At 36.9% G+C, this 72,089-nt stretch overlaps 3 protein-coding genes and 1 pseudogene across 3 annotated transcripts; 1 reads left to right on the forward strand and 3 right to left on the reverse strand.

Annotated features, from left to right (window-relative positions):
• Positions 1-13,375: 13,375 nt before the first annotated feature.
• Positions 13,376-14,019, reverse strand: LOC127096104 (uncharacterized). Its single transcript, XM_051034721.1, has 2 exons — positions 13,522-14,019; positions 13,376-13,438 (listed from the first exon to the last, which is right to left on the reverse strand). The coding sequence occupies exons 1-2, from the start codon at positions 14,017-14,019 to the stop codon at positions 13,376-13,378; spliced, it is 561 nt and encodes a 186-aa protein (XP_050890678.1).
• Positions 14,020-17,912: 3,893 nt separating this feature from the next.
• LOC127092976 (heat stress transcription factor B-2b) lies at positions 17,913-19,301 on the forward strand. Its single transcript, XM_051031872.1, has 2 exons — positions 17,913-18,309; positions 18,404-19,301. The coding sequence occupies exons 1-2, from the start codon at positions 18,064-18,066 to the stop codon at positions 19,112-19,114; spliced, it is 957 nt and encodes a 318-aa protein (XP_050887829.1). The 5' UTR covers positions 17,913-18,063; the 3' UTR covers positions 19,115-19,301.
• Positions 19,302-37,293: 17,992 nt separating this feature from the next.
• Positions 37,294-37,393, reverse strand: LOC127099256 (uncharacterized; annotated as a pseudogene).
• A 24,590-nt stretch (positions 37,394-61,983) lies between these two features.
• Positions 61,984-63,705, reverse strand: LOC127096105 (uncharacterized). Its single transcript, XM_051034722.1, has 2 exons — positions 62,956-63,705; positions 61,984-62,793 (listed from the first exon to the last, which is right to left on the reverse strand). Exons 1-2 carry the CDS (start codon positions 63,703-63,705, stop codon positions 61,984-61,986), a joined length of 1,560 nt encoding a protein of 519 aa, XP_050890679.1.
• Positions 63,706-72,089: the final 8,384 nt, after the last annotated feature.

The following is a 72,089-nucleotide window of genomic DNA, read 5'->3' on the forward strand; positions in this document are numbered from 1 at the left end:
TGATTGCAAAAACATCCGATTATTTTGATAAAGAATTTTGCATTTTAAGACATACAGGTCCCTTCCAATGCATGTTTATAAGATTGAAAGCTGGAAATCTTATTTGGAAGGTTGAGTGACCCAAGTGTTGAAATCTTGACACGCCTGGGGCACGATTTTATCTAACGGTCTGTTTTGCAGGTACTGTTAGGTATTCGTCACTCACTTGCAGGTTGTGATGTGGAAGCTGTTGATGAAACAAATCCCCATGAGAGTCCAATCAGGAACGGATGCACGAAAGAATGACGAAGACGTTGAGACGTACGACGATCCTTGAATGATATCAAGAAGACTCTTCAAAATCGGAAGATTGGAAGGTCTGTAGAAATTCCCCGCAGGGTCCAATCAGGTACGAATGAATGGGTAGAGAAGCGATGAAGAGACGATGAGAATACGTCGAGACGTCCGACGACCTCTGGAATTAATCAAGAAGACTCTTCAAAGTCGGAGAATTGAAAAGTCTGTATAGTCCCCAGGAGTTCGCTCTCCGTCGAGCGCGGGGCGATTGGGAATACAAGATAATGGAGCAGAAAAGGTCCAGACAAGTATGGGAATTCTCAAAAGTGGAAAGCTGATACGAGATTGGGAGGTGGATACCATGGTTCGACGAGTCGACGGGTGTTCTGTGCCAACTTTTCTCATTTCCCCAGCGGGGTCCCCAAGCAGAATTAGAGGACCAAACTCCCTAGCAGATCCAATGGTCTGTGGATCCCCTAGCCGAGTCGGGATGATTATCCCCGGCAGGTTGAAAACGGTGTTTCCTCAGCAGCCAGGCCTGAAGGTTGCTATTCCCCGAGTGGAGCGGGTTTCAATGAAATATATCTCCAGCAGTGTTCATCCTACCAGTGGATCGGATGAGTTTCCGTAGCAGACTGATATCTGCATCCCCAGCTGAGTGTATCCTACGTGTGGATTGCATGGGTTGTCCCCAGCGGAGTAGCATTCGTTTTCCCTAGTAGGGTTTGGATGGTTATCCCCAGCAGGTGTCAGATCGATGTTTCCCCAGTCGCCCGGCCTGGAGGTGGCTGTTTCCCAACAGAGTATCTGTGAGGATTCTCCAAGCAGAGTCGGGATTGATATCCTCAGCAAGTCAAAGATTGTTGTATCCCCACAGAGTGCAAAGGAGGTTCTTCCCCAGCAAGGGTTGCCTTGTCCCAGCAGCAGTATTATTCCCCAGCGGGGTGGAGATTGGAGTATTGACGAGTTCCTCAGCAGAGTGTCTCGTGCTCCCCAGAAGAGTCCCTTAAGGGGGATACTTTTTATACATTCATCATGAAAAAATAGCATAGCATATTGCATAGAAAAATAATAAAGCGCGTAGCATTTCCATAATTATGGAGCATTACGTAGAAAAAATCAATCATGCATCATATTGCAAGCACAAGCTAGTCTCAAGCCGTGGTTACCGTTTGAGAGGTGGTTTTACCAGAAGTAGAGGTGTTACTCCGAGGAGTTTGGCCTCATGATTTGATCAAGGGTATTTCCCCAGTAGTGCGATACTGGAGGAGTTTTTCCGTCGGGCAGAGATGGAAAGGTTACGCGATCAGCGCGATTCAAGCCGTGGTTACCGCTTGAAGGTTTGGTTTCATCATATGGTGAAGATGGTACTCCGAGGAGTTCAGCATCACGACGTCAGATCAGCAATGTTCCCCAGTAGTGCGATATTGGAGGAAATGTTTCCGTCGGACAGAGATGGAAATAATATCAGAAGACGTTACGCGATCAGCGCGATTCCGGGGTTCAAATGGAGAAAAGGAGATGTTGAGGCATTTTCTAGAGATGGGGTTCAAATGAAGAAAGGGAAGTGTTGCGACATTTTCTGGAGATCGGGGTTCAATCAGAGAAGAGTATATGCTGAGGCATTTTCTGGGGTTCATATGAAGATTGGAGTTGAAGAATGTATCCGGGATGAGGTCCTTAGGATTATCTTCTGTTCATGTGTCACCTTAGACTCTGGCTGAGGCCAATGGATGTCGTTATAGGTGTCTTCTGAGGAAGAGATACACATGCTACCTTCTTTTGTGAAGGTATACCCTCTGACATGTCGCCCTCAGAGTGGTGTTTGGTGATTATTTCCGACATTGCCAGCGGAATTATCACGAGAGATTGGAGATCGGGGTTCAAACGGAGAAAAGAAAATGTTGAGGCATTTTCTGGAGACGGGGTTCAAATGGAGAAAGGGAGATGTTGCGGCATTTTCTGGAGAACGGGGTTCACAATGGCGATCGCAAGTTATCGTCAGGCGACCGAGGTTCAAACTGGAGAATGGGGTTCATTATGTGGCTAACGGGAGAGCGGGGTTCAAATGCGGTGATCCGAGGATCATTGGCGCAAGAGAAAATTTCGGGGTTCAATAAAAGCAAAAAAAATAATAAAGAGATGATAATCCCCAGCGGATGTGTGGTGTTCAAGCCATGGTTTTCCCTGTGTTACCATTTATTTTGGTATCCAGGTTGATGTTGCTGTTTCGGTGATCAGGCCGACTTTTTCCGTACCAGACGGACTTTTGTTTCTTCGCCGATGCTGACAGGCGTTGTTAATTATTTTCCCATCAGAGTGCAAATTGTTCGTCTGTTCTTGGTATTCAATCACTCTTCATCCTGATCATCTGAAAGCCGAGGCTGTTCATATCGACAGGTTCACAGTGGATTGAATAGGGGCAGCTGTAACACCTCAAAATTTGCCCTCCTCTCTGGGGACTAGCTTAACATATTGCATAACATTTTTTAGGTCATTAGGCATTGCATATTGCATATCATGTGGTCACATTGTGCAAGTCATCCTCGCAAGTCTTGATCAGAAGATGAAGAGGTCATGGTGCAAGCTAGGGTTTCATTGGACTGGTCATTAATCATCTGAGGATGTGGAGGTCCAAATTAGGTTTTGTGATTCTCAAGGAGATTGGTCTTCATCTTGGTGGGATTGAAATGATACATCATCATCATCATGGTTTGTCATCATCAAGTGTTGGAGCATAGTCCTTGAGATTAGGGTTTTGACCACTGGTCAACCCTAATCAGTTGCATTGGGCCAATCAGGGTTTGTGCAGGAGATGGGGTCTATAATGGATATGGGGATCATTTCATGTTTGTATTGAGCTTATTGAGGCTAGGGTTTCATCCTTGAGCCATTTCATCAGAGAATTGGGGCTCAGATTGATCATTGCATAGCCAGATTCATCTATCAGTTGAAAAGTCAACTGTGGTCAACTGTGCTTGATTTTGTGGATTTGGAGGTGGGAGAGAGCAAGATACACTTCATTCATGTTGGAACAAGTGTTATTTGACATGTCAAAGCTCAAGAATGGAGAAAATCAAGTCAGACAAGAAATTGCCAAAAATAGAAAGTGACTTGTAATGGAAGTTTCCAAAAATGGAAAGTTTTTGACCTCAAAATTACATGTCCAAGAAAGCTTCAAATGAAAATTTGTTCAACATGAAAGTTGTAGATCTTGTTCTCACCTTTCCAAAAAGTCCAAGAACTTGAAATTCCCATGTATGGTTGGCAAGTTATGGTCCATTCAATTTCAAAAATGACCCATAATCAAAGTGGCATAACTTCCACATGGAGTGTCCAAATTGAGTGATCTTTTTATGAGCAAACTCCATTTGACATGTACTTTCATGGTGCATAATTGGGATTCACCAAAAATGGTCAATGCAAAAGGTCATTTTTCAAGTGCACAATTAAAAATCCAAGGGCAAAATGGTCCAACTTGAGGAATAATTGGAATTTTGGCATGGGAGTTTTTGCAACACCTCACATATGCCAATTGGAGATGGTTTGAATTGTCACAAGTGCTCAAGGTGCAATATTTGGTTAAGTCATTTTGGAACTTCACTTGAAAATGCACAATTTGGCATAACATAGTGAAAATGAAAAATACAATGCCAATTGATGTGGGACCAATGCCAACGCATCACATCTGGTATTTGGAGAGTGTGTGAGCTGTCCTACAGCTGTCACAAGCCCCAGGGTGAAATGTCCATTTTGCCCTTGCTTTGTAAAATTGCATTAAGCTAATCACTTTCATTTTTGGTTAATGGATGATTAAGAATGTGATTAAGTGGAAGTATAAGAGCTTAATCATAACTGAATGTTGATTACAATCAAAATTCACAAATTTTTCTAACTGATTTTCCCTCCAATTCTCCAAATTCATCAAGAAGCTTCAAGAACCAAATTCAAGAATTCTCCATCAATTCTCAACCAAATTGAGAAATTCGTTTTGCTTCAACTTCCATAAGCCTAGATCTTCAACTGTTTTGAGGAATCATCACCATAACCATCAAGAATCAAGACTGTCCAAAGCATGTGCACTCATGGAGTTTTGTGATTTTTTGCAATTGAAGCATCGTTGAGCTACCACAACTGTTCCAATCACCTTCCTGGACGATAATCTTCACCTGTTTCGCACGAACTAAAGCTGGAACGCGCATGATCTCGTACTGCCATAGCCACAAGGTTGGAATTCGACTCTAATTATTTTCAAAATTGTGATATGCGTTAGAAAGATCATTCAACGTAGAACATCATGCAAGTTGTGGTTTGTGAAATGATTAACTGTAGGTTGAGTTATCGCGATTTGAATGTTTGAATGTGAATCTTTAAACGTTCGATCCCGTTGCTATGATAGGTATTAGGAGAAATGCTTTACATATTCATGATCCTTGTTAGAATACGGTTCTAATGACTATACGTTTGTGCATTTTGGTTGAGTTTGAATGTTCATCAATTTTCTGGAGATTCATGCGTGTTCATGTTGAAAAGCCTTTCCCAGCGCGTGCTAGATCTTCTATTTCCCTTGCCTTGTTTCAAAATGTGTTTGGCGCCACTGTTGGCCAATGAAAACATTTCGTTGCCACTTACTGATACGACGTCGTTTTGGCATTTGATCCAGATATTACAAAATTGCCATTACGCTATTTAATTAAATTTTATTTCATTTCTTTTTCATTTCATTTTCAATTTTGTTACCACAACTTAGAAAATTGATAAATCACTCATTTCTTATCCAATTTTGGTGAGATTTTTTGTGCCATGCTCATGAGGATATGTAGAATTTTATGGTGATTTTTGTGAAATTTTTGCACGTGTGGAAATTTGATTGGCCTATTGATTTTGTTCATGTGTGCATTTTGTATACACTTTGCTAAAACCTTCATGAAATGCTCATACTTCCAAATAAATGGATGAAACTTTTTGTGCTTATTCTGGACATGTTGATGGTGATTTTCATGTAGAGTTTGTGAATTTTGGATACTTGGTTGATTAGATATAATTTTTTGAAGTAAGGTGTGACAATTTGTGTCACACCTAGCTAGGTCAACTTTCTGATTTTATTTGCATGACCTAGGATTGTTTGATTGAGCCAATTTTTTGCATGAATGATCAGTGATGTGTCAATATAACATGTGACTTTTGCTGGAAGTTTTGATGGAGTTTTCAATTTGATTGATAATTTTCTTCACTGTATGCTCATTTGGTGACATTGTGTGATACATGTTGGCATATCTTCTGTGAAATTCTCATATGGTTTTGGATGAATGCGAAATTTGGTATGCTGGTTATAGACATATTGTAGGACATCATGCTTTTGGTCCCATTCATTTCTTAGTTGTTTTCACTGTTTTATGAATTTTTTAAGTGAGTGCTTGTGTTGATGCTATGAATTGGCTTGAATAATTGTGTCTGGATTTCTTGATTTTCATTGACCTACTTTCTTTTGTCCAATTGAGCTGAAAATTGACATGCTACTTGTTGATTGTGTCCTGTTTAGGTGTGAATTATTTGAGGATTTTTGGAATTGTTTTGGTATGCTTTTGAGTGAAATAGTTCTGTTTGGTCTTTTGGTGTTGCAAATTGCATGTTTGATGTTAAATTGTGCATGAAATGAATATGGTGAAGGATATGAGCATGGGACCAATTGCATTTGCTTTTGAATGGTTTTAATTTGATTTTGGATTGGTTTGGCTTGCTGTTTAGATTTTTTTCTCCTTTTTGGACCCTAGGCTTGGCCTAGTGGTCTAGTTTCTCACATTTGGTGTGGATTTTCAGGATGAAATGCACAATGCTTAAGGAGATTGCTTCAAGGCAATTTGAATTGAGTTTGGTTGATGTTTATGAACTAACTTGACTTTGTGTTGTAGGGATTAAAGCTTGAGCTTGGGATTATAGCTTGCACTTATGTGCATTAACTTGTGTTGTCTGTATAGATTGACTTTTGCTGTTTACTGTTGGTTTGTCTGAGTACTGATGATACTTGATTGATTTCAGGTACATTTAGTCGCTTACAGTTCTTTAAGAACTTTCTTGCTGTTGCTTGGTTTTTAAACCACGTGAGGTAGGACTTCTATTCTTCATGTAGTCTGGAAGACCTGGCCTGTTACTTGGCCAGGCAACTGTCTGAAGTCCTCCTTAAGAGGCGATGTTTGTGGTTGTTTACTTTTTGTGCCAAGCAGGTAAAGACCTCTATGAGGCAATTGGTGGATCAAAGGGATATGCAATCTATCCCCCACTATTCTGTGAGTCGTCCTCTGCTCACACGGCTGTGTGTTGATGCATTGGGACACAAACCCAAGATCTTGTGCTGTTGCACAATCGAGTCAGAGTCTTTGAGCGTAGAAGGGTCCCTCCATTCTGGACCCACGCTCCTTTGTCTGAAGCTCTCCCTGGTCAGGGATAAGAGCTGTGAAGTCTAATCTTCACTCACCTTTCATCTGCTTCACCTTAGCCTCGCAATGGCAAGGTTAAGAGCGAATACTACCCATGTACAGATGACTTGCTTCGGCAGTCAAACCCATTGTTTGAGCCTCACTTGACTGGTTATAGTGTGTGCTTTGTGAATATGTGTTTGCTCTGTTTGTTTGTATGCTTGTATGCTTGCTTTCTTCCTGGATAGGATTAGCTTGCAGTTGTGCAAGTAGGTAGAAACCTCAACGTAGGGCAATGATGCATGACAACACTAGGGTCGAGTACAGCTCCCTGGTAGTGTGTCTTCCCTTGGTTTCTGGCTAGAATTTCTTTCCCTTTCGGGGGAACTACATCGCCCTGATCCTCGTTCCAGACAAGGTATGTAGGCAGGAGACCGTGCGAGGTCTCTCCGGGCACTTTTTTTTTCTTTTTGTGTGTGTTTGCCTGTTATCTTCTTGTGTGTCAGGATATGGACGTAAGCCCAGCGATTGGCTGTACGTATCCTGATTGTGTTTGTTTGGTTTGGAAGCTGACATAATTCCATCGAGTGGTTGTCGGGTTCCCTGTTTGCCTTTGGGTGTGTGTGTCTTGTTTGGCGTGCGTGAGCCGAACTACGGCAGCTCTGATTCTTGTTCCAGACGAGATACGTAGGCATAGGATGCGACGTCCTATCGAGCTCTCTTTCTCTTAACCCCACCTGTGTTGTCTTCGGCGTGTGTGTGTGTGGTGTTTTAGCAACCTTTTCTTTTCTTAGAGCGTGGATCCCGTCGAGTACGACGGACGTGAGGGGTGCTAATACCTTCCCCTTGCGTAACCGACTCCCTTACCCTTTCTCTTTGGTCGCGAGACCATGCTTTTTCCAGGTTTCTCTGAGCGTTTCCTTTCCCTATCTTGGGATAAATAACGCGCAGTGGCGGCTCTGTGTTGTTTTTCTGTTTTAGCCCGCCGGAAGTCGGTTCCGTAAGGGGAAGGTATTAGCACCCCTTACGTCCATGGTACTCCATGGGAACCATTTGGGTTGTTTTACATACATGGGATTTATCTATCATTATTTATTTTCAAAAGAATGTGTGAAAAAAGGGGGTGTTTTTGTTATTATAGTGCTCGCCAAGGATTAGGGCCCTTGTGCCTACGTATCACTCATTCGGGGATGAGGAATCAGAGCTCCGTAGTTCAGAGTAGAAAATGTTTGTGTGTTGGTTGATTTTACCTTTGAAAAAAGGGTTTTTGGGATGATGCCCTAAGGCACAAAAATGAGTTTGATGAGTTGTATTATTTTTACCTTGAATAAGGGTTTTATGAAATGAGTGTTTGTGATTATATTGTACTAAAGTCTATGGGCGGAGGTGAATATTCTAGACAACAAGCCAAACATCTTGCGTCTAAAATAATCAGAGTAAGGGTAGGAATGCTCCATTCTCACTCATTCTCCACCACTTAAGGCTCGTGGCGCACAATAGTAATCGTAATTATTAAATGTTTTGAATTTGACTATGAAAATGCCACTTGACGTTGAATCAAGGGTTTATTTTATTTTGATTATGAAATTTGGCTTATGCAACATGAATGTAAAGTAACCAACAAGAAATTAAAGGGGTCTCATTGTAAGGTAGCCCAAGAGAAAGTCTTTTGTGTGCAAAAGTGACCTAAGCTAAACAAAGGATAATGGTCTTACAAACATGTCCCCGTAAGATGGTGCCATGATGCCATTCTTACAACATGAATGTAAGTTATAAATACAATCCAACATTTACAAAGTATCACAAAGATAAGGGAAATGCCTCCAAGCAAGGGTCCTAAAATGAAATCCTCTAAGTCCAAGTTGATTAAGAGTGGAACGAATATTTTTGTCTTATCATGTTTTTGTTGTTTTTAATGTTTAATGACAATAAAATAAATAACAAGTAAATAAACATGCATGATGAATTTGTACAATGATGATGATGAGTACTTTAATGTAAATTACAAGGTAATGACATAAAAGTAAATTACAAGATAAAGAAACAATATCACAATAATAATGGTTAGTGAATATAAATGATATAAAACAAATATAAATCAATAATATCAAAATCACAATAGCAAAGGTTAATGATAAACAAAATTAATGAAGTATAATTAGTGGTTAGTAACATGTACAAAAATGAATATTTTTTAAGACTATTTTCTTAGGTCCAAAAGACTTAAAATATGACACATTAAGGGATAGCTTATCATTGATGCAAAGTATTGAAGATGATTAAAAAATGAACTAACAATAGATTTGTAACAAAGAAAGTTATGCAACCTTAAGTCCATCTATTAATATTTAAAAAAAAAAGTAATTTGTTCTCTTTCTTCTGTTTTTATTCCTCTTTTATTTAACAAGATAATAAGGTAGTAAATAAATTAGCTTAATGTAAATGATATAGTTAGATAACAATAAACATAAACATAAAATACTTGAAATAAAGTGAACAATAAAATAAATTGCAAAAAAATAAAGTGCAATAATATAAATGTTAGAAGTTAGTAGTTAGTGAACATAAACATAAAGTAAATGAAATAAAATGAACAATAACATAAATTGCAAGGAATTAAAGTGCAATAATATAAATATTAGGAGTTAATAATTAATAGTTAGTAACAATAAGAAAATGAATTAGCAAATTAATATAAAGACATGGTTTCATCTATGCATCGAATGACCCAAATATGGTTAAAATAGAGACAATCTATCAATGCCTCAAAGTATCATGAATGGTCTATTGATCAACCATTAATAGGTTTGAAACATTGAAGATTTAATCAACTCTAAACAACCATGATCATGATCTAATAGACCTCATCAACCAAACAAATACAACAACAAGTCCATAATAAAAGAAAATGATAACACACACAAAGCAACCACAAAAAGGTGAACAAAAAGATAGTAAGAGTAAAAAATCTCAAAAAAAAAATAGTAAACCAAAGTCAATCATTTTTGCAAGATCGAATCTAAATCATCTCAAAAGACCAACAGAGAACAAGCAACAATTTTTAATCAAAAAAAGAACCAAAAAGTTAAAAAAGTTTAAGTTAAAATCATTACCCACAAAATATGAAAAAAGCTAGGTAGAAATGGTGTTGAGCTTGAATGTGAAACAATGGGTTTGGGATGAAAATATTTATGGTGAAAGCTTAGTAAAGGGGGTGAGTTATGAGTGTTAGAGAGTGAGAAATTTTTAGGAAAAAATATGAAAATGGAAAAAAGTTGGTGGTGGTGACTTTTGGGAGAGAAAGTTTTTTTTTGTTTTGATTTAGGTTTAGAGAATAGGGGTTTGGTGATATTTTTTAAGAATTTTTGGGGGCTAGAAAGCATGAAAAATGAGGGGGAATATTGCATCTATTTATAGGGAAAGCAAGTGGAAAAGTGGGGGGAACCAAATACCCTTTTTGCAAAAAAAAAGACTTATTTTTGGTGTCTGCGCAGGGGAAATCGATTTACCTAATTGGGTAAATCGATTTCCTTATTATTTTTTTTTAAAAAAATCATGTCTTGAGCCCATGCAATATGCCTTTGGTTATGAATGTTAATATAATTATGGTGACGGAGCAATGAATAAATGTATGTGTAATAGGATCATAAATCTGATGAAAGTTGTTTTGGGGTAGGGTGAATTTTGGAGTATGACAGTTGCCCCTATTTAATTTTCTCGGACCTGAATATATGGATAGCGACGGCTTTCAATGTGTTTAAAGTAAGAGAGAATTAAATACTAATGGGACTAACCAGAAATTTGTTTGCCGGAGAATGTTAGAATTTATTGGGGATTATGTGTGGTTGTGATGATTATGCATGCAATGTGATGTATGCACCCTAAGTATCTTCTTAGTGAGAGAACTTTGATGTGAAAATCCTAAGAATAAAAAACTAAGGGAATAAAACTTCACTAGGGAATGAGAACAATGGTGATTGTTCCTAGCAATGGTCGGGGAAAAACAAAATGGTGTTTCTTAGCAATGATTGGAACACCTAACATGTATTAGGGGTCAAACAAATGAATTTAGCGATGATTCTTAGCAATGGCTAGGATACCCGACTTAGTGGGGATGATAAATGATTTCAAATGATGATGTCTGGCGACGGTTGTACCATATAAACTAGTTAAGAAGAAAAGACAATGTACGATGACGATTCCTAGCGACAACTGGAATACCCGACTCTTGAGGGAAAAGGGGTTGTTCAATGGCGATTCCTAGAAACGGCTAGAATACTCGACTCGACTAGAGATACAACTTCATGACGGTACAGTGATGATCCTTAGCGACGACTAGAATACCTGAAATCCGTCGGAAAGATCAAACAGTTCAGTGATGATTCTTAGCAACGACTAGAATACCTGACTCTGCTGAGGAGAATACATATCTCAAGTGATGATTCCTAGTAGGATGGAATACCTGACATCTACTAGAGAAAATGAATTCAAGGATGATTCTCAGCTATGAATGTCTGACTTGGCTTGGGGAATGAGCCCAAAAGGCCTATAGTCTAAAAAATGAGAATTCAGCATCGATTCTTAACAACGGCTAAGAATACCTGACTCTGCGGGGAAAATATGCTGATGACTTTCTAGGGATAGAAGAAGTACAATGATGTTTCTCAACAATAGCTAGAATTCCTGGCTCCTATGGGGAAACTCGACAATGAAACGAAACAACTTAGCGATGATTCCCAACAACGGTTGGAACGCGTGGCTGTGCTTGGAAAATGTTTTGAGGGTGAACATTGATTTTATTGGGGAAAATTTCTAACAACAGTTGGAAAATTCCGAACTCTGACGAGTTAATTTGAGTATGTTAAGGAGATACTTATGATGTGATGTTATGTATGCCAATGCATGTTTGGGCTTTCCTGAGGAATATATGAAATGCAGGGTTTGCAAGTTATGCCAAGTATGTTTGGGCTTTGCGGAGGAGTGTATTTGGGGAATGCCAATGGTGATTGGGCTTAAGAAAGGTGATTGAGGGAAGTGTACTGACTTTCCTATATTTGAGAAATTGGAGCTCGACGTCCGAGCGAGTGCTGAATGTAATGTTTGAGAATTCCTACTATGGGGAGAATGATTTGCCAAGTCCAAGGGACTGTGTGGCACCCCGGGTTGGAAATTCCAAATGCGTTTTGGTTACCTTTAGCAAATTTCATAAAGAAATGTAATTCGATGTTGTCTCCCTTATAGTTTTTTTTTGAAAATGGTCTTTTAATCGAAAATTTCCAATGTAATATTATTTAGGCAAAAACTCATATTTCACAGACAAAGCAAGAAAAGTAAAAAATATGGAACACATGTGAGGGAACTGATTTTATTGATAAGTGGTCCCCAAAAAAATGGGGATTTTGTACAAAGGAGGAAATTCCTAAAAGAGGTGATTGCGAAAAGAAAACGATAATTGTAATGGCAATGAAACATCTCAGGTTTCCACTAAATTACAACTCTGTTATAGCCTCTATGCCTTTGGTCGCCCTTTGATCTTGCTTTTTTGAAGGATGGTGATAGGATTGACTTTATGGGGACCCACATAATTGACTCGCCAATGAATGAAGAAGGATTCCTTGCGGGATGCAACCTCTTGCTCTTATTAAATCCCTAATTTTTGCCTAGACCGCCCTTTCGGGTTTTTAGTCTATCAAGACACCTATTTTTGCATAAGTTGCCCTTTCGGGTTTTCGACATATTGGGCTATATATTTTTTTAAGCATAGTATTTTTTTACTGCATCTGCATTCATCGGGGATGGAAGATCTTCACCATCCATAGTTGCAAGGATCAAGGCTCCTCCGGAGAAGACCTTTCTTACAACATACAGACTTTCGTAGTTTGGCGTCCATTTTCCCCTTGGGTCAGTATGGATTGGAAGAATCTTCTTCAATACGAGGTCTCCGGCCTCTAGGCTGCGGGGGAAAACCTTTCTGTCATGTGCCCTCTTGATGCGCTTTTGATAGAGTTGGCCATGGCAGATGGCTGCTAAGCGCTTCTCATCAATGAGGTTTAGTTGGTCAAATCGAGCTTGTACCCACTCAAACTCATCAAGCTTAACATCTGTCAAAATCCTTAAGGAAGGAATCTCTACTTCGACCGGTAAGGCTGCATCCATGTCGTACACAAGGGAGAAGGGAGTTGCCCCAGTGGAAGTGCATACGGAAGTACGATGGTCGTGTAATGCGAATGGGAGCATTTCGTGCCAACCTTTGTAGGTTTCCACCATCTTTTGCACGATCTTCTTGATGTTTTTGTTAGCTGCCTCAACAACGCCATTCACCTTAAGCCTATAAGGCGATGAGTTGTGGTGGTCGATCTTGAAATTTTGGCATAGCTCTTTCATCATTTTATTATTGAGATTAGATCCATTATCAGTAATGATCTTGTTGGGGATCCTATAACGGCAGATAATTTCTTTCCTGAGGAATCGAGGCTGCTTCTACCAATTTTGTGAAATAGTCAATGGCTACAAGGATGAAGCGGTGTCCGTTCGAGGCAGTCGGCTCTATGCGTCCGATCACGTCAATGCCCCACATGGCGAAAGGCCAAGGTGATGTTAGGACATTGAGAGGTGTTGGCGACACATGGATCTTATCGGTGTAGATCTGGCACTTGTGGCAGGTTTGGACGTGGCGATGACAGTCAATCTCCATAGTCATCCAGTAGTATCCGGCTCTTAAAATTTTCTTCACCATAGTGCTCCCACTGGCATGCGTCCCAAAGTATCCTTCATGAATTTCCATTATAATCTGGTTTGCTTCTTGCTTGTTCACACATCTAAGCAAAACCGAATCATAATTTGTCTTGTATAATACCCATCCACTTAAGAAGAATTTGGATGAAAGTTTTCGAAGATACTTCTTGTCGGTGGTGGACGCGTCCGCAGGATACTCTTGGTTCTCTAAGAATTTCATGATGTCATAGAACCAAGGATGACCGTCAGTTTCGTCTTCTGTTGCTAGACAGTAAGCAGGTTCGTCTAAGTAGTTCAGGTGAAAGGACGACGCTTCATTCTTCCACTTAACTTTAAACATGGACGCCAAAGTTGCCAAAGCGTCAGCTAGCTGATTCTCTTCTCGAGGGATGTGGTGGAATGTAATTTCGTCGAAGTAGGGGACTAGTTTCAAGACATGCTCTTTGTAAGGAATGAGCTTATGATCTCTAGTATCCCAATCTCCTTTGACTTGGCTGATTACCAAGGTTGAGTCTCCATAGACTTCTAGGATTTTGATTCTAAGATCGATAGCAGCTTCAATACCAAAGATACAAGCCTCGTATTCGGCCATATTGTTTATACATTCAAAACATAATCGGGCGGTGAAGGGGAGGTGGAAATTAGTTGGAGAAATGATTACTGCCCCAATGCCATTGCCATGAGCATTAAAAGCTCCATCAAAAACCATGGTCCATCGGGATCCAGGCTCGGGTCCTTCCTCGGGACTGGGGATGTTGTAATCCCTAATCAACATGATATCCTCGTCGGGAAATTCAAAACACATAGACTGATAGTCCTCCAAGGGTTGTTGTGCAAGATAATCAGACAATATGACTCCCTTTGATGGCCTTTTGAGTGCCATGTTGGATATCGTACTCGGTTAAAGCCATTTTCCATCGGGCTACTCTACCGGTTAGAGCCGGCTTCCAAAGATGTATTTATCATCTAACGAATTTGTACACATGAACCCGATGATTCAACCGTATGTCGAACTCGCCGATTTTGGACATATAAGCAAAATAATGTCTTGGTTGGTGGATAATAAATGTATTCTTGCATTATGTGAAATATGGCGTCCCGAGACACACACATTCTGGTTTCCAACCGGTGAATGTACTGTGACGTTAGAAGACGTCTACATGTTATTGGGACTGCCTATTGAAGGTGGGGCGGTAAATGGTAAAACCAATTATGCGAATTCAATTTGCATGGACCTCTTGGATGCTGATTTGTTAGATGATAACTCGAGAGGTCAAGGTATACTCCTTTCACGCCTTAAGACATTTTATAACAACTTCGAGTTAGATGAGAATTCTACCGAAGATGCTCGAATAATAAAAACTAGGTGTTACATTATGCTTTTAATTGGTTTATTTTTATTTCCCGAAGGTAGTGGTTCTAGTATGCATGTTATGTATTTACCTTTACTAAGACATGTAGATAGAATAGGAAGTTACAGTTGGGGGTCCGCTTGTTTGACTTATCTTTATATCTTTTTGTGTAAAATTGCATACAAAGACACATCTACATTTTCTGGATGTTCTTTTTTTCTCCAAGCATGGGGTTGGTCCAGACTACCGTCCCTAGTGCCCGTCAACAACAACATATTCACATTCCCGTACGCACAATAGTAAGTTCTTAAAAATGGACTATATTTACTTACTTTACCGATTATTATCTTTAGATAATATTTTTACTTTTATGGTGCAGATGGTCGGCACGTGGTATGAGTTATAACAGGTGTCATAAACACTGTATTACCCAGTATCGCAACCTCTTGGATCACCTTCGACCGACTGATGTATTGCCATTAACCTAATTATTTCGTAAAAATTTGTTAATTTCTTCTACCAAATTTATAATCTAATATATGTTCATATTTCAGTTCATTTGGCGTCCATATCTAAATTTGGATCATGACCATGAAATCAACGAACAAGACGCAGCCGTTTGAACTGCATGCACACCGATCATAAGATTCACCACTATGCATAATAGTGATCGTGTTACACTGCAGTTCGGTATGCTTCAACATATCCCCCGACAAACCTAGGAGAATGACATCTATGCAAAGTTAACGACCAATGGAACTTTAATCCATGGCAAAGCTTCGCTAGATCTTAGTGTTGCAAATGGAATCACCGCCAAGACCATGTCTTAACTGACGATGTGATGCCAACTGAAGAAAAACCAAGTCATAATTATATGGCTTGGTACAAAGCGGTTGGATTTGAGTTCATCGCCGAGGATATGTATCTATACGACCCACGCCAGGCAACTTACACACCAGAAGGCTCAACATCTAACCCCCAACAACATTGTCAGACCGGCTACTCACAACCCCCTATCCATCAAAATTTTCGATCCACAAACACACAAACCTACAACCCTAACATGCCAAACACCCAACCACAATACCAAGAGCATACCCCGTACCACCACCAACAACTAGATCATCATCAAGATATCCAACATCATTATGCTCCCAACACATCACTCTATCATAGCCGCCTTAGCCAAAACACTCAACAATCATTTAACACCAACCATCCCTCCTCCTACCATAGCCAAGAAGCTCAAACATCTCAAAACCAAAACCTTCAACAACCATATGTCTACCAAACACCACAACAATCATTTCAACCTTTCCTCGACGCATCATTCACACCAATGCATCCCTTAAATCGTTCTGATCGCCCTCCAACAACTCAAACACAACCCAACTACTCTGGCATGGGTCATGAACTCAGCTATGACGGTACCCCTTCGATGCATACACAAGACTACACTGATTTGTCTGACTATCTCAGACAATTTCCTGCAGTTGGTGGTGATGTTCCTGGGCCCTCGGATACTCGAACACCTGGGGTGAATCATCGACGTTGGTTAGGGCCACGAGTTCAAGTAGCTAGGGGGTGTGGGACCGGAGGCCGATTAGGTGATTCCGGTCATCGACATTAGTCTTTTTTGTGTAAACGAATATTAATATTAATATGAATTGGTCTGATTTCGACTTTATCTATAATTTACAATACTTTTCAAAAAAAATTACGATACACGCAGGTGTCAGACCAATTGACGCCTCATTTAAAACTTAATACATAAGCCCCAATTGGATTGACAACTCAAGGTGGATTAGTCAATCCAATTAGCACCTCCTCTCTAGACTTAAGAGCAGATCAAATTCATCTGACGCCTCCTCTTTAAAGTGAGATAGTTTGAGAATTCTTTTGAAAACTGAATTATTTTAAAAAAAGTTTTGAAAAACTGAATTATGTAAAAAATTTAACTTTTAGTAATAATAACAAAAACAAGTTATAGAATCTTACTAACTTCATTAACTTTTTTTTTATTAAGTCACTTTTTTTCTAATTCTTCCATTAACTAAAAATAACTTTTTTATTATTATTTAATTATTAATTTGAAATAGCTAAAATAATAGTACAGGTAGTAACAATCTCAATCTCTATATTTATTATTATTATTATTATTATTATTATTATTATTATTATTATTATTATTATTATTATTATTATTATTATTATTATTATTATTATTATTATTATTATTATTTATCATGGTTTATCTAATTCTTAATTTTGAGTTATAATATAAGTTGATTTAGAATATATATATATATATATATATATATATATATATATATATATATATATATATATATATATATATATATATATATATATATATATTTAGAATATATATATATATATATATATATATATTTAGAATATATATATATATATATATATATATATATATATATATATATATATATATATATATATATATATATATATATATATATATATATATATATATATATATAAGTTTTTATTGAATTTTAATTATTATTTTATTAATATTTTTATAAACATAAAAAAAATACAATCAATATAAAATTTTTTAATAATTTTTTAAATATATACTTTTAATAGTAATTTAATAAAATTTATCATGTATTGCACAGTGACTAATTAATTAATTTTTTTTTATTTATGAATTGTTTGTTGCGGGTATAATACAATTTTATATGATAAAAAATACAACATTCTAAAATAATTTTAAACTAATTTATAATTTAAATGTTGATTGACCTAAAAATGACTTAAAAAACTTAATATAAAATAAATTTTTGAATTCATATTTTGCGAGAAGCTTCTAACTTATGAAGTTAATAGAATTTATAGAATTTTGATGCTGTGCTGTGCAAAATGTTAGGAGTCTTTTCTAGAAATATGAGAAGTAAATAAGGAAATCATGTTCTGTAGAGAATCTTTCAAATCGGTCAGATATTTTTCCAATTTCATGACTTTATTTAGTTATATAAACCCACTTTCAATTCTATTTTGTTGCTTTCTTAGAAGCGATAAGGGTAGAAGTTTCTGTCCCCACGTGAAAGAAGTTTCGCGAGAGAAAAAGACGTGACCTAAACTTCTAGTTTCTTCTTCTTCCATTAATATTTATATCATTATTTCCCTTTCATAATCTCTCTCTTCCTTCTATAATTATTGTGTTTATTCTCTTCTATACCTCCTCGCGAACATTCTAGAACTATCACGATATTAATTCGTTCTCTCGTGTTATTTTCTTCTCCATGGCTCCATCGGTGGAACACAATGGTGATTCCTCAACCGGCGAGTCTCAAAGATCAACTCCGACACCGTTTATCACAAAGACGTACCAGATCGTTGATGATCGCACCATCGACGACGTCGTTTCATGGAACGATACCGGAACATCCTTCGTCGTTTGGAATCCTACCGTTTTCGCGAGGGATTTGCTTCCTAAATATTTCAAGCACAATAATTTCTCCAGCTTCGTACGCCAACTCAATACTTATGTAATTCATTTATCATCATCCTAGTTGATTAATTATTTTCATTTTCTGGTTTGAATTTATTTTTTAATTTGTGTTTGTTTTGGTTGATTTTTAGGGATTTAAAAAAGTTGTGCCTGATCGCTGGGAATTCTCTAACGAATGCTTTCGAAGAGGCGAGAAACGCCTTCTATGTAATATTCAGCGACGGACAATCGTTTCAAAATCGCCGCCGGCAGTTATCAATGGCGGTGCAACTGCGACAGTAGCGGTGTCGTCTCCGTTACATTCGGTTTCAGTTCCGCCTGCAAAGTCGATCGTTTCGCCGTCGATTTCGGGAGAGGAGCAGGTGATTTCTTCTGATTCGTCGCCGTTTGAGCAGGCGGCGCTATTAGAAGAGAATGATAGGCTTAGAAAGGAGAACATGCAGTTAAGGACGGAAATAGAGGATATGAAATCCCTCTTCAATAATATTTCCAATCTTATGTCTAATTATGCCAAATTTCAAGCGGAAAGTGGTGCACAAGGAAAAGAGTGTTGCTCCACGGCATCGAAGACGCTTCATCCATTGCCGGAGAAGCGGTGCGATGGCGAAGATGCGTCGGAGATAGTGATGGAGGATAACTACCCGAAACTGTTTGGAGTGGCGATAGGTACGAAGCGAGCGAGAGAAGAAGGAAGGGGTGATGAAGATAATTCGGTGTTGAGCCTGCATCAACCAGTTAATGTGGACTGGAAATCAGAGTCGTTAGATTCACATAACGGCGTAAAGAGGAAAACGATGTGGCTAAATAAGTGGTTCAAAGCGAATCAGAGTGTGTGCAATTGACTCATTATCATGTTGTGTGGGATAGGGAGCACGTTAGGCTACGTTAGGAGCGGCGTAGACAATCTGAGTCCTTAAACACGGAGACGCAAGTCTCTGATGTTTTTCTGTATGACGTTTTTCTGTATGCTTTGTAACCGTATGGGACAGTTATAGTTTTCGCAATAAAAAACTTTTTCTTCCTTTTTCATTCTTCTTCTTTTTTTTATTTTTGTTTTATTTAATATATTGCACAAAATATAATGGGCCTTGAATGTTTTATTTTTGGTCAAAATACTGGGCTTGGAATAGATTGTTCTTGGAAAATTTTACTTTATATCTTTACAATTGTTCTCCACTCCACCTTTTGATCAAAATATCTCCGTATAAATTGTATTTTTTCAAAATATTTGTTTATTGTTTTCACTTTACAGTTTTGCAATCCATTAGAGCATTCGTGAAGTTTTTGTGCACAGGAACTTTTGTGCCCACTTTTTTTTTAAACTGCCCTATGTTATTTAATTAGACTAAAAAATGACAATTATTTAATAGCTGAAAAGTTAATAGTTTTGAACATTCAAGGTGTTTTCGACTACCTAAAATATTGAACATGAGATACAACTTATTATACTTTCTTTCCATCTATTTCATCTCACCTCATTATTTTAAAAATTAAAAAAACTTCTCTCGTATTAAGGTTCTCAAACTCAGAAATTGCAACTACCACTCCATCTTTTAAATCAAATATTGATAAAAATTCTTTGGCATTCATGATTTCGGTATCAGAAGATAATAATAGAAGAGATTTCGTACCTAAACCATCAATGACCAAAGAAAAATTGCTATCCGGACAAAATAGGTATTCATTCTCTCTCCCTTTCTGATAAACTTTTGGCGTTTTTAAAACCATTTTCAATGGCTAAGTCGCAAGTTGGGAAGGTAAAAGACTTATTCTCGTGTTATCCTGTTGTGATGTCTTTTGCCTTCAGAGAACACTCCCTCGACCTATCCTTCATAGAAATCCCTATGTGTATTTTCTGATCAAAATCTCCATCTCAAAATAAAGAGTATATAGTTTGGCTCGACAGGGTCCAAAATAGTAGGAAAAAATAATGGCAAGACCTAGGTATCTTCGACGTAATTCAAATTTCTAGAACTGACCCTAGGTATAACCCTGTCATGTTGCTTCGGTCGATCTTCTTTTGGGAAGATTCAATCAACACATTTAATTTTCTTGTGAAATGCTTACGTCGACTCTATTCAACATAATAGATATCATGGGGCTTAACCCTATAGGTGAAACCTTCACCCCTACGATAGAAACTTAAAATAAGTTCGTCTTCGGACATCCATACTTTAAAAATTACATCTTTGATCATCATAAGAAAAAGACTGAAGAGGTCTCCGACCAATAACATATAGCTTTTCTGACTCTTTGGCTTCTTACTTTTTATTTTGTTCCAGTTCGTTACAAATAGCAAAAAAAATGTCCGCTTAGAAATCCAACTCCATGAGGGTTGAAGGATCTCCCTTAGTATGTTACTCTTAGCCACTTGTATCAATCTATAGGTAGCACTTCCTACAAACCCAAACATCTCCCTGAAACCAATAAAAATACCTTCTTTTTGGTCCCTTATGGCTTTTGCAACTTTAGTTAAATGTCACATTCGAACCAAAGCTACACATAACCAATTTAAAAGCTTTGATGGAAGAAAATGATTGTATGAGCATCGAATGCATTAGACTTTTTCTAACCACTCCATATGATACTCTTTTAGAAATAACTTTTATGAAGTGCAATAAATTGTTCCTTGAATCAAAAACCTTCGTTTCGACCATGGCCCATTTTGTGGATAGATGCATTGGCCCAACTTGGTTTTAAAATAGACTTCCTTGCGTAACTCCCTCGACTGCTATGATGACGAACTCTATTTGGGAATCCTTTTTAACTCCTACATTTCTCTCCACTCGAATTGAGACGGGGACTGCTGGCTTTGGATTCATTAGCTACTAACTCAATTTAGTGGCTAGGAAATTTGGTCTTAGCCATATGTTGCCAAGGTCTCTCTATACCTCGAAGAACGACATATATTGGTCGAAAAGAAAATTTTATGCTATGGAATACAAGGATTGTATGGCATTCGCTCGACAACGAGTCCTAGAACTACCTGCATTTCAATACCAACCCTCCTTCTACTCCACAGTGGAGTTCGGTGGTTGGCGGTCGAATCACTTTCAAAGTAGTTTTTCTAAAGAAAAATTTCAAAAAATACTATCGGCCGCCTTCTCCACCTTGCAAGAAAATCCTGAGAAGAAAGTAGGCACATATCATTCACTATTATTTTTATAGTTGCTCTTCCTTTATCCCTTCGACCTTATGTAATTTTTTTTGCAGGTGAAACGAAAATAAAAGACGAGACCAATATCGAAGGTTGGTCAGTGCATTTTGATGTACATTCTTCTATAAATGTACTTAGGTATTTATCTACTTTATTTTGCTTATTTTACTATTTTATTATGTTTTTAGGTAAAAAAATTATAAGTTGGAGATGCAAGAAGCATGTATTGAAAGAAAACTTCAATTACAACAACTTGAAGAACTTAGGCTAGAGGCTTATGAGAGCTCTAGGATTTATTAAGAGAAAATTAAGCACTTCCATGATAAGATAATTTCTAGGAAGGAATTCTCTGTGGGTCAACAAGTTTTACTGTTTAACTCCCGCCTTAAGCTTATGGCTGGAAAGCTTCGATCCAAGTGGATTGACCCTTTTGTTGTTACTAATATTTTCCCTCATGGTGCAGTAGAAATAAAAAATGCAGGTACTGACAAAACCTTTAAGGTCAATGGGAAACGCTTGAAGATATTCCATGAAAGTGTGGTGCCTGAAGATGCATCCTTAGAAGAGCTTTCCTTGGAAAAGCCCATTTACCCTGCGACTTGACCAGGGAACACATTTTCCTTTTCTCTCACTCTTATTTAATAGTTATGTCTTTTTATTGAGGACAATGCATGTTTTAAGTGTGGGGGAGGGAACCGTTTATTTATTTTGTTTTCTTTGTTTTGTTTTCAGTTTTTTCTCTGTTTTGGTTTTTGTTTGCGTTCTTAAAATTTTTTGCATGTTTTTTCCTTTGGTTTTTGAGTTACAATTATGAGTATTTTTCTTAGTTCTCTTGACTAAAGTCTTGTGGTGTAATGTGAAAATTTTGTTGTGCATTTTTAGTATGATAGGTAGGACTAAACTCCAAATTGTACATCATTTGTGGTAGATCAATTAACCTTGTGAGATTTTGAGCCTTATATGGATAACATACAAAAATTCATCTCTTTCTTTCTTGTGTGATTCACTCATGCCTGTTAGTCTCTAGAGCTTGAATTGACTCTTGTTGATGTTGTTGTTTACTTGTGCACACTGATATGATAAAAGGCAATTTTGTTTTTTTGTTTTTTTAGCCAGTTAGCCAAAAAGTCAACCCTGAAATAATATCATCCCTTGTTTGAAACCCCCTTGAACTTATTATCCTTTTTGTTTGTTTAAAACTCATTACAAACCGAGAAGTGAAAAACAATGTTATCACCGTATTCAAAGGGTTGAAAGAGTCTTGTTTGAAGTTGTGTGGGGTTGAATAATTATGTTTGTAATATTTCAGAAGTTGGTAGAAAAAGAAAATGAAAAGAAAAAAAAATGTGAAAAAAAATTGAAGAATGTATACATGTCAATACATACTCCTTATAAAAAAAAAGAAATAAAAAGAGAAAGGAGAAGAAAAATATGAATGAAAACAGTTATTATAGAATTGTTGAAGTGAATGAAATATTTTGTAAATTCAACTCCCGCAGTTTCTTTCAAGTCTCTTTTGTCTCTTTAAATTTTAGCCTAGTACCCTTTAAGATTTATCTCGCCTTTACCCTCGCCACGTTACAACCACATAAAAGTCTTTTTGATCTTTGTGTGCATGTATTTCAATTATGGATGTTAGAGTTTTTTCAAGTTTATGGTAGTACTAACTCTCATGTTGTGCTTTGAGTGTAAACAGTTAATCTAAACACTTGAGAGTTGAGTGAATTACATTGTGTGAGGATCTTACTGTTGTTGATGTACTTTTTGGTAATCTATTTTCCTATCTGCTTTGAATGTCACAAAAAGTTGCTTACTAACATCATATTCTTGAAGCTTAGACTTAGAATTCTGCTTGTACCTTGTATATTGAAAACTTTTGGAAGTGCGTGCTCTGTTTTCTTTCCTTTTTTTTGAAATTGTAATTTTGCTCGGAGTGCAAAAGTTCAAGTGTGGGGGAATTTGATGCATTTTGATGCACTTTCTTCTATAATTGTACTTAGGCATTTATCTACTTTATTTTGCTTATTTTACTATTTTATTATGTTTTTAGATTTAAGTTCATGTTTGCCTTTAATCTATTTTTGTTTGTTATTTTCAATTTTAGCGGTTATTTGATACTTGTCCACTGTTCAGATCATAACTTGAGCCCCAGGATGCCGTTTTGCGCGTTCTGATATGCGTTAGAAAGCCAAGAGAGAGAGCTACAACATTTGTGTTGAAACTGGAAGCTGATTCGTAGTGCATAAGTCTCAAATATTTCGTTTTAGTTTTGTACTTTAGGAAATAATTTCTTTTGGGTCATTTGTTGGACCGAATTTAGGTTTTCCGGCCAAGTTTGAATTATGAGTGAAACCCTTATTTTGTTTAAAAGGGCAGGCGTTGTACTGTAGAAAAAAACACATTATTCACGATAACTTTTTGCTTTGTGCGATCATGAAGAGGAAATAATATTCTAGAGTCAATCTGCTGTAACCGGATTTCCAAGGCTTTGAGGTTTTTATCCTATCAATTTAATTCCGTTCTCTTTCAATTCTATTCTATTAAATTTGATTTGCTTAATCTGTATTTTATGGAATGATTTTTATTAAATTTGTATGATTGCATTCCTAATTGTTTAACGCCATTTTCGTCGCTTTGTCGTTAAATCATGTTTGTAAATCGTGTTTGCTTAATTCACGATTGTATTAGTCCGTTTGTTTAATTCGGAATATGAGAATCTAAATCTGTCATATATCTTTTACGCTTGCCAATCGAAATTTGAGTCTAATAGATATTGAATCCGCTTAGGGAATTGATAGGTAAAAACCAATGATTAGCTGGAAACCGAAAATATTAGATTGACTTATTTTATAATTGCTTATTTTAATCACTTATTTACTTTGTTTTCTAAATCGATCCATAAACCATAACCCCCCCCCCCCCCAAATCGATCTCATTAGGTTAATGATAATACAAGAATCCTTGTGATACGAGACTCGAGGTGTCGCTTCCCGTTTACTATATATTATTACTCGTTTTTGACCCGTGTGCGACAGCGGATCAAATGCCCATCCAATGTACCTGATGTTAACAAAGAAGAAGAACCTCAAAATAAAAAAGGTAAATATTTTCTCCATATGTAAATTATCTAATTTCGAAGCGACTCTAACATGTCATTTTCCTTCAGAATCAAAAATGTGATCCAAATTTCCCAACGACCACCAAACTTAAGAAAAAGAAGAAATCCAAAAAAAATACCTCAACACAGGTACGTGTCTGATTTCTTTATTTTATAGCTTCGATAGTTCAACAACGCTAACCAATCAACTTCCCAGGTTGCACTGAAACCAACTGAAACCTTGGTCGAGGTCGAGAGTTCAGAAGATAGAAAAAAAACTATGATCTTTACAAGACCTAAGCCTAAGGTTTCTCCTAAAACAGGCGTCAGTAGGACGAAAGGCGCCACTTAAAAAAATCTCCCAAAGGAAACAACGACCTCGACTGCTGGTTCTTTTGATAAAGGAGAAATTTTGTCTACTCCTGATGCCAAAGTACAGGACAAACAACTCAATGATCTTCCAGCCAAAGAAAGGGAAATTAATGAACCCAAGGTACACCATAATTTCAGGAAAATTTAATTTCTCAATTCACCCCAAATTCGACGAATCATTCCTTTACTTTTTAGGGACCACCACAGTTGCACAAGATTGTGGTGGACGAATTGACGGGTATCCCTCGTTCGACTCCCACTGAAACATTTTCTCACATCCACTAGTCAGATTTTATTGATTCCAGTTTTTCGTCCCTTCATCCAGATAACGAACCAACTGGTGCCACAAGGTTCAAAAATATTGCCATTAGAGCAAAGGAAGAAAGAATTTTTTAAATACCACAGGTTTCTGGGTCATAAAACTTCCTAATGTTTTCTTTTCAGTGATCTTGTACAGAACGCTTTGAAGGAAGAAAGACTGAAATTCGCTGAAAAAGGAAAGGCACCGATGAAAATTGGCTTTGATCCATCGCATATTGAAGCCAATTATGTTGAACCGGTCGAGATTAATATGGTCGAGGTTACTAAAGACTTTGATATGGAATTCGAAGCGGAAGCTGGCGAGAATAATGAGGAGAAATGGAATTAGTTTACCCCATGAAAGAGGAGGAGGAGTTTGACTTCCTCAACCACTATAAACTTGAGGATTCTGAAGTAATGTTGTGTCCAAGATGCAGCGTTGTTTTTGACAAAAAAACTTCTAAGGATCTTTAAAATGCTCGAAATACTATCAGAAAGGGAATTGGGGAGATAACAAACCCCACTTTTTCTTTGACAAAAGGGGTTTGCCCCAAAAAAAAGAAACAACAAAAGTTCACGACTCACCAGGGGAACAAACCAAACACCTATGTCCCAACATCCAACTCTCCTTAGGGAAAATGGATGTGACCTCTGGGAAAAGAGGGACCTAGCCACCAGAAGCGGAAAAGTTTTGAGATGGGAAGAGGCTCATCATTGGAATATCGAGAGAACTTTCGAGTGTCAAAATAATCCTATGGGCCTAGAAATTATAAGGCGAAAAATCCCATGTCTCGAACCCAATTAAGGAGGTTTCAGAGAAAGAAAAAGGCATAAAGAGAAACTACATAATCGGGTACCAACATAACACAACCTAATCATGTCGCTGACAAGGCCAAGAAGCTAGTCGAAAGAAAATTATTTTCCCATATGCCAACAAAAGAAAAATGGAAGGCAGTAACAAAAGCACCACCTACAGATGACGATATGGTGATTGGTAATTTTGATTCTGGATGGGATCCTGATTTCAACGTGATTTGTAATGTAGTTTCGGTACTCCCAGTCGAATATGATTGTCCTACAGAAGTTGAGGAATCTGAGGAATGCAATAAACAGGAATGACCAAGCATAGGCCAATTTGTTATTATGTTATGGATAATGGTTGTGTAGAGGAACAAAATGTTTTCTTCAAAATGCAAGACGAAGGCATGAAGAGTCATTTCAAACCCTTATTCATAAGGGTTTGAAATTGAAAATACCAAAATCAATAAAGTATTGATTGACATAGGCATAACATTCAACCTACCTCATTATCTTTTGAAAAAGATCGAAAAGCATAGTACTGATTTAAGACCCCACAACATGGTTTTTTCAAACTACAAGGGCAAAACTGGACACACTTTAGGGGTGATTCAAGTTGACTTAATAGTTGGTTTGATAACTAGACCAACTGTTTTCATGGTTATATCCTCTAGGGATAATTATAACTTACTCTTGGGGAGAGAATGGATCCAAAAAATCGAAGTTGTGACACCATCACTTCACCAAAGATTTTCGATATGGAGAAATGATGGGATTGTCGAAAATGTAGAGGCCGATTATAACTACTATTTGGCAGAGATAAACCATGTCGATAAAAGAAATTTTGACATAAACTTGGCAAATATTGCACCTTGTACTGTTGCAGGGTCGGAGTATTTTTCTTTAGAGGAGGCATTCTACTCTTTAAAACTACACCCTACCCATGGATTTATATGGTTCAGAGAAAGCATGAGGGACAAGCGAATGTTTGGATTCCCAACAACTGGTTGGGAAGATGAGAGTGAGGACTATGTATGAGTCTGATACTTTGAAAAGAATTTTGGCTTATGTAGCCTAAAATAAACTAAAAGCGGCCTAATAGAAGGAAGTCTGACGCATGGCTACCAAAGCCAATGAAATAAACATTTATGATTCGGGACCAGGGACCGACTTTGAACCTGAGCCACCAGATAAACCACAACCCACGAGTGGGGGAAATGACAGTTTAAATGCTTAGAGGCTCGACTGTGTCTATGATGATGAGCCTTTATGTTTTAAAAAAGATCTAGTCTCCATGACTAAAAAGATCTAGGTGTATCATCCTTTAAAAAAATCAAACTAGGCGATGAGACAATTAAAAGGCCGACATATATCAGCTTCAATCTCGACCCAAAACTAAGAATCGAGGTAATCAAACTACTTCATGAGTTCAAAGACTATTTTTCTTGAGACTGTGACAAAATGCTCAGGTTAAGCAGAGATTTGGTGGAGTTGAAGTTGCCAATAAAGTATGGTAAGAAGTTGATCAAGCAAATGCTAAGACGGTTCGCTCCTGAAATCATGTCGAAAGTTAAAGAGGATATCGAAAGACTCATAAAATGTAAGTTCATCAGGACGGCCAGGTATGTCGAATGGCTGGAAAATATTATTCACGTAATTAAAAAGAATGGAACAGTAAGGGTTTGCATAGATTTCAAATATCTAAACGTCACGACCCCAAAAGACGAATAACCAATGATGGTGGTAGAGATGTTTGTCAATTCAAGAGCGATTTTCGAATATCTTAGCATGCTTGATGGTTATTCTGGTTATAATCAAATTTTCATTCCAGATGAAGATATGCCGAAAACGGTGTTTCGGTGTCGGGGAGCCTTGGGCACCTACGAATGGATAGTGATGCCTTTCGACTTGAAGAACACCAGTGAACTTAGCAGAGGGTAATGAATTTGAATTTTCATAATTATATTGAGACTTTCATGCAAGTATATATTGATGATATAGTCATTAAGTATGAGTTCGGAAATGGTCATATAGACCATCTTTGACAATCATTCGAAAGAATGAGAAGGTACAGACTAAAAATGAATCCTCTCAAGTACGCTTTCTGTGTGCAGGATGAAGATTTCCTCGGTTTTATTATGCATAAAAAGGGAATCGAAATCAACCCGAATAAAACTAAAGTCATCATGGAAACTCGACCTCCTTCGACCAAAAAAGAACTGCAGTCTCTATTGGTGAAAAGATTAACTTCTTGAGGAGGTTCATTTCGAACCTAAGTGGAAAACACAAGCATTTTCGCTGTTACTTCGGCTGAAGAATGAAGGGTTCAAATGGCAACAAGAACATCAAAAGGCTTTTGACAAGATCAAGGAATACCTGATGCACCCCCGATCTTGTTTCCTCCTTTTAGAGATAGGTGCCTGAGATTGTATATTTTTGCATCAGACTCGACCATAGAGAGCATGTTAGCATAAGAGGATGATAATGGCGTCGAACAAGCCATTTATTACCTTAGTGGAGTGTTGAATTATGCTGAGACTGGGTACAACCTTATAGAAAAGTTGTGCCTTTGTTTGTATTTCTCTTGTACAAAATTAAAACATTATATAAAGCCAGTTGATGTTCACGTCTCTTTGCATTTCGATGTCATTAAACATATGTTGTCCAAACCAATTTTGCATTGTCGAATTGGTAAGTAGGATCTTGCTCTAACAATATATTCTCTGACTTATGCAAAGGCCATGAAAAGGCAAATTTTAGCTGATCTCATTGTCGATCATGCGATAATTGAGGTGTCTTAGAATTATCTAGAGTCGAAACCTTGGATGTTATACTTCGACGATTCTAGTAATAGGAATGGGATTGGTATTTGAATATTGATAATCTCTCCAAAAAGACATTACAACAAAGTTTAACTTCAAGATCGAAGGTTCGTGATCTAATAATGAGGCCGAATACGAACGAGGCTTTAATAGTTAGCCTTGAAATCTTATCAGATTTGGGGGCAAAAAGAGTCTAAATCAAAGGAGACTCTAAGCTAGTTATAAAACAAATAAAAAAGGAGTATATGCGCATTAAGGAAAGCTTACTAATGTACTTTATCATCACAAATCGACTAATCAAGTGGTACGATTTTATTGACATCCAACATTGCCTCGAATGGAAAATTAAGAGGCTGATAATCTGGCACAGATTACCCCAGGGTATAAAGTGACAAAGAAATGATTGGAAGAATTGATTAAGGTTTGAGATAAGATAATTCCAACCAGTCTGTCCTCTTCGAATTTGTCAATGGAAAAATTCAGGGGGGGGGGGGTAGAAGGACTACGAATAGATCTTGAAAATTACGAAATTTTTGCCATTGACAATATGTAGAATTCTGATTGGCGGAAATTGATAATTGAATATTTAGAAAATCCAACACGATCAACTGATCAAAAAATAAATTATATGGATCTAAACTATGTCATCATTGGGTACTAATTTTTCAAAAAGAATCATGTGGGTGTCTCGCTCAAATTCCTTATCGAAAGCGAGGCATACTTAGGAAATCTGGTGTTCATAGTGTTTTGTGTGGTGCTCACCAAGAGGGCCACAAAATGAAATGGCTTTTGTTCCGACAAGGAGTTTATTGGCCCACAGTTCTAAAATTATGTATCGAGTTTTCCAAAGGATGCCAAGACTGCCAGAGACATGCAGGCATTCAACATGTTCCTGCAAGCGAATTGCATTCGATTATAAAACATTGGCCATTCAGAGGTTGGGGTTTATATTTGGTTGGCGAAATTCGACCATCATCATCTAAAGGCCAAATGTATATCCTAGTTGGCGTAGATTATTTTACTAAGTGGATAGAAGTGATACCACTAGTCAATATCGACCAAGAGGCAGTGATGGATTTTACCCAAAGCTATATTATTTACAAATTTGGAGTTCCTGAGACCATAACGACATATCAGGGGTTAGTATTTACTGGTAAAAAGATGCAGGAATCTGCTTCTGAAGTAAGGATTAAGTTGTTAACTTCTATGACATACTTTGCTCAAGCAAATGGTCAAGTCGAGGCGGCCAATAAGGTCATAATTAGTCTAATAAAAAAGCATGTCAATAAAAAGCCAAAGAATTGGCATAAGACATTAGATCATGTGTTATAGGCGTGTCAAACATCCCTGAAGGAGGCAAAAATTCCACTCCATTTCGACTAACATATGGACATGACGATGTACTTCTTGTCGAAATATATCTACACTCGACTAGAATTTAAAGACAGATGAAATACCATCTGAACATTATTGGAGTATGATGTTAGATGAACTAGTTTATTTGGATGAAGAAATATTATATGCTTTAGATGCAATAATAAGGCAAAAAGAGCGAGTGACAAAGGCCTATAATAAGAAGGTTAAAACAAAAACTTTCTCGCCATGTGATCATGTATGGAAAGTCATTTTGCCCATGGATCGGAAAGACAAAACCTTTGGCAAATGATCACCCAATTGGGAGGGCCCATTTTGTATCCTTCAAGCGTTTTTGAATAACGTTTACGAAATCGAAGAACTATCACCTGATTGTCGAATCCTAAGAGTAAACAATAAATATTTGAAAAGATATAAACATATGTTTCAGGAAATTCAAATTTCGACGGAGTAATAATCAAATATTTTAAACAAACCAAAATGGTGTTCAAAGGACGCCAAAATGGCAGTCATTACAGCAAAAAGTTATAACCCAATAAGTTAAAGTTCAGAACATACCTAAATAGAAAATCTAGATTTAACATTTTCAAGTTTGGCATTGGAAATGCAAGTCTGATGTCTAGTTGGTCACTAGATTCTTCTAAGATATCAATCTTATTTCCAATTCGAAGAGCAACTTCACCATGTTTGACGCCTCTGGTAGCTTCTTGATTAATAGTCTCTCTGATGGGCAATTGAAATTCTAGTTATCAGACTTTAGATGTCACACGGGTTGTTATGACATCCAATTCTGCACAGACAGGAATTATGCAGAACTTAAACGTAAGTGCAGTAAATAACACAAGTAATTGTTTACCCAGTTCAGTCCAACATGACCTACATCTGGGGGATACCAAGCCAGGGAGGAAATCCACTATTAGTAGTATCAATTCAAAGCTAAACTCACCCGTTTACAACTTATCACTTAATCCCTACCCAATGCAATTTCAATCTTACACTAAGATCAGAGTTCCTACTCACTTCCCCTCAATCACCTCAGTGATTACTATCTTTAATCAATATTAAAGACAATTGAAGTCACACTTCAAACAACTCTTGATTGTGCTTCACAGCTTTAATCAAGATACACAGCACTCACGCTTAAAAGCTTTGAGTGACACAACACTTACAACTCAATGAACACCCTATGCCACAGCAATCATCTACTTGATAATGGCTTGGCTTACAAGATACGTCTAATACAAGACTCACAAAAATACAGCAGTGAAGTATGTTGGACACACAAAATCTTCACGCCTTAAAATCCCTGAAACTGAATGAAGGAACGCCTTCCTTTTTATATTGCAGTACCTGGGCTTTTGCACCTGTATTCTCCTGAATTTAAGGTCACACGAGTTCCCATAAATTCAACATTTAGGTTACTAACAAATAGGCTATTTGTTAGGTTCATTGAATGTAGCTTGGTTGTTGATTTCCTGGATTTTCTCTCAGTTGTTGAATCCCTGAAGAATAGCCTGAGAAAAAGCTGAAACAGAAAACTGAACAACCTACAATATAGCATATGCTGTCAGGCATGAATGTCACGACATTCAGCTTGACATCAAGGTCCATATGCTGAGTCTGTTTTTCCAGAAAACAGACTGTACAATTTTGCTGACCTGTACATGATCAAAATGACCATACTACAGTAACATCTTACATTAATAAATGTCAAAGTGTCCGACTTAACATTTACACATTTGGCCTTAAGTTAGTTCTGTTATTCTCTTGAAGAACAAACTAAGTTACATGCTGAAGTATAGCAGAACACCACTCTGTCTAATGTTCAGTAGCTGCTGTCAATGATGAATGTCATAACATCCAGTTTGACATTCAGTCAGTAGGCCTTATGCCAGGTCTGGTCTTTCCTTGATAACCAGACTGGAAATAAATACTAAGTTCTAACAGAACACCTACTGTTCTATTCCTTAGTATTTGTTGACAGATATGAATGTCACATCATCCAGTTTGACATTCAATAAAACCTGTGTTAGCTAGTCCTGCAGTAACTACAATGTAGTCACACATACATGTCATGACATCAGTCAAGACATTAGTAACCATCTAGTGTTTTACCATATAATGCAGCTAATTAAACACCTACAAACTCCCCCTTTGGCAAATTTTTGGCTAAAACACTTTGATCCCCATAACAGAGTTCATAGCAGCGGAATCACACACCTAGCAGGAATTAATACTAGCTAATACACTCAGAGTGGCAGCACACTCACACACATGGAAGTTAAATAAAAACTTCACACAGCAGCTCACACATACAGAAGTTAAATCTAAACTTCAACAGCAGCTGCAGGGGAGGGAATCTGTCACGAGAGTCTGTTGTAGAGACCCACTCTGTTTGTCAGGGGTTATTACTCCCCCTTTTTGTCAAAAATGTTGCCAAAGCCAACAACATAACCAGAGAATAATGACAGAGTTACAGACTTGGTTTTACTTCACAGTTTCAACCAAGTTAGCATCCACTTGATCTTGCTTCACAGCTTTGATCAAGTAATCACCCACTTTTGCTTTACAGTAGGTACGACCATATCAGATGCCATGATTTTGTTTCTGACATCCAGAACCACTCCTGCATGAACAGCATCCTTGAACTCCTGCAGGTACATTGGCCTTCTCACAGTAGGGTGTCTCCTTACCCTCTTGTATCCACCCTTGTTGCAAGTAGCATAGCTATGATCTGTTGACCAATCATAGCCTAGTACAAATTGTTTAATAGGCAGAGATATTAAACAATTTATCCCAAACATCAGTGGTTGCTATAAGGTCTCAGAGAGACATATTCCCAGTTTGCTCCTTAAGTTTTCAAACTGAGTAGCATCCAGAGCCTTTGTAAATATGTCAGCCAGTTGAAGGTCCGTGGCTACATGTTCCAAAGTGATCACCTTGTCTTCCACCAGATCTCTGATGAAGTGGTGCCTAATGTCAATATGTTTGGTCCGGCTGTGTTGGATGGGATTCTTGGAGATATTGATGGCACTGAGATTATCACAGAACAATGTCATGACATTTTGAGTGACATTGTATTCAGTGAGCATCTGTTTCATCCAAACCAGTTGGGAACAACTGCTTCCAGCAGCTATGTATTCAGCCTCTGCAGTGGACAGAGAGACACAATTCTGCTTCTTGCTGAACCAAGATATGAGGTTGTCTCCTAAGAAGAAACATCCACCTGATGTGCTTTTTCTGTCATCAGCACTCCCAGCCCAGTCAGCATCACAGTACCCAGATAGGACAGGCTCAGAACCATGTGAATACAGCAACCCATAGTCACAAGTCCCATTGATGTACTTGAGAATCCTTTTGACTTGATTCAAGTGGCTCACCTTAGGCTCTGCTTGGTATCTAGCACATACTCCAACTGCATAAGAAATGTCAGGTCTACTTGCAGTTAGGTAAAGTAGGCTTCCTATCATGCTTCTATACAAGCATTGATCAACACCAGGGCCTCCTTCGTCTTTGGTTAACTTCAGATGAGTAGGCGCAGGAGTCCTCTTGTGCCTAGCATTATCCATACCAAACTTCTTAACTGTGTTCTTGGCATACTTGCTTTGGGAGAGAAACATAGAGTCCTCCATTTGGTTTACTTGCATTCCAAGGAAATAGGTCAGTTCTCCAACTAAACTCATTTCAAACTCGGATTGCATCTGATGAACAAATTGTTGAACCATTTGTTCTGACATTCCACCAAAGACTATATCATCCACATAGATTTGAGCTATCATGATTTTGCCGTCTTCATCCTTCACAAATAAGGTTTTATCTATTCCACCTTTTCTGTATCCATTTGAGGTCAGAAATTCGGTCAACCTTTCATACCATGCTCTAGGTGCTTGTTTCAACCCATACAAGGCTTTCCTCAACTTGTATACATGCTTAGGTTGGTTAGGATCACAGAACCCTTTAGGTTGTTCCACAAAGACTTCTTCATTCAAGTAGCCATTCAAGAATGCACTCTTCACATCCATTTGGAATAGCTTAAACTTCAGGATGCATGATACCCCTAACAGCAATCTGATGGACTCAAGCCTAGCCACAGGAGCAAATGTTTCATCAAAATCTACCCCTTCAACTTGAGTGTATCCTTGAGCTACTAGTCTTGCTTTATTCCTAGTAATTACTCCTTTCTCATCAGATTTGTTTTTGTAGATCCACTTGGTACCAATGATGTTGGTCCCTTCAGGTCTTGGAACTAGCTCCCATACTTCATTCCTTTTGAACTGCTCAAGTTCCTCTTGCATGGCATTGATCTAGTACTCGTCAGTCAGGGCTTCTTTCACATTCTTTGGTTCAACCTTGGATACAAAGCAGGAATTTGAGCTTATTCCCCTTGACCTGGTAGTCACACCACTGTTAGGATGCCCTATGATAAGATCCTTAGGGTGGTCTTTCTGAATTCTGATAGATGGTATTTTGGTGGTTGCATCTACTTCACATTCAGGAGGAGGTTCCTGTACTTCTTCTGACTTGACTGGAATGTCAGTTGAACTGTCAAGGAATGTTTCAACATCCTCTATGACATCGATCCCTTCCTCTTTATCATCCACAATAACATTTATGGATTCCATCAGGACATTGGTCCTGTAGTTGAACACTCTGTAGGCTCTGCTGTTAGTGGAGTATCCTAGAAATATACCCTCATCACTTTTGGGATCCAGCTTTCTTCTCTGTTCACGATCTGTGAGAATGTAGCATTTACTTCCAAAGATATGAAAGTACTTCACAGTGGGTTTTCTGCCTTTCCATATTTCATACAGAGTGGAGGAGGTTCCTTTTCTCAAGGTGACTCTGTTGTGAACATAACACGCGGTATTCATTGCTTCAGCCCAAAAGTGCATGGGGAGCTTCTTTGCATGAATCATTGCCCTGGCAGATTCTTGAATAGTTCTATTTTTTCTTTCAACTATTCCATTCTGTTAAGGGGTTATAGGGGAGGAGAACTCATGACTTATTCCTTCAGATGAGCAAAACTCATCAAACTTGGAATTCTTGAACTCCGTACCATGATCACTTCTAATCCGGACCACATGATAACACGAAATTATATCATATTTTAGGACTTAATTCAATTAAATTTTATTATTATTTATTTCAGTTCACTTCATTTTATTAGATATTACGCGGTATTTTCTTCCTATTTGTCTCAGGTGGCTTATTTTGAAGCACAAGTAAAAATGGAAGAAAAGGAGGTGCAAAAAGGAAAGAAAATGAACCAAATGTCAAAGCCCAGCCCAAAACACAAAACGCAGGTGCCGTGCATGTGACGGACGTCACAGAGGGCGTGACGAGCGTCACGCCTTGCACACTCCTGTCACGGACGTCACACATGGTGTGACGAACGTCACACCATTCCCCTACATTTTTGGCGCAAGGAACGCCTCAGAGACGTTGAGGAGACGTTGAGGAGTGTTGAGCCCTATATCCACGCCATGCATTTATGCACGTTGAAGACCTTTTTGGCAGCGGAAGCGGTTACTCAAGCATATATAAATAGCCACTTGCAAAACCAAAAAGGGTTCCGAAGCTTTTCCACATTTTTTCCTTTGCCGTTTTCACTTTTGCATATTTTCTTTTCCAGCAACTTAACAGTATTGTTTCTTTATTATTTTTACGAGTTCTACACTATCTCCCTTGCAATTTCTATTTTCCTTTTTCCTTTTTAGCATTTAGTTAATTCTTTTCGTACAATAGTTTCTACACCGGAAACTATTGTGCACCTTTTTACCGGATCTAACCTTACGTTAGAATCTAGTTTTTATTTCCTTCGTTTTGATTTGTTGTTTAATTGAAGAATCCAAGAACAAATCCTACCGGCTTGTGGTGGAGTGTTCAAGACTATTGTTTAACTCATTCAGGTTCTTTAATTATTATTTAATGCTTTGTTTTATTATTTATTTATATTATCTGCCTGGGATGAGTCTGTTTATGCATGATAAGTATTTTAGTTTGTTTAGCATGTCTGGCTAATTCGCTTAGATATCGGTATGTAAAGTAAGCAAAATAAGGGATCAAGACTAAGTCGGTTAAATTAAGTTTAAAATTAAAATCACCCTTTTTACGGTCTCAATTTACAGGTTTAATAACAAAGGTTTTTACGAAAGTAAAAGACATAAAGAAGTTAAAACCAAGAGACCGACAAAGGATTGATTCCCTAATTACGACGAACTGCATACCGATATCTGCTTTATTAATATTTAATCTAGATCTTAGTTTAGTTTTTAGCTTTCCCCCAAACAATCAAACATTGTTCACCTTAGCTTTACGAAGTAACCTTAGATAACGGTATATCGATTCATAAGTCCCTGTGGGATCGATATCTTTTAAAACTACGCGATAGAACTGTGCACTTGCAGTTTGTACCCCAAATTCGACTCATAAAGTCGCGATCAAGTTTTTGGCGCCGTTGCCGGGGACTTTTATTTAATCGATATCGTAACTCTTCCGTTACGCTGTAGAGACTAAGGTTTCTTTTTCTTCTATTCTTTCTTTCGTTGATTTGTATGCCACGCACTCGCTCTCAAGGCGAACCGCTCTATTTACGAATCAACGATATCGAACTATATCTCCGAGTCCTACGACGAATTCGGGAATATCGTGCTGCAAACAATCTCCCTCCTATAGAACTTCCTGATTTCAAAAACCTTTTTCCTTCGATAACCGAGATGGCAGAACCAGCTCGTGCTCTTAGAGATTACGCCGCTCCATCGCAAGATGAGCCGCATTCAAGTATTGCTCCACCCGTAATCGAAGCAAACAACTTCGAACTTAAACCTTCGCTGTTGCAGGCTGTGCAACAGAACCAATTCTCTGGAAATCCTACCGAGGATCCAAACCTTCATTTATCCGTATTTGTCCAATACGCTGATACTGTTAAAGCTAATGGTGTCACTTCAGAGGCAATTCGACTTCGTCTTTTTCCTTTCTCATTAAGAGATAGCGCTAGAAGATGGCTTCAATCTCTTCCTTCAAACTCTGTCACCACATGGAACGAGTTGAAGAAAGTTTTTCTTGCCCGATACTTTCCGCCAAGCAAAACAGCTATGTTAAGAGCCCAGATAAACAGATTTAAACAGAAAGACAACGAGTCTCTTTTCGAAGCATGGGAAAGATACAAAGACATGATGAGACTTTGCCCACACCATGGTCTGGAAGACTGGTTAGTAATTCACACATTTTATAATGGTCTCTTGTACAACACAAGGTTAACAATAGACGCCGCTGCAGGTGGTGCACTAATGAACAAACCTTATGCTGATGCTTACCAGCTTATCGAAAGCATGGCCCAAAACCACTATCAGTGGGGAACCGAACGAACAATGGTGGAAAAACCTCAAACGAAAACTGGCATGTACGAGATAAGTAACCTTGATCACGTTAATGCAAAAGTGGATGCTTTGGTCCAGAAAATTGAAAGTTTAAATGTATCACCTCCAGCCGCCGTGGTTGCTATAACTCAGAATTGCGAGGTCTGTGGAATCCAAGGTCACACTCCTACGGATTGTCAACTCTTGACAGGAATCCAAGCAGAGCAAGTAAACTATGCTCAAGGAAGCCCCTACTCGAATACCTATAACTCAAATTGGAAGAACCATCCAAACTTTTCATATAAGAGTAATAATGCTTTGTACGCACCTGGACAGTCTCAAAATCAAGCCCCAGCTATACCTCCGGGATATCAGAAACCGAACCCATCCATGCCTAACAATAACGCCCCTAGGAAATCCAACTTGGAAATCATGATGGAAAACTTTATAGCTTCCCAACAACAAACCAATAAAGATTTTTTAAACCAGAATGTACACACTGGCGAACAACTTAAACAACTAGCAAGCAAAGTAGATGCCCTGGCTACCCATAACAAAATGCTGGAAACACAAATATCACAAGTAGCCCAACAACAAGCACCTACTGCTGCCCCAACTGGTACATTCCCTGGACAGCCCCAACCTAACCCGAGAAGCCACGCTCATGCAATTATATTAAGAAGTGGAACGGAAGTGGAAGGACCGTCTGATCCAAGGATAGAAAACCAAAACCCTAAGAAATCAACTGAGGAAAGTGAACCTAAGGAAAAGGAAGAGAGTAATAAGGAAACCCTAGAAAAGAAGGAACCTTATGTACCTCCACCACCTTACAAACCACCTATCCCTTACCCTCAAAGGCTTGTTAAAACCAAAGATGCGGGCCAATTTAGAAAATTTGTTGATCTCCTTAAACAATTAAACGTTACAATTCCGTTCACCGAAGCTATTACGCAGATGCCCTCCTATGCTAAATTCTTAAAAGAAATTCTTTCTAATAAGAGGAAACTTGAAGATAGCGAAACCGTTACACTCCCTGCCGAATGTAGCGCTATAATCTAAAACATGCCTCCTAAACTCAAGGATCCGGGTAGTTTCTCTATACCCTGTCACATAGGAAAATTTGTCATCGACAAAGCCTTATGCGATTTAGGAGCCGGAATTAGCGTTATGCCTTTATCCATATGTAAGAAACTGGAAATGGGAGAATTAAGACCAACCAAAATGTCTGTGCAACTAGCAGATCGTTCCATAAAATATCCTGTAGGAATTCTTGAAAACGTTCCCGTACGCATAGGTCAATTCTACATTCCAACTGATTTTACAATTATGGACATTAGAGAAGATGATATTACACCCATTATACTGGGAAGACCGTTTTTAGCAACTGCCGGTGCAATCATAGACGTAAAACGAGGACGACTCACCTTCGAAGTAGGTGAAGAGAAAATTGAGTTCATTCTTTCCCAATTCTTGAAAGCACCTGCAATAGAAGATACATGTTACTTCATGGATATCATCGATGAATGCATAAAAGAAGCAGAGCTAGGAGAAGACAAATCATCAGACTATCTTTTAAAAGACAAATCTAACCAATGTTTAGCGATAACACCGGACCCCACGCAATATCTAAACAAACCAACCCTTGACCTGAAAACACTTCCCAAAAATCTGAGATATGAATTCCTAGATTTAGAACTGGAACGACCTGTGATAGTTAATGCAGACCTAGGAAGACTCGAAACAGAAAAACTCCTACATATCTTAAGAAAGTATCCAACCGCACTAGGTTACCACATCACCGATCTTAAAGGAATAAGTCCTTCTATTTGTATGCACCGCATCATGTTAGAAGAAGACTGTAAAACCTCTAGGGAACACCAGAGGAGACTAAATCCGATCCTGAGTGAGGTAGTAAAGAAGGAAATAACCAAGTTATTAGAAGCAGGTATTATATATCCTATATCTGATAGCAAATGGGTTAGTCATGTACACGTAGTACCAAAGAAAGGAGGCATAACCGTTATTGAAAACGAAAAAGGGGAAACTATAACTAAACGAATCGAAACGGGATGGAGAATGTGCATTGACTATAGGAAACTAAACAAAGCAACCCGAAAAGATCATTTCCCTTTACCATTCATTGACCAGATGTTAGAACGATTAGCAAAATATTCACATTTCTGTTATCTAGACGGTTATTCAGGCTTCTTTCAAATACCAATTCACCCTGATGACCAAGAAAAGACAACGTTCACGTGCCCTTTTGGTACCTTCGCTTATAGACGAATTCCGTTTGGCCTGTGTAATGCTCCTGCAACCTTTCAAAGATGCATGATGGCAATTTTCGTCGACTTTCTCGAAAACATCATGGAAGTATTTATGGATGACTTTTCCGTATACGGACAAAGTTTTGAAGAATGCCTTGAAAACCTAGAAAGAGTTCTTGAGCGATGTGTGAAAGTAAACTTAGTACTTAACTGGGAGAAGTGCCATTTTATGGTACAAGAAGGAATTGTTTTAGGACACATCATCTCGAACAGAGGAATTGAAGTAGACAAAGCCAAAATAGAGGTAATCGAAAACCTTCAACCCCCGAAAACTGTGAGAGAGGTACGAAGCTTCTTAGGACACGCCGGTTTTTACCGACGATTCATCAAAGACTTCTCTAAGATAACTAAACCTTTAACCGGACTATTGATGAAAGATGTTGATTTCATATTCGACGATAACTGTTTAAAAGCATTTCAAGCGCTTAAGCAAGCACTGATCTCCGCACCCATAATGCAGACACCCGACTGGAATGAACCATTCGAAATAATGTGTGATGCCAGCGATTATGCTGTAGGTGCTGTTTTAGGACAACGAAAGGATAAAAAGCTTCACGTTATATATATTACGCAAGTAGAACCCTGGATGAAGCGCAAATGAATTACGCCACTACCGAGAAAGAACTCCTAGCAGTTGTATTTGCGCTAGATAAATTTCGTTCTTACTTGGTCGGAGCCAAAATAATAGTTTACACTGATCACGCCGCTATCAAGTACCTTTTAACAAAAAAGGATGCTAAACCTAGACTCCTAAGATGGATCTTGTTGCTACAAGAGTTCGATTTAGAAATCAAAGACAAGAAAGGAACTGAAAACGTAGTAGCAGACCACCTCTCTAGACTTGAGAACCTTGAACCGGAAAGAACCTCAATTAACGATGATTTCTCGTACGATAAACTTATAGCTACTTTGGAAGAGAACAACTCCGACAAACAAGTAGAAACCACCTTAGCTATATCTGTCACACCATGGTACGCTGATCTCGTCAATTATTTAGCTGCCGGAATAATTCCGCCCACTTTATCCTACTAGCAGAAGAAACGATTCTTCTACGATATAAAACACTATTACTGGGACGATCCCTTACTTTTCAAAAGGGGCCCCGATGGTATTTTCCGTCGATGTATACCCGAAGAAGAGGTAGAAAATATAATCCAACACTGCCACTCCGCTCCTTATGGTGGACACACAAGTACATCCAAGACCTGCTCTAAAATCCTACAAGCCGGCTTTTATTGGCCAACTATATGGAAGGACGTACATGCGGCTATTAAGGAATGTGACAGATGTCAACGCACAGGAAACATATCTAGACGTGACGAGATGCCACAAAAAGGTATTTTGGAAGTAGAGATCTTCGACGTGTGGGGAATAGACTTCATGGGACCTTTTCCATCCTTTTTCGGTAACAAATACATACTCGTGGCAGTTGACTACGTATCAAAATGGATCGAAGCTATAGCTTCTCCAACAAATGACACCCGAGTAGTAACTAGACTCTTTAAGAATATAATATTTCCGAGATTTGGCATCCCAAGAATAGTAGTCAGTGATGGTGGATCGCACTTTATATCCAAGGTACTCGAAAAATTATTGTTTAAATATGGCGTGAGACATAGGATAGCGACACCTTACCACCCTCAGACCAGTGGACAAGTGGAAGTATCTAACAGAGAAATCAAGCAAATACTAGAAAAAACAGTCGCCACTTCAAGGAAAGATTGGTCATTGAAATTACCAGAAGCTTTGTGGGCATACCGAACTGCTTATAAAACCCCCATAGGGACGACCCCATTTAAGCTCATATATGGAAAATCCTGCCACCTCCCGGTAGAATTAGAACATAAAGCCTATTGGGCTATTAGAAATCTGAATCTAAACTATAAAGCCGCCGGTGAAAAAAGAATCCTTGACATAAACGAATTAGAGGAACTCAGAAGAGACGCCTATGAAAATGCCAGAATCTACAAAGAAAGAACAAAACAATGGCATGACAAGCGTATATCAAGGAAAATCTTCAAGCAAGGCGACGCAGTCCTTTTATTTAACTCTAGACTAAAGTTATTCCCGGGAAAACTACGATCCAGATGGTCAGGTCCTTTTCATATCACTAACATCTTTCCCAGTGGAGCGATAGAAATTAAAGGCAAATCCACAGAATCGTTCACCGTAAACGGGCAACGTCTAAAACACTATCACTATGCGGAAACCAATGGAGGATCGCAAATCCTACACTTAGACGAAATGCCTCCAGGATTAATAGATTATATTTAACAGTTTCTTTGTCGAGCTTGCGACATTTAAACAAAGCGCTTAGTGGGAGACAACCCACAATTATTTTATTATTTCCTTATATTATTATTATTATCTTCCTATTTCTTCCTTAATTATTCTTTTAATTTCTGTTTAGTATTCATTCCTAATTCATTTTAATTTAATAATAACTTTTTTCTTCTTTCAGCATTTGGCCAAATCCTGACTAAAACTCATGTTTTCTTTTCTCTAGCTAACACTAACCAGATGGGACATATTGATCGTATGGGTATCAAATTTAGAGGAATGGCTCAGAAACAAAAGTTTGAAGAACTAGCCACTAGAGAGATGCTACCTAGTTTATATGCTGATGATTGGGCTATGACTGCCCTTGGACTGAGACAAAGTGTCCTGTATTTGCTGAATCAGATAGGATGGGAGACATCCCCTATCCTAAGACATTTCACCACCTACCGGAGACTCACACTAGAATTCCTTAGCTCATTAATCTATCTACTCGGCCATGGAAAAGGAATTAGCAGAGGTTTTATCCAGTTCAGAATGTTCAACATGGAGTACCAATTTAATATTAGAGACTTTACCAACCTTTTGGGTTTTCCTACCTCCTTTGACACATTCACAGTAAGCCAGGAAGAACTTTTTGAATATAGAGAACTTGAACACTTTTGGGGTAAGTTGACTGGAAATGACGAGCCCGAGGAACATGAGTTTCTCTCTGGAAACATACACAACCCGGCCTTTCGCTATTTCCATAAGATCCTGACCCACACTTTATTTGGGAAGAAGCCAAATAGTACTTCAGTTTCACGTGATGAACTCTTCATCATATTTTGTGCTTCCCAGAACCGTCCAGTAAACGTTGCCACTTTTATGTTAGCTAATTTGGACCACCTTATCCAGGATGAGCGAGCACCAATCCGAATAGGCGGTTTGATAACTATGATAGGTAATGCTATTGGATTACGTCAGCCTATGCTTGACCTAAGCCCTTTTTGTGGCATTACTACTATGAGTATACCCTTCCTCTTCAACACTATGTTTATAGCAAACCTAGGGTCTGACGAGTTTGAGCTTATTATTGATAACCAAGTTCTTTGCCTATTCACCATGCCCGATCCTAGGACTAGTGTTCATAACCGCAGTAACTGGCTCTATAACCTGAACGAAACCCCCTCTCCTGCTAGATCCACTGAATCCATCCAGGACTATGAGATTTGTGATGACTATGAGACTTATGATGACCAGATCCCTCATGCTGAATCTGACCCTCAGACACCATCTGGCTATTATGATATTGACCCTCCTCCTCAGCCTGTTCAGACCGAAGAATCAGCAGTATCCGACCTCCGGCATCATATGCCCGGAACTGATTATAACACCGCCATTGAAGCTTTGATGTCAGAACAAGGCGCCCTCAGAGAAGAATTTACTGACATGAGACACGAAGTTCTAGGATACATGAGCAGTATGACAGATCAGTTTCACGAGTTGCTACATCGTGTTAACTCTTTTGCTCCTCCGGCCAGAGATCGTGCAGATGGATAGTATTTATTTGTTTTTCTTAGTTATTTAGTTTTAAGCTAGATTATTCATTAATGTTATTTGAATTCATGTTCGCATTTGTTTTCTTTTCGCATTTCTTTTGTTCTTCTTTCCAATATTACATTATGATCATTTTATTGAAGCTATTTATTTAATTTTATTATGCAATAGCTATTATGTTCTCTACTGTTGCTGCCTATGACTTATTATTATACAAAGCAAAATAAGCATGCTGGAGAAATTAAATTGCAGAATAAATCAATCAGTAGCAAACAAACAAAAAAATAACAGTATATAATAACTTACCTGAAGGACGCTAGCTGAGCATTAGCCAAACAGACAGTGTGACGAGCGTCACACATTCTATCACGGACGTCACACTAAGAACCTGTTACGCCCGTCATGCACCTGTAACGAGCGTAACGCCCTTCAGACTAGGTGAACGTTAAGGAGCCGTTGGAGACGAACGTTACACCCCTTCAACTTTTTACCTTCCCCATTTATTCACATTTACCCACATTCATTCACTTTTCAACCACCTCCTTTCCAACTTCCAAATTCTTTTCCTATAAATACCCACCAAACCTTCCTTCATTCACCACAAACCATTCTCTCCTATCAAATACATTTCTTTTCTTTCCAAATCACTCCTTCAAAATTCATTCATCACAATGGCAGGAAATCAGAATTTCGGAAATATCATCTTCCGATCCGAAGATGAAAATTATCAAAGGGAGCAATTCGAGCGTTTCCAACAGCGAGGCGTCGTTTCCACCAGGCACCCCGATTTAACTTGTTTACAACAATTAGGATTACTCCAAGGTATCGAATGGATGCTCCGCCTAGCCGACTTAACCTTCCTTTGCACTCATAATCAACCCACCTACCCATCCCTAACCTTAGAATTCTTAAGTTCATACGACTACACCACTCCCGCCGGTGAAGACGAATTTTTAACCGGTACCGCAACGTTCCGTATGTTTAACACCGAGTACTCCTTAACCCAAAACCAATTGAGTACCATGCTACAATTTCCCATAGAAGGTCTGGTACACCCCAGAATCCCTCCAAACTCAAACTGGAACACAGTTGACGTTTTCGACCTTTTCAAGAAAATTTCCGGTATAGATGCCTACAACTGGGAAGAGCTCCTTCTTTCCCATATACATAACCCCACTATCCGGTACTTTATCTGCATCCTGCAAAACACAGTTTTTGGAAGACCAAACAACAGCAAGGTCAACTCAAAGGAGCTATTCTTCCTCCAATGCGTCTTCGAACCGGATACTAAGGTAAACGCTGCCTCCTTTCTATTTCATCATATCCGCACCTTATGTGCTAGAGGCCGGCAACCTTTTATAATTGGTGGATTAATCACCACCATAGCACTTGGCCTAAACCTAGGGGATAAACTCCAAACTTTAGAATCTCTACCTCCCCTATCTATGGATATCAGCTACTGTCGATCCAGCCGCCTGATTAAGAACAGAGTAGGCGGAGGATATTATCTTATGGTGAACAACCAGGCAGTCCCAAGCGTTGTTCTACCAAATATCGCCCTAACTGATGTCACAAACCCCGACCGCCACCTCTATGATCTAAACGCTCCCGAAGCCACCGAGCCTTCACAAACAAACCCGCACACAGACGAGTTTGAAGCAATGGAGCAAGGTGATCATCCTCCTACACAACATTCAGTCCCGCTCAACCCTTCCGGTAATGCAACTGGCCCATCCTCCCAACGTCGTCGACGAAGAAGGCCTGTAACCAACGACGACATCATGGATGCTATTGATGGTATGCAGGCACAGAATGTCGAGATGATGCAAATGATGCGTCAAATGCAACAACAACAGGATGCTAGGAATGCCATAACCGACCAGCGGTTTACTGAGTTGTTCAGCAGGTTCGACAACTTAGACTTACGTCAGAGATCACCAGGTCCAAGAACCAGAGGCGGAAGGCAGCCTTAGTTTAGTTTCTTTTTCCTTTCCATATTGTATTTCATTTCCTTAAAACATTAGGGACAATGTTTAGTTTAAGTATGGGGGGGAACCATGTTCTTTCTATTTCCATTTCTTCAAGTATGTACCTTTCCTTTCATTGCTATTTTAATTATTATTTATTATTAAAAAAAAAAAAAATCTATTATCTTAAGTTAAGTCCCGAGTGTGAACAAAAATTTCCATTATCTATTCCCTCAAACTTTCATGAGCCACAACAACAAAAATTCAACACCCAATAAGTATAAAGGTTGCTCATCTTATCGATCTTGAGTCGAATCAAGACAAAGACTACTACCGCCAAACACTCTAAACGAACCCAACACGTTAGATCAGGATAAGTACCTATTATACCAATTCCTTGAACTTTTAGTTTTATAGTAACCCCAAGTAGTTTATACGAGAAGTCAGCACCATCTTAATAGCAAACTACGTGGAGAGCCGATGAATATAAGTGGATGATTCCCAAAGTAACATAAAAAATATATATATATCAGGAAATGCACTAATTAAGTTAGGTGATCCTTACCAGATCATTTAATCTAAAGGTTGCAGATCATACAAAAACACAATATGAAAGATCCATTATGAGTTGGTTCAGTAGGTATCTGGTACTGAACTTGGTAGGGCGAACTACGGTTCGATCCCCCGCAATTTGCAATGGGCTGAATAACGAAGTTATCCGACTTATGTACCAGAACTTCTAGCTAAAAGGGGGATCATAATCACTAACCGGTTACTCCACTATGTGCGCGAAAAGATAAAGGGCTTAATGTGATTTCGCTAGAATGAAAACGGGTGAAATAAGAGTAAAGGAACCAGGATAGCTATCATAGTGTACTTGAACTGATTTGCATAAGGCAGGGTTATCCAGGTTGTGACGGTGGTTGTTGATGTCAAGATTAAACTCAAGTTGCTTCTAAACAAAATCCACTTGCAACCTATTACGAATTGATGTGTGTTTTGAAATTTCATCTGGCTAAATTTTTAAAACGAGTTCTATACTGAATTTTGCTTGAGGACAAGCAAAGATCTAAGTATGGGGGAGTTTGATAACACGAAATTATATCATATTTTAGGACTTAATTCAATTAAATTTTATTATTATTTATTTCAGTTCACTTCATTTTATTAGATATTACGCGGTATTTTCTTCCTATTTGTCTCAGGTGGCTTATTTTGAAGCACAAGTAAAAATGGAAGAAAAGGAGGTGCAAAAAGGAAAGAAAATGAACCAAATGTCAAAGCCCAGCCCAAAACACAAAACGCAGGTGCCGTGCATGTGACGGACGTCACAGAGGGCGTGACGAGCGTCACGCCTTGCACACTCCTGTCACGGACGTCACACATGGTGTGACGAACGTCACACCATTCCCCTACATTTTTGGCGCAAGGAACGCCTCAGAGACGTTGAGGAGACGTTGAGGAGTGTTGAGCCCTATATCCACGCCATGTATTTATGCACGTTGAAGACCTTTTTGGCAGCGGAAGCGGTTACTCAAGCATATATAAATAGCCACTTGCAAAACCAAAAAGGGTTCCGAAGCTTTTCCACATTTTTTCCTTTGCCGTTTTCACTTTTGCATATTTTCTTTTCCAGCAACTTAACAGTATTGTTTCTTTATTATTTTTACGAGTTCTACACTATCTCCCTTGCAATTTCTATTTTCCTTTTTCCTTTTTAGCATTTAGTTAATTCTTTTCGTACAATAGTTTCTACACCGGAAACTATTGTGCACCTTTTTACCGGATCTAACCTTACGTTAGAATCTAGTTTTTATTTCCTTCGTTTTGATTTGTTGTTTAATTGAAGAATCCAAGAACAAATCCTACCGGCTTGTGGTGGAGTGTTCAAGACTATTGTTTAACTCATTCAGGTTCTTTAATTATTATTTAATGCTTTGTTTTATTATTTATTTATATTATCTTCCTGGGATGAGTCTGTTTATGCATGATAAGTATTTTAGTTTGTTTAGCATGTCTGGCTAATTCGCTTAGATATCGGTATGTAAAGTAAGCAAAATAAGGGATCAAGACTAAGTCGGTTAAATTAAGTTTAAAATTAAAATCACTCTTTTTACGGTCTCAATTTACAGGTTTAATAACAAAGGTTTTTACGAAAGTAAAAGACATAAAGAAGTTAAAATCAATAGAGCGAGAGTTTGAGGCTTTAACTGGACAGTGTAAATTAGACATTAATTCTAGATCAGGGCGAGAGCAAGTTTTAGAGTTAATTAAATTCCGATCTTTTCCAAAAAGTATTTTTAAAGATTGAATGTGAGGACGAGAGTTAAGCATTCGAATTTAATTATATAACCTAAGTCAACAGAGCGAGAGTTTGAGATAAGGGTGTTTAAACGGTCAGTGTTTTCTTGAAAAGAGTTTCTATGGACTGTATTGCTTTCAAAAAATGGTTTTTGACTTAATTATAAGTGACAGCTACATTAACATAAAATCATGGTTTATTCAACAGAGCGAGAGTTTGAGATAAAACTTTTAATCAATAAAGTCAACTGAAAAGATTTATTTTAAAACCAAGAGACCGACAAAGGATTGATTCCCTAATTACGACGAACTGCATACCGATATCTGCTTTATTAATATTTAATCTAGATCTTAGTTTAGTTTTTAGCTTTCCCCCAAACAATCAAACATTGTTCACCTTAGCTTTACGAAGTAACCTTAGATAACGGTATATCGATTCATAAGTCCCTGTGGGATCGATATCTTTTAAAACTACGCGATAGAACTGTGCACTTGCAGTTTGTACCCCAAATTCGACTCATAAAGTCGCGATCACCACACAACTGGCCTTTTCCCTTTGAAGTCTTATGCACAGGTCTTTGAAGACATCAAATGTATCTGACTTCTCTCTGATGAAGCTTATCCACGTGTATCTGGAATGGTCATCAACCACCACGTAGGCATATCTCTTTCCACCAAGACTTTCAACCTGCATAGGTCCCATTAAGTCCATATGCAACAGTTCCAGAACTCTGGAAGTTGTGGGATGTCCCAGCTTTGGATGTGACATCTTGGTTTGCTTGCCCACCTGGCATTCTCCACAGACTCTTCCTTCATCAATAAGCAGCTTTGGGATCCCTCTGACTGCTTCCTTGGATATAATCTTCTTCATTCCCCGTAAGTGGAGATGTCCAAGACGTCTATGCCACAGCTTCACCTCCTGTTCTTCATTGGTTGAGGAGCATATTGTTGAAAAGTTAGAGACTTTAGGTTCCCACAGATAACAGTTATCTTTGGACCTGGTTCCTCTCATAACTTCCTGATTGTCACCATTAGTCACAATGCATAGCTCCTTCGTAAACTGAACATGAAACCCTTGATCACACAGCTGACTTATGCTGATGAGGTTTGCAGTTAGTCCTCTTACTAACAGCACATTATTCAGTTTTGGAACTCCAGAGCAGTCCAGCTTACCCACACCTTTTATTTTTCCTTTGGCACCATCACCAAAGGTCACATAGCTGGTAGTGTGAGGTTGAATATCTACCAGTAGATTTTCCATACCAGTCATATGTCTTGAGCATCCACTGTCAAAGTACCAGTCTTCTCTGGAAGAAGCCCTTAGAGCAGTGTGTGCTATCCTAGCATACCATTGTTGCTTCTTGATGGGAACATAGCGCTTATATGGTTTATGCTTAGGCCTGACATGCGAGACTTGGTTAGGGAAACCATGAATCCAGTAGCAGAAGGCTTTTATATGACCAAGTCTACCACAGTGGTGACACCTCCACTTCTGGTATTTCCTCTTCTGATGATCATTCATCCTAGTTCCTCGATGTTGAGACATTGGCTTTGACTTCCGCTTGAACTTCTGAACTTTAGCCTTTGGGCGTTTGTGTTCAGCTGAGGATCTTTTCCCAAATCCTAGGCCAGATTTGGTTCCAGACTGCTGTCCCACCTTTAGAATCTCTTCCAAGGTGTCAGTTCCCTTATTCATCATTCTGATGGATTTAGTCATCTGATTCAGCTTGGAAGTCAACAGGGCTATCTCACCATTTAGACCCTCTATGACAGACTGTTGCTTCTGTCTCTCATCTTCCAGTTCCTTGATGAGTTTCTTCTGCTTTTCTCCTTGTGCACGCACTTCTGCACTGGTGGTACACAGCTTCTTATAGGCTGCAGCAAGTTCATCAAAGGTCAGTTCATCTGCACTTGAGTCATCATCAGATGCACAAACACTGGTTAGTGCAGTGACATGTTTGGCAGATTCTCCTTCAGATTCACTCTCAGAGTCTCCTTCAGACCATGTGATAGTTAGCCCCTTCTTTTGCATCTTGAGATAAGTAGGACATTCAGCTCTGACGTGTCCATACCCTTCACAACCATGACACTGGATTCCCTTGCCTTGGTTGAACTTTTCATCAGAAGTTGATCTTTTCCTGATGTCAGACGGGATGTTCTTGACATTAGGTCTCCCTCTTTGATCAATCTTCTTCACGAACTTGTTGAACTGCCTTCCAAGCATGGCTAAGGCTTCTGATATACTGTCATCACCTTCAGTATATTCTGCTTCTGACTCTTCTTCAGCATTAGATACAAAAGCTATGCTTTTGTTCTTCTTTTCAGTATTCTCACACAAGCCCATTTCAAAGGTTTGGAGAGAACCAATGAGCTCATCTACCTTCATATTGCAGATGTCCTGTGCCTCCTCTATGGCTGTGACCTTCATAGCAAACCTTTTAGGCAAGGACCTGAGGATCTTTCTTACAAGTTTCTCTTCAGCCATTTTCTCTTCTAGTCCACCAGAGGTGTTTGCAATTTCAAGAATATTCATGTGAAAGTCATGAATAGTCTCATCCTCTTTCATCCTCAGGTTTTCAAACTTGGTGGTCAACATCTGAAGTTTGGACATCTACACCTTGGAAGTACCTTCATGAGTTACCTTGAGGGTATCCCAAACTTCCTTAGCTAGTTCACAGTGGTGCACCAGCCTGAAGATGTTCTTACTGATTCCATTGAACAATGCATTCAAGGCCTTGGAATTTCCAAGAGCTAGTGCCTCTTGCTCCTTGTCCCACTCTTCTTCAGGAATCTGCTCACTGCCTCCATCTTCACCTGTCCTCATTGGATGTTCCCATCCTTTGTTGACAGCTCTCCAGACTTTGCTATCTAGAGACCTTAAGAAGGCTATCATACGAGGCTTCCAGTCATCATAATTAGAGCCATCCAACATGGGTGGTCTATTTGAGTGTCCTATATCCTTGTCCATGGTACTAGAAAGTAACTTCCCTAGATCTCACCCAGAAATTCACAGGCAGGGTGCCTGCTCTGATGCCAATTGAAATTCTAGTTATCAGACTTTAGATGTCACACGGGTTGTTATGACATCCAATTCTGCACAGACAGGAATTATGCAGAACTTAAACGTAAGTGCAGTAAATAACACAAGTAATTGTTTACCCAGTTCAGTCCAACATGACCTACATCTGGGGGCTACCAAGCCAGGGAGGAAATCCACTATTAGTAGTATCAATTCAAAGCTAAACTCACCCGTTTACAACTTATCACTTAATCCCTACCCAATGCAATTTCAATCTTACACTAAGATCAGAGTTCCTACTCACTCCCCCTCAATCACCTCAGTGATTACTATCTTTAATCAATATTAAAGACAATTTGAAGTCACACTTCAAACAACTCTTGATTGTGCTTCATAGCTTTAATCAAGATACACAGCACTCACGCTTAAAAGCTTTGAGTGACACAACACTTACAACTCAATGAACACCCTATGCCACAGCAATCATCTACTTGATAATGGCTTGGCTTACAAGATACGTCTAATACAAGACTCACAAAAATACAGCAGTGAAGTATGTTGGACACACAAAATCTTCACGCCTTAAAATCCCTGAAACTGAATGAAGGAACGCCTTCCTTTTTATATTGCAGTACCTGGGCTTTTGCACCTGTATTCTCCTGAATTTAAGGTCACACGAGTTCCCATAAATTCAACATTTAGGTTACTAACAAATAGGCTATTTGTTAGGTTCATTGAATGTAGCTTGGTTGTTGATTTCCTGGATTTTCTCTCAGTTGTTGAATCCCTGAAGAATAGCCTGAGAAAAAGCTGAAACAGAAAACTGAACAACCTACAATATAGCATATGCTGTCAGGCATGAATGTCACGACATTCAGCTTGACATCAAGGTCCATATGCTGAGTCTGTTTTTCCAGAAAACAGACTGTACAATTTTGCTGACCTGTACATGATCAAAATGACCATACTACAGTAACAGCTTACATTAATAAATGTCAAAGTGTCCGACTTAACATTTACACATTTGGCCTTAAGTTAGTTCTGTTATTCTCTTGAAGAACAAACTAAGTTACATGCTGAAGTATAGCAGAACACCACTCTGTCTAATGTTCAGTAGCTGCTGTCAATGATGAATGTCATAACATCCAGTTTGACATTCAGTCAGTAGGCCTTATGCCAGGTCTGGTCTTTCCTTGATAACCAGACTGGAAATAAATACTAAGTTCTAACAGAACACCTGCTGTTCTATTCCTTAGTATCTGTTGACAGGTATGAATGTCACATCATCCAGTTTGACATTCAATAAAACCTGTGTTAGCTAGTCCTGCAGTAACTACAATGTAGTCACACATACATGTCATGACATCAGTCAAGACATTAGTAACCATCTAGTGTTTTACCATATAATGCAGCCAATTAAACACCTACAGCAATGATTTTTCCCATTCAAGCTCAGGTTTTTGATTTTCAATCTCCCTATTAATTTCAACAATTCAAGGACGATGATTTGAAATTTGATAATCGAAGGAAGCCTTTTTGTCCAGATATTCCTGAAGTTAAGTCTCGTGTCTATCGACCCCTTTTTCAGAAGCTTCACTTAGATCCCACGCCGCAGTCATCTCTCCTCTTTTCGGATGGAGTTGCATGTTATAGACCCTTTTAAGGTTTATGTCTCGGAATACCTGATCGAAGTAAGCTTCGAACTCGAACAGAAGTAAGCTTCGAACCATGGATTGTTGAGTTCAGTCAGCAGTTTCTGAATGTTGGTTCCAAGTTGAGTTTATCCTTTAATAGCAATTAGGAGGTCGATTCAAAAGATGTTGACTTTGAGTTGTTGGATTAGGAGGTTCACATAGCCTTCATTCACGTCAACCAAAGAAGTATTAGAAGAATTTGAAAATCTTGTGTCAGTCGAAAGCCTGCGTAGTTTCTGAAGCTTTTCTAATGCCTTTCTAGGATTTTTCGTTTTAATGGCCAAGATTTCTTCTTGACTGGGGGAAGTGTTGGAGGAAGAATCTTGGATGATGGGCTGAGTCTGATTCCCTTCAAAAACATTAAGATGACTCCCCCCCCCCCCCCCTCCGGTGGAATGTTTTCGATACTAGTTTGTACTTGTTCTTCATCTACCTTCTTGAAGCACTGTGCAGTTTGTCGATTGTCCTGGGATGAATTGTCATGGACAGAGGCTAGTGTATCACCAAATTCTTAGATCTGTTGGGGAGTTAATTCATTGACTTTGACCTTCACCTTAGGATTTAGCTCTTTTTAACTTCCTGCATCCTCACTAGTTTGCTTAATCTCTCGATGAACAGATGCGAGACTAGAGTCAATGAGCGCCGACCAATGAATGAGAGAGTAAGTGGAAGTCGAACTTTTAATACCTTTTGATTTGTCTAACATGTCCTCATTTAACTGTGGTTGTGCCTGAAAAAGAGGAACAATTAGTTGCATTGGAGAAAATGAGAAATGAGAAACGCAAGTAATACCCCAGGTTCCTTCGTCTCTTTATCTTTGATTTGGAGGCCTTTTGGTTGCTTTTTACGTTTCTCCTTATCAAAATTGGCCAAGTCTTTACCCTCCTTACTAGTAGGACTAGCAATCGAAGTTTGTTTTTCCTTGGGAGAATTTATTTTTCGACTAGTGCCTTACATCTTCCTGACACCTTTCTTAGGAGATGGCTTGTGTCTAGGATTCGAAAAGATCTAGGTCTCTTCGATGTCATCTGAGATCTCGACTTTGGTCAAGTTCTCTGTTGGTTCTGTCGTTGCCTGAAAGGTTTGAGTGGTTAGTCTACCAAATTGCCGAAACCAAAAGCTTAAGAAAATCATGAGTCCACACATGTCTCGGTGCAGCCTTTGTGGTTTTCTTCTTCTTGGGCTTGGTGTTTGTCGGGAAACTTTGGCCATGTTTTCGACTATGAAAAGAAAATGGGGTGTTAAAATCATTTCGAGATTAACCAGTGAACAAGCTAGACAAAAAGAATTACTTTTTTCTTCTGGTTGTCTTCTTCTTTTTGGACCTCACCATCATTGGATGGGCCTTCACCGTTGGCTTCGCCTTGTTTTTCAGTTTCACTTGCAATAAAGACATATGAGAAGTCGAAGAGATGAATATAAAAGAGTCGAATTAGTTGATGTGTACCTGCTTTTTTTCTCAAGGCATTCCTGTAAGTTGGAAAAGCCAGCCATCAATCTTTTGTGAAAATTTTCTTCAAAAAAGTTACCTTGGAAGTATTTCAACCACCAATTCTCAAACTCCATTGTTGAGTAGAAAGAAGGTTGAAAGTGGAAAGTGGGCAGTACGAGAACTTGTTGATGTTGGAATTGCATGCAATCTCTATACTCTTAAGCATACAATTTTCTCTTCGACCAACAGATATCATTCTCCCAGGTGTAGAGAGATTTTGGCAACATTTGGCTAAAACCAAATTGTCTTGCCACTAAGTTAGGCTGATAATTTATAAACCCAAAACCAATGGACCCTATCTCGATACGAGTAGATAATAGTGTAGGGGTTAAAAAATATGCCTAACAACATTTGACATTGCAGCAAATGAAGGGGTTACACCAGGGAACCTGTTTCATAACCAACTAGGGCCAACACAATGGTCTATGAAGGGTGCCATAGTTAAAATGAAAGTTTCGGCATCGAGAAACAAATTGATGTGCTTCATGAATGTTATTTATGAAGGAGTGTGCTATGGGGGGAAAATAGGGCAAAGTCGAGTGCCTTCGATGCTCATAACATCAATTTCTACCACCAGAGCCTTCAAAATGGTTATCTCTAATTTTGGTTCAAATTTAGCATTCAATCAAAGTTGTAAGAGCCACAGGGGGCCAAAAAGGAGGTTCTTTTTATTGGTCTTAGGGAGGTGTTTCAGCTTATGAGAAAAAGTACCTAATGATTTATATAGGGTGGCTAGAAGTAACTTGCCAAGGGATATCTTTCGACCCTCATGGAGTTGAATTGCTAAAGAAACATATTTTTAGCTATTTGCAAGGAACTCGAGACAAAGAAGTAGTAGGAAACCCAAAGGGTTAGAAAACTAATGTGCTCTTCGTCGGAGACTTTTTTGTGGTAGTGTTATGATGGTCAGTGATGTAACTTTTGAAGCTGTATTGATCAAAGACGAATTCATTAATGATTTCCAATATAGGGGTGAAGGTTTCACCGGTGGGTCGAAGCCCAGTGATAGTTGTTACGTCGAACAAATTCGGCGTAACCATCCTAATGTGTTTGTCGAACCTTCTCAAAAGAAGATCGAAGTAAGCAACATAGCGGGATTATACTTAGGACCAGTTCTAGACAGTTGAATTACGTCAAAAATGCCTATGTTTTCCCATTGTTCTTTCTTCTGGATTTGAACTTTTTTTAGCTATGCAAGGTCATCTTTATTTTGGAGGTGGGGATGCTGATTGAAAAACATACGTAGGCGTCTCCATAAAGTTCAGATCGAGTGCGCATTCTTAAAACGCATAAGGCATGGTAACAGGATAGCAAGGAAAGAAACCTTTAACTTTCTCCAGATGTGATTTAACATTAGGAAATGGGCCTAGAAATGCAAGGAGTTTATCAGAAAGGGAAAACGGAATTAGTACCTATTTGACCTAGACTGAGGTTTTCTCCTTATCAAGCAGTGGTTCGGGCACAAAATCTCTCCCCTTTGCCTCCCCCAATTTCGGAACCGCAAGTGCAAGAGGGTTCTTGCTAGTAGCTAGTGCGGAAGTTGTAAAAGAAACCATTGTTTCTTTTGCTGGAGCTTTTTGAAAAGAAGGTTTCTTTTGTTGAGTAAAAATACTAATCTGTGTGAATGCTTGGAGTTGGAAGAAATGAAATGATAAGCTGAGACTGGTATTTATAGAGAATGGTAGTGGGTAATCGTCCAATAAGTGTTATTCGTGTGGCAATTGAAGGCGTTTCCTCTTCAGGGAGTGGAAAGTTAGCGGGTTAGAGAAGTTATTTTCCACTCTCCTAGGAAGTAGTAGTAATGATGATTCTTTTGGAAAAACCCATTATGAGCAGATGTTTGTGAAAAGGCACAATGATGACACTGACGTTAGTAGAGTGATTTGAATAGTGTGAAAAGTGTTCAAAAAGGTTGCATTTCTCCCTTTTGACATTTGTGTGGTCAAAAATGTCATTTTAGGGAGCAATTTGTCGCCTCATATTTTCGAAACAGGTAATAAACGTGAGGATTTTGGATCAAATCTGACCATGGCATGGATTTAAGGTTTCACCCATAGTCGAAATGGTCATTTTCGACCAGAAGACCACTTAGCCATTCAATGAGAATTTCATGTCGAAGAAGGTTGGGAAACCTAGTCGAGTGATCCATGGAAGACCCTGGTCGAGTTAAAAGACTTAGTGAGATTTGAGATATTTAGTTGACGTGGCTATGATGTTTTTATTGAAGAGTTTGGATAAGATCATACAATTATTTAAGAACACATGGAAACCTGTCATAGATGAAAGATGCATGAAGAAGAAGACGTGTCAAGTTTTGTTAAGTCGACAGTTGTAGACGGTTATGTTAGGACTAATATATAAGCAGTGTTCGTTTGTAGTTTTAGGGTTCCACAAATTTACACATTATACACTCAAAGTATCCAACTGGGAAAGTGAGAAACGATTTTTCAATGTATGTACTTGCGTCCCATTTATAAAGTTAATCTTTTCCTTTAACTTTTCATTTTTTACCCATTTACTTTACTGCATTATTTTCTCATTCAACATTCTTGACGTTAATTGTAAAAAACTTTCAAAACATACAATTTTTGCACAAATTTATCCCGGGATATTTTCGAGTTTAATCTCTTAAGTAAAATCAAAATTTTCTTTGTTTGTTAAATTTCACGGTAAACAACTAGATATTCTGATTTTCACCATACTCACGTAATGGATTCCCCTTTCGAAATCCCGTTACCTGGATAATTGCCCAATAAGGCGAGGTCTTTTGATTGCTACCTTCCTCTCTTAGCACATTCGAAGTGTTACTACACTCCTGAAAATTCTTACCATCAGATGCTAACTCGATCCTAATGTGTCCTCACTTACCGGTTAATATCCTTTAGGTAAGCACATACACATTTATCAATTAGGATTACCTCATTAATCTATCGATTAACTTAATTCCAAGGGACACTATCTTATTTTCCTTAATTAATCAATCGATCGACACTACAAGAAATAACATATTTTGCAGCGACTTTTTCTCAGTGACAATTAATTTGTTGGTAAAAATATGCATATAGCAACGACTAATTTAAATTGTTACAATATCTTTTTCTCAACAACTTTATTATTGTTGGGAAAAATAACTTATCTCATAAACATTCAATATTACAAATAATTATATTTCACCTTGGACGCGAAGGGGATATAACCTCGGTTACACATGCGAAGTAACAAAAGACGACATGAAAATATGTCACTTTATCTCTCAATTTTTAAATAATCAAGGGGAAAAGTGGCACTGGTCATCGGTTCAATTCCCAACAACTACATTTTTTGAATTTTAAAAACTGCGCTAGTTTTCACCTTGGATTTTAATAATAACTGAGGGGTAAAATCTTGTTTATAAAATTTTAGTTTTAACCTATTTTTTCTTCTCTTCGTTCTAATCTACAAAGCATTAAATTTGTTGACAAACTCTAAATCCTCCTCATCGTCATCAACAACCACTACAACAAAATCATGTTATAACTTCAACAAATTAGCGTCAGCCTCGACTCTGACACTATTAGCATTACTAACATGCCTCCATATATCGATGCTAACTGAGTAAAATCATTTTGCTTTATTTTTATATTAGGTCATTAAATATAGCGCCAACCTTAACCGTCGCTATATATATATATATATATATATATATATATATATATATATATATATATATATATATATATATATATATATATGCAGTAAATTTATTTTATTTTAAATAATTCATATTGAAATATTAGTGGCGACCATGATCGACGCTAACGTATTTTTTTTTTAAGTTGCAGCAGTTAGGGCTGACGCAATTCTTGATACGAAAAAATTTCATTTACCCTCCTTTTTTTATTATTTTTAACCGTTGCGACAGCCTGATCGACATTATTATTGATGTGAAAAAATTTCATTTTCCCACCTATTTCATCTGCCTCCTTTTTTATATTATTTTAAATAATTATTTATTTGTTGTGAAATTTTTAAAGTAGCGGCGGTCCTAACTGATGCTACCTTTGATAAGAAAATCTTTACATTTTCATCCACAAGTTTGCCATTTTTTGATTGTTTTAATTATTTATACTATAAATTAAAAAAAAGACTAAAAACTAACAAAAACAAAATTCATAAAATAAAATAAAATATATATATTAATAAAATAAAATAAAATAAAATTACAACTAAATTAATAAAATTAAACTATAAATTAATAATACTATAAATTTTACTATAAATAAATAAAAACAAAAAAATATATAAATTAAAACTAAAACTAAATTTAAAAAATAAAATTTGTAAATTAATAAACTAAAGTCCAAACTATATCAAACACAAAATTATTAAATAAAATGAATATTAAAACCATAACTTAATAAGAAAGTAAAATAAAAATATAATTTAACTAAATAATAACATAAAACTAAAAACTTAATACTAAAATTATATATTAATAAATAAAATAAAATTACTACTAAGTTAATAAAATAAAATAAGAGAAAAACTATAAATTAATAATAAATTAAAATAAAAACAAAACTAAAAGAAAATTTAACTAAATTAATAACATAAAACTAAAAAACTAAAACCAAAATTATATATTAATAAATAAAATAAAATAACTACTAAATTAATAAAATAACTATTTTAAGTTCATTCACAAAATCAGTTCCCCCTATTTTACTTTTAAACCATTTTAGTCCTTCTTTTTAATTTTATTTTTAAAAAAAGTGACATATCATTTTTTTAATAGTTGGCATAAGTGATGTGGACATTGTTTTATTTTATATGTCATTTTCTTGTCTTTCTATAAAAGATAATTAAAATGAAAAAAATATTAAAAAACTAAAATTGTAAATTATAAATAAAAATTATAAATTATAATTATAATTTTATGATAAATTAATTGAAATTAAAACTAATTTTTGTATTATTTTATTTTTTAACAAACATTATATGTGGGCCCAAATCCTTAATAAAGATTTTTTTTAAATGTTCTAAATCATCAATCACATTGAATTATCATAAATAATCTTAATGAAATGTAAAATGTATGCATAATGCTAATACGTGTCTCAATGACACAAATTAATGATTTATTTGTAGAAATATTCTCTTGAAATGCATGTATTTAAAATTTTAAAACTTAAAATATTATTTTATTCCACATATTTGTGCCTTAAGAGCACAAGTTAGCAAGATCCAAAATATATTTACTTTTTCTATTACTAAAACTAGCGTCCAGACATCTTGGTAATCTGTGTTCTTCTTTCTGTGTTTTTAATAAACATACGTGAAAATATATACGATATTGTTTTATTTAATGTTAATTTTAATTGGAAGTGATATAAAAAATTAATAGTAGAAATTTATGTGAAAGATAATAATAGTGATTTAAATAAAAGTTATTAGAAATTATTATTTAAGTTATCTAAGAATAAAATTGGTAAAAAAAATAAGATACGCCGAAACCAAAATTTTCTTTTAAGAAAGGGATGATGCACTGACCGTGTAAATTTATTTTACACTGTCAATCAATGACGACCATGCATCCCACCAAATCAGACTAAAAATTTTAAAATACTGGTATGATATGTCGAAATAATACATTTTTATTGGATGAAAGTGTAAAACTATTTTACTCTGTCAGTGCATCACCATTAAACTTTTTTCTTTTTATATATTGTTATAGATTTACTCAATGCTCCCGAGACTTCCATTGTTATTCCTCCAATTTTTTTTCCAAAACCCATATCATTATTATTCTTCATCCTAATTTTTTTCCCAAAACTCAGATCTTTATCTATTCTTCATCCTAGTTCTTTTCAAAGCCCAACTCTTGTTCTTCATGTCAATTCTTTCCCAAATTCGTCTTTTCATCTTTACTGAGACTTCTGATTATAGGGTTAGTTTTGGGGGGAAAAGAAGGCAGGAGTGAGACTTATGTTTTTGAGTTTGAGTTCTTCAAATTTTGTTCAAATTGTTTATGTTTATTATGAAAGGGTAGTTTGAAGAAGGTTGCAAATTCATTGCATTTTTAACCTGTTGATCTTAAAGACAAAAAATGGAGAATAATTAATCCAAATGAATGTAGATCTGGATTTGGCTTTTCATTAAATTTTAGTTTATTAAATCTTTCTTTATTGTTTGTTTTCTAGGGTTTCTCTACAACCCCACCCCCACTCACCGGTTCGGAATATCGAAAGAGGATGAAAATTGGTGGAAAATTCATTTACGAGACAACAAAGAAGAGAGTATTTGCCCCAATTGCCCCTTTTTTGAAATTAATTTCCCACTATGTCCCCGTCTGAAAAAAATTCCCAATCCGCCCCCTTTTTCTTTTTGGGCTCGTCCAATGGTTGGACGAGGGCATGAAGGCCCAATGCACGCAGTGTGGGCTCGGCCAATCAATGGCCGAGGGCATGAAGAAGCTTTTTTTTTTTAATATTTTAAATACTTTATTAAATAGTTTTTTAATTGTTATTAAATAGTTTTTAAATTAATTCTATATTTAATTAATATAATTGTTTTTTTTAAATAATAATAATTTTTTTATAAAAATATTTAAAATAAAATGTAAATAATAATAGTTTTTCATGATAATAAAAAAATGTTGATATTATTATTTTAAAAATATTAATAATAAAAATGATTAATTTTTAGAATATTAATAATAGAAATAATTTTTGTCTTATATATTAATAATAAAATTGACATGTTTTCCTCCAAAATTTCAATAATTTTTTGGGAATGATATATTTCCCGCCAAAAAGTTTTTGTGTTTGTACTGTCTCGGCCAATGATTGGCCGAGTATTCAAGTATTAATTTTCTATAAATAGCAGAACTTGTAGAAATGTAACTCAGATCACAAAATCCTTTCTTTAGGTCAGAATGTCTGTTTGTGGTCTTGTATTTTATGGACACGGTGAAAAAATGAGTGTTTGCCTTGATCCGCAATGGAATTTCAGAACACTGATTTCAGCCATCCACACTGGCTTCCGACAGTTGGGCGGGCGTCGTATGAAGGTGAGGAAAGTAGAGTATCATTGTCCATACATAACGTTGACTGATGCAAGCCCCGATGGTACGTACATGTATTACCTGGATCGTATAGAAAATGATGAAGATGTCCAGTGTATGTTTTCGGCACATAGTGGTGAAGTTAATAGAGGAGTTGAAGGTCCACTTGTTTTGGTTGTTGTTGTTGATTAGTTTTTTAACTACCAGTTGTGTTGGTTGTTGTTGTTGTTTAGTTAATGTGGTCGTACTTTGTAACCATAACCCTTTGATTAACAAATGTATTTCATAATTGTTTGTTCCCAAAAGACATTAGAAATACACAACGGTTTATATATATTACGTGCATAGTAGTTAATAAATAAATAAAAAACATAATCATCTGAACGGATATTTAAAACAACAACATAATCATCTGGAAGGTCGTTGGGATGGTCCTGCAACATTAGGACATTTCCTACGCATGTGTCCTATTTCACGGCAAATTCCACACCTTCTCTTTTCCTTTTCAACATCGTCCATCTCGGTTCTAATCCTGGTGCTGTTTGGGCGCCCTTTCTACCTCCTTCTCATAGAGTCGTCGTGGCAAAGAGTAAATCCTTCATATTGTGGTCAATTCTCCTCATGGGGAAGTCCTAGGAAACTCTCCTGATAGACCTTAAAGACGTTAAGAATTTTGAAGACGTCTGGAATGTGAATGGAATAGTCCTGACGTATGCTCGAACATGCTGCGATTACATGAGAGCAAGGTAAGTGAAATGCCTGAAATTTCCCACAGTCACAGTTGTTTCCTCAGATCAACGCTGAACGTTCCGGTTGGTCGACCGTCGTTATGATTAATCTTCTCTTGGACCATGAAATAAAATCTCTCTCGATCGAACTGCATGACGTTGTGCATGTTAACTTTGATGACTTCCTCAGCCATCCCCTTGTTGCAGTTATTAGTGAAAACCTGCCCAGAGGCTAATATTTTTGTCCACTGATGGCCTCTTCTACCAAATAGTGATCCTAAACGATAGTACGTAGATTTGACCAATGCAGTGATTGGAAGGTTTCGGGTTTCTTTTAGCACCGAGTTCATTGCTTCTGCTAGGTTAGTTGTCATGTGACCCCAGCGTTGCCCTCCGTCAAATGCCTTTGCCCACTTCTCGCGAGGGGTGTTGTCTATCCATGATAAAGCGTCGTTGTTTGTTCTTCGGATTTCCCCCCGATAGTAGTTAAATGTTGCCTCTGTTAACGCATAACCCATGTTAACAACTATTTTCCGCAGATCCTTGTCTTTAATCTCGCGCATGAAGTTTTGCGCGATATGTCTAATGCAATAGACGTGTGATGAAGGAGGAAACTGCCATCCATTTTCCAGGTTGTTGTATGCACTCTTTATCGATTCATGCCTGTCTGATATTAGGCATAGATTTGCTTGGGGGGTAACATGCATTCTCAAATTCTTAAGAAAGAAACTCCAGGCTTCCTTTGTCTCACTTTCAACCAATGCGAACACTATCAGAAATATGTTCCTGTTCCCATCCTGTGCCACAGCCATCAACATAGTCCCTCTGTACTTGCCATACAACCAAGTTCCATCAACCTGTACAATTGGTTTACAAAACGTGAAACCACGTATACATGGTCTAAACGCCCAAAACAGACGATGAAATATCCTTTGGTCACCCAAGTATGAACCATCATTTGAAATCACAGGTAAGGATTGTAATTCTATAATGATACCTGGTAGATATGTTTACATTACCAGTATCCACTGCGGAAGATCGTTGTAAGATGTCTCCCAATTTCCATACAGCGACTCAATTGCCTTACACTTTGCAATCCATGCCTTTTTGTATGATATTATATATCTGTATTTCTCAACAACATGAGCGATGATAACCTTCACCTTAAGAGAAGTGTCCCGATTTACAAGCTCCATTATGCTCTTGCTAATCATTTCTGAACTGAGTTTTGTATGGTCTTGTGACATGGAAGTGGTTGTGCACGTATGAGGCCCACTACACTTACCAACTCTCCACCTTGAGTTGCCCTTGCGCAATGAGACCCTGCATTTGAAATTGCATGTTAAATTTCTACGTTTGATGACAAAACGTACATTGTCAGATTTAACCACAGAAAAATCTAGACTACGTTTTATATGCCATTGTTGCAACGCCAGAACACACTTTTCCTTATCTTCATACTCGATGCCCTCCTCTATTTCGTCAGAATTGTGAGTTGGTATGAAACTGCCGAAAACGGAGATTGGTTCAGCATCATCCAAACTTATGTTTTGCATGTGCGCAGGTGGGTTGTACAAACTAATTGGTTGCGCTCTTAGTGCAACGGTCGATGTGTCGAATATGTCCTCATTGCCATCGTCATCACTAACACCAAATAGATCTTCAAATCGAACCTCCTCAAGATCATCCTCACTATTCTCGCCTACCTCTTCATTTGGTATGAAAGGTTCATTATTTTGAGTCGGCTCTTCGTCAATGGCTTGACTCATTCCATAGTCGTGTGACTGTACAGATTATGTTGGATAACCGTGATTTTCGTTGTGAGTCGGTTGTTCTTCAACATCTTCATTGTGACTCGGTTGTTCTTCAAGATTATCGACTAGACGAACATATATCTCAATGCTGGGTAATTGAGATAATGTTACATGACATTGAAACATCGAACTAACATCTTCGTCGGTCTCAATCGGTGTCATTATGTAAAAGACGGTATTATCATCTCCATTAAATAATGGATGTGAGTATGTTATTCGGTCTCCGAATCCATGGTAAAGCTGTTAATGGCCCAACAAACGTAACCAATGACGTTTACATGGAAAATTTGGGCATCAAACCAACAGCCTCGGATAAAAATGGGGCTTCTGTCAAAATTGTTTGGTTAGAAGCAGTATTAACGCAACTCAAAAAATAACCCTAACCCGTCCGAGGCAGAAAATATTTTACATGCAAAAATTTATATTTTACTTTTAATTGCTACTTTTTTAATGCTAGATAAGAGTCACAATTTGTTGCATTCTTCTTGGTTACCTTTAGTAGGAGACCTTGAAAAATGTAATACATACAGTTGGGGTTCTGCTTGTTTGGCGACACTATATAGACATATGTGCAAGGCGGCCCATAAAGGAGTAAAGAGCATAAGAGGATGTGTTGTATTACTAACTGTATGGGCATTCACACGCATACCCTTGTTAGCTCTGGTTAGTAACGAGGTTCCATCACATCCTTATGCATTAAGGTAACGATTTTCATTTAAATGCAATTTATATTTATCAAAATTATTTATACGTCACTTTAACGTATTTTTTTTTATATGCAAGATGGTGCAAACGAGGTATGAATTATGGAAATAATCCTCGTCATCATCTACGAGGGTACCGTGTTGCAATAAACACATGGAAGAAAACGATGTAAGAATGATTAATTATAATATTAAACTTATTTAAATTTATTTTATACATTCTAATATTAATTATAATATTAAACTTATTTAAATTTATTTTATATATTCTAATATTAATTATAATATTAAACTTATTTAAATTTATTTTATACATTCTAATAGTTATATTTCTTTTAACAGTTTATTTGGAGGTCGTACATACAATATCCAGTGCCTGATTATAATGACAGCCGAGTCTGGAGTGCAACAACATATATGATATGTTTCTATACCGTTGAGATGCATCAGACGGATCGAGTCAAACTCCAATTTGGATTTGAACAACAAATACCGTCTCCGCCAAGATGTCTAAGTGAACACCATAACATGACTATGGTCCAAGCTTGGGACACGCATTGGCAAGATTTAAATAAAGAAGAGCTGAAAGAATGGAAAAGAAGAAGGCATTTGGTGTTACAAGGAAACTCGATAATTGGTGAGTCTAAGTCGGGTAGAGAATACATGAATTGGTTTTTATCAATTCCTTTTATGCACGTTCCTCCGACACAATTTTTGAATGATCCCCGTCAACGTGTAGCTTCTTCAACCCAACAAACAACATCACCCCCACAACAACATAACCAACCATCATCCTCAGCTCAACAAACATACCAACACACCTAGACCACCCAACAACACACCATTTATTCCACCTAAACCCAACACCATAATCCCCAAACACCATTCCCTCAAACAAACTACTTTTACAACCAACAATATCAACAACAAACCAACATACGCCCACCCATACAATACACTCAAATTCCTCAACCCAACTTTGAATACTCAAACCCTCATTCTCAACCCCAACCTTCTAACACCACATTCGCACATCCCACTCCCACATACAACCCTAATGATGTGTATTATCCTCGTATCCAACACACCCAACCCGAAACCTACACACAAGCCACACATTCACTACCCAACTTTAACCTCACCGATGACCATTTAATGACTATGCCTTCTTTTGGCGTTCAAGAACTCGACGGTATGGATATGCCTCCAAACACATCACAACAACATCAAAGTCAACAACATCAACAACAACAAGACGCCCTTGATGAATTGTCTTCCGACTCATCTCTGTCTCCCGCAAGACAAAGACAAGAAGACTTGGGCAAGGGAAAACGCAAAAAAGTTGGCACAAGATGTGGAACAGGCGGTCACTATAAATAAAATGTATTGCTTCCATTATATCAATAAAATGTATTTCTTCCATTGTAATTCTTAAAAAAACAAATTATTTCTATTATTAATATTCTAAAAATTAATCATTTTTATTATTAATATTTTAAAAATAATAATATCAACATTTTTTTATTATCATGAAAAACTATTATTATTTACATTTTATTTTAAATATTTTTATAAAAAAATTATTATTATTTTTTAAAAAATCAATTATATTAATTAAATATAGAATTAATTAAAAAACTATTTAATAATAATTAAAAAACTATTTAATAAAGTATTTAAAATATTAAAAAAAAAACTTCTTCATGCCCTCGGCCATTGATTGGCGAGCCCACACTGCGCGCATTGGGCCTTCATGCACTCGTCCAACCATTGGACGAGCCCAATAAGAAAAAGGGGACAGATTGAGAATTTTTTTCGGACTGGAGCATAATGACAAATTAATTTCAAGAAAGGGGCATGTCAGAAAAAAAGTCCAAAGAAGAGGGCTAATGGACCTAAGTGTCATGATACAGGAAAGAGAATCTAAGGGATTCCATATTTGAGACCCAAAGAATACAAGAGATTTAGATTGTTTCACAATAGTTGAACAATAATTAATAGAGCATATTGATGGAGGTCCTTTTTATCCGGAGAAATTGTTAGGGAGAGGATTACTTGTGCCTTTTTGTTCCAGACAAAAAAATTGTTAGGAAAATTTTGTAATTCCAGAAAACATAAGCACCTAAAAATTAAGATAATGTTATCAACGGATTAAAAAATATATTATTTCTTTTATTTGTGCTGAAGAGTTTTGATTTTTAATGATGTAAATCATGAACGTGGAACATAATTTGAAGATAATTAATTTATAATTTATAATTTTTGATAATATATTATTTTTATTTTCAATTATTATTGTTTTTTTATTTCAAATTTTGAATTTTTATTTTATTTTTTATTAATTATAGGGTTTAATGGTGATACATTGACCGTGTAAAAATTATTTTTTATTTTTTATTAATTATAGGGTTTAATGATGATACATTGACCGTGTAAATTTTTTTATATTGTTCATCCAATAAGAATATATCATTTTGTCATGTCAGTATTTTAAAATTTTTAGTTTGACTTGGCGGGATGCATGATCGTCATTGGTTGACAGTGTAAAATAAATTTTTACCTTCTTCAGTGCATCACCCATTTTCTCTTAATTATAAATATAAGAAGAAAAAGATAATATGCAAAATGGATTGAATGAGTTGGCTGTGTCTCGCTCTTATATATCATATTTTTTTAATCAAAAATAGTAAAGGAAATAAAAATTGTTTAAAAATAAAATAGTGGGACTTATTTAATGAATATCTCAAATACGAGAATTAAAACTTTAATTTAATTTAAAATAAAATAAAACTATAAATTAATAATAAAGTAAAATAAAACAAAAGTAAAAAAACTCTCTCAACTCTAAAATTTAGTCTCTCAATCTCTCAAATGTGACATATTTATTGAATATAGTGATGTTGCATAACTTATTTAGCTCCATGTAATATGGGAATATTTAATATGGGAGATATTTAGGTCAAAATGATGATTACGATGTTCAAGTAAGATAGGTTAATGATGAAGAAAATGATGTGGGACACGATGATGGTAAAGAAGAAGTTGATTTGGGACATGGTTTTTAGAGGGAGGTATGATGTTCAACAATAAATATATAATGAGTGCAACAATAAAAAACTATGCAATGAAAAATGAGAAGAATTTGTTAATAAAAAAAGTTGAAAAATGATGGTTATTAAGTCTATGAATGGTTGTAAGTTTCACACGAGGATTAGTAAAACAATTGTAAATTAAGTTTAGAAAGTTGTAAGTTAAAATGATGACCACATATATCATAAGACAACACAAAATAGGTATGCAAAAGCTGAATGACTTGCAAAAGAACAATTTTTACATACACTTTGGCATAATCCAGACATGAAAATGGCGGGGCTAATAACTAAAGATGTTGATAATTAGGGCATAAAGTTGTCACATGATCAAGCAAATATATCCAAATAAGGGAAGTGAATTTGATTCAAGGGTCTAAGATAGACCAATTTACTCATTTAAGAGTTTACTCTCCAGAATTGCTAAAATCAAATCCAAAAAGTAGTGTTGATATTCAATGCTCTAAGTCTGATGTGGGTCACGTGTTTGAAAGAATTTATATATATTTAGAGGCATTATAGATGCAAGTCTCTCGTAGAATTAAATGTTTGTTATGGAGGTCAGATGATGGTAGTTGTTGGAAGAAATGGAAATAACTAGATATTTCCAACTACTTATGTTGTTGTAGAGATTGAGACAAAGTACTTGTGGGAGGGATTCTTTTACTTCCTAGCTTCTTGATAGTTTATAAATTATACATCAAAGATCTTATACATTTATTTCAAACCAACAAAATATATACTTTTCTTGTTTTCTTTTGCGTCATTTTATCATTCACTTACTTCATTTCATTTTCCTATTTTTATCCTTTATATTCTAGGGATTGGTGCATGTAGTTTAAAAAAGTAGTGCGCATACGGGGAAAAATATTGTGTGAATAATGGGAGGAAACAATATCTTGGATTATAAGTGAAATAAGTAATTTGGGCAACAACAAGAGATACAACAACACTAGCATGGGAAGAGAAATCTAAATGATGAAAGATGTGAATGAAACTTCTTGAAAAAATATGATAGAAGTGTCAACACAATATTGGAGCATATCACATTTTAAGACATACTCATCGGGTGAACTTCAGGTTAATAACATGCGTGAGACATTTAAAATGATTATATTAGAGTAAAGAGACAAGCCAATTATGACACATTTGGGAGGGATCAAACACTATTTGATAAAAAGAATAATAAGTTAGAAAAAATTAATTGTCAGATATAGGAGAAATATCTTTCATAGAATTCAAACCGTTCTTGAAAGTAATAAGAGACAATCTTAAGGTTAGACTTGTCCGTGGCATGACGATGATAATTTTGCAATATTTGGAGTAATAAATGACACTGAAAATTACTATGTGAATCTAAAGCCAAATCCATGTGCTCGTAAGAAATTAGATTCGACTGAAATTTCATGTTGTCATGTGATAACATGTATATGAAAAGAAATAAAGAAAATGAAGATCGTGTCTTCGATTATTATAGGTTAGTTTCTTTTTCTTTTTTTATTAGTATGTTGAAATTGTTATGTAATTTGTTATTTTAATTGTTGAATATTGGTAATAAACCATGCAACAAATCTAACTTTTTAACTATTTATTCACATCTCATTTTGCCTACTAGTTGACCATAATTATGGCATTTATCTGACTCCATGAAAAATTGTCCACCAGTCATAAGTACGGTAATTCGTCATCTTAAAAAGATAACAAAAAAGACTAATTATGAACAAAAAAACCCATATATACTAGCAAAAAAAACAATCAACTCTTAAATGTAAAAAATATGAAGTTATGAGTCAGAACAAGATATGTTTTAAGGGAAAAAGAGAAGTTGACATAATTGTTTCAAAGGGTGGAAATATTGTAGTGTCTCTAAAATATGAACTTTTATTATGTGTTGTCATTATTGAAGGCAACTAATGTTAGTCTAAACATAGTATGTTTAACTATTTTGTTAATGTTTATGCAACTAATGTAAAAAATATAAGGAATGTCATGATTTTTGGGGATGGTTAAAAATATTCATGTTGAAGAAGTCTCACATCGATTAGTTTTGTGAATGAAGAGAGAGTCTAAGACTATATATATAAAACACAAGTTATTTCAAGTCATAAATCACTTAGCTTTGTGAAGGTATGGGGAGTCCAAGTCTATATAGTTCTTCATTCCAAGATGCACCAGTCAAAAACACTTTAAGCTTGTATTTGACTTTTTAGATTTTCTCTTATACTCTTGTTTTATAGTATTATGAGGGGTAGTTAAATATTTTCTTTGGAGAGTGTGGATGTATTGGGACCATGGGATTGTTGAGGGTAGTATATGTGTTGTAACAATTTTCACATAGTGTTATTTTCTAGTTGTCATTTGACATTGGTCGTCGTTTTTTCTCCAGTTTTGGAGTTTCCATATTAATCTTTTGTGTTGTTATTGTGTTCCTCTTTTTTCTCCATGCTTTATTTTTTTCTAACAACTGGTATCAAAAGCCTTGGTTTGGTAGGGTATAAGTTTTTTTAGTATGCTTTGTGGTTGCAGTTTTGACTGATCTTCCATATCAAAAAAGAAGTTTTTACTCTGTGTTGGTTAGGAAAATTTTGTTTTGCTGCAGGAAAGATTTTGGTTGTAATGTCAAGTTTTTCAAGTCGGTGAAGATTGACTTAGAGAAATTTGATGGAAGAATTAATTTTGGTTTGTGGAAAATTCAAGTCAAAGATGTTTTGATACAATTAGGATTACACAAGGCCTTCAAAGGAAACATTTCCAACATGGACAACAAGAAGTGGGAGGAACTAGATTTGAGAGCTTCGAGTATAATTTGCATGTCTTTGGATAAGAATATCCTTGTGAGTGTTCTTGGTACGTCATCAGTCAAAGAGCTTTGGCAGAATCTTGAAGGGATATATCAAGGAAAGGGTATATCAAACCGTTTATTATTGAAGTAGCAATTTCATAACTTGCGTATGGATGAACATACAAAAGTATATAATCATCTAAGTGTTTTAAATGGTATTGTTTATGAATTAGAAACTATTGGAGTTAAGATTAATGATGAAGATAAAGCTTTGAGACTCATATGATCTCTTCCATCTTCCTATGAGCATATTAAATCTGTTTTAATATATGAGAAGGAAACTTTGAGCTTTGAAGAAATTGCTAGTAAGATTATTGCTGAAGAAAGAAAATTGAAGGATGAGGATAATACTTCATTAAACTCAGTGTTGGTTGCTAGAGGAAAGTCGTATGTGAATAAAAATAAAGAAATTGGTGTGAGATGTTGGGAATATGGAAAGCTTATACATATAAAGTATAAGTGTCTTGATGGGGCAGCGTTAGAGAAGGTCTCTGAGTCAAATGCTAGCAATGGATGATCTTCTCTGAAAATCGAGAAGTGTGTCCTCATGAAATTATTGATGTCATGGAAAATTACGAGTTATTGCAAGTGGATTAATACATGGGCATTTATGAAAAGTGTATTGTGAGATTACGTTGATGGTTGAAGAGCTCCCGACCAACACAAAAGTTGCACCATGAATTTTCAACCTAGTTTTAGACATGGGAAAATTCTTGAAGTGGTTTAACTTCAAGTGAAGTATATTCTTATTTAGGTAGAGTATGATAGTTTTAAGACTAAGATTGTCGGTGAAGACAATGTGGAGATTCTTGAAATGGTTTAGTTTCAAGTGAAGTATATTCTTCTTTGGATGGATATGATAGTTTTTTAAGACTATGATTGTTGGTGAAGACAATGTGAAAATTATTGGAGTGGTGTAGCTTCAAGTGACTATACTCTTTATGATAGAGTGTGATTATCAGTGAAGACAATGAAAGATTATGTATTATTTTCAATCAAGGTGGAGATTGTTGGGTTTGATTGGAAATATACATGTTGAAGAAGTCCTACAATGCTTAGTTTTGTGAATGAAGAAAGATTCCAAGGTTATATATAGGATACAAGTTCTTTCAAGTCTCACATCGCTTAGTTTTGTGAAGAAAGAGGAAGTCCAAGGCTATATATAGGATTCAAGTTCTTCATTCCAAGATGCACCGGTCAAAACACTTTAAAGTTGTATTTGACTTTTTATATTTTCTCTTATACTCTTGTTTTAGAGTGTTGTGAGGGGTAGTGAAATGTTTGCTCTGGAGAGTGTGGGTGTAATGGGGCCATGGGGTGGTTAAGGGTAGTCAATGTGTTGTAATAATTTTCACATTATGTTATTCTCTGGTTGTCATTTGACAAAGGTCATGGTTGTTTATCCAATTTTGATGTTTCCACGTTAATCTCCTGTGTTGTTATTGTGTTCCTTTTTTTTTCTCTATGTTTTTTTTCCTAACAACTTGTATCAAGAGCCTTCGTTTGGTGGGGTATAAATTTTTTTAGTATGCTTTGTAGTTGCAGTTTTGACTGATCTTCCATATCAAAAAAGAAGTTTTATACTCCGTGTTGGTTGAGAATTTTTTTTTGATGCAGGAAATGTTTTGGTTGAAATGTCAAGTTTTTCAAGTGTATGAAGATTTAATTAGAGATATTTGATGGAATAGTTAATTTTTCCTTGTG

Source organism: Lathyrus oleraceus, chromosome 6 (assembly GCF_024323335.1).
Source record: "Lathyrus oleraceus cultivar Zhongwan6 chromosome 6, CAAS_Psat_ZW6_1.0, whole genome shotgun sequence".
NCBI lineage: Eukaryota > Viridiplantae > Streptophyta > Magnoliopsida > Fabales > Fabaceae > Lathyrus > Lathyrus oleraceus.

Excerpts from the sequence above, each read along its gene's own strand:
- LOC127096104 (XM_051034721.1), bottom strand. The coding sequence starts at position 14,019 with ATGGCCGAATACGAGGCTTGTATCTTTGGTATTGAAGCTGCTATCGAT. Across the intron at positions 13,439-13,521 it reads ACAAGACAAATTATGATTCG|TGGGAGCACTATGGTGAAGA; the intron begins GTTTTGCTTAGA and ends GACGCATGCCAG.
- LOC127092976 (XM_051031872.1), top strand. The coding sequence starts at position 18,064 with ATGGCTCCATCGGTGGAACACAATGGTGATTCCTCAACCGGCGAGTCT. Across the intron at positions 18,310-18,403 it reads TACGCCAACTCAATACTTAT|GGATTTAAAAAAGTTGTGCC; the intron begins GTAATTCATTTA and ends GTTGATTTTTAG.
- LOC127096105 (XM_051034722.1), bottom strand. The coding sequence starts at position 63,705 with ATGAGTCAAGCCATTGACGAAGAGCCGACTCAAAATAATGAACCTTTC. Across the intron at positions 62,794-62,955 it reads ATCTTCCGCAGTGGATACTG|GTTGATGGAACTTGGTTGTA; the intron begins GTAATGTAAACA and ends CCAATTGTACAG.